This window comes from Martes martes, assembly GCF_963455335.1.
Source record: "Martes martes genome assembly, chromosome: 2".
Lineage (NCBI taxonomy): Eukaryota > Metazoa > Chordata > Mammalia > Carnivora > Mustelidae > Martes > Martes martes.
The window spans coordinates 18,040,589-18,112,677 of record NC_137889.1 but is presented as its reverse complement, the minus strand read 5'-3'; the positions used below and the strand labels follow the sequence as shown (position 1 = coordinate 18,112,677).

The following is a 72,089-nucleotide window of genomic DNA, read 5'->3' as shown; positions in this document are numbered from 1 at the left end:
GAACAGGGATAGTTTTGCGTAATACTTTCCCTGTTCCACTAGCGACAAACAACGCACCTTCTCAAGACAGCTTGTCAGGCTATGGTGGTGTTTCTGGAGAAACAATAAACTTGTACAGAAAATCAGCACATGACCTTCACAGTCTCAGGCAGCGGAGCTATTGGCTTTGGGCTTGTGCCTTTTATAGGAAGTAAATCTTTTTTTGGTATCGAGCCCAAGACATTCCTCCCCTCCATTCTCATACTCTCATAGGAAAAGACAGAAAAATCAGAAGCACCAAGAACCCACCAGGAACAGCAGAACGACACTAGGTAAGAATTCACCCAGATGACCAGGTTATACTTTTTTTTTTTTTTCTCCCCAGGTTATACTTTTTAACAGACCTGTCCATCCACACTTTGGCAATGCTTTACTCCCTCCCAAAAGGTTTGGCTGACGCAGTATAAATAAAGTTGACATGTTTTCCTCTGTCCTCTGACCACTGGGGCCTTTATTCACAGCCTTAAAATTCACTTGCGCTCTTCTGTCTTGTCACCACCATCTAAAGCATCTGAGATACACACACGTGCACACACACACACTGCTTATTACAGTACCTGCCACGGAACAATGCCCAACACGAAACGCAGAGCACTAGCCTAGGAAGGCCTCCCCCTAGCTGTGCCACTTGGAGCAAGTCACTGACTGACCCTTTCTGGGCTTAGGCCTTCTCCTCCGAAGTCCCTTCTAGCTCCGACCGGGGGGGTTGCCAATAACGCCCACTAACTTTTCTTCCCTCTCACTTCTCCCGAAATACCTCTACTTTACTTTTGTGGGGAGTCCACTGGCTGTCTTCACTTCAGTCTTGGCTGCTGGACAACCCCACCATATGAACCATTTCCCCTTCTCCCCACCCCTGCTCAAAGCCCTCATTTCTCTTCTCCCAGGGCCTGAGTCTCCCAGGGAGGCCCGGCCACACAGACCACAGGCTCCACCACCTTCCGGCAACTCTCCAAGTCTTCAAGTCAAGTCTGTCCTAAGTTTTCTCCTCTTCTGCAGTAAACAATACCCGGGGGGCCCCAACTCTTCTGGTATGTCGTTCCAGGCCCTATACCCTCTCTTTGGCTAGCAAGTCCCCCTCCACACCCACTTTTCTGGTTCAAAAAGAGTGCCATGAACAGGGCACGGGGTGGGGGGGTGGTCAGGAGGCCGCCCAGGCTTCCAGATTTGGAAGATCGCACAGGGCAATGCGACCCTGCCCACCCCCCCCCCACCGGTCCAACCAGCCTGCACCCCGCCCCCCATGCACTCCGTGAGCTCCATGAGCCCCCTGTGCCTTGTCCCGCACCCACCTTTTGGGCCGTGGGGAAGCCCCCTCTCCAGCTGGCTCGCTGCATCGGAGAGCCTGGAGGGAGGTGGCCGGGGAAGCTCCTGCCACCGGACTACGTGAGCGTCGTGTGTCCGGGAGGCAGGGCTGGCGCTCCGTTCCGGGAGACACGGCCGGCAGGGGGAGGAGGACAAGGAGGAGGAGCCCAAGTTATCACACCAGGGCGGGGCGGCAGGGCAACCCCGGTCGGAGCCGCGCCGCGCGAGCGTCCCCGCGCGGCTGCTTCGCCCCCGCCGGCCCGGGACAGCCCCTGCCTGGGAACCAGAGGCCGCGAACCGGGGCTGGCTCTGTACCCTATCGCCCTCGGCGGCCTGAGAGACTCCCAAGTGTATTTCCCTGCGTATTACGGGGAACCCAAGACCCGGGGAAAGTCGAGGCTACTTTTCCTTGTACTCCAGGTCCCATCGCCCAACTTCGGGGACACCTTCGGGGAGTGTCGGGTCCCACGCGGGAAGCGCCTTGTCTCAGGTTCGAACTCGGTACAATAGTCCCAGCCCCAGCCACCGCCAGTTACCCCTGGCGGAACATGTGGATCCAGCCAGGCTCCATCCCACCTCTGGTCGCTGGATTGCGCTTCCCACCTGGAAGCGCCGCCTCAGCCCCGTCTAGAGTGGTCCACCCCCGGAGTGCAACTGTCAGTTGCGCGGTGAACGTGCAGGTGACAGGAGTCAAAGAAGGTCTCCACTGCGCGCCCCTCGCCGCCGTTTCTCGGCCCTGCACTGGGACTCGAGGGCTTGGGGACAGACGTACCTGGTGCAGCTCATAAGCCCTGATGTCCAGAGGCGCCAGCCCGCGGCAGCACCCGCTCGGGGGTGGCAGGGGCAGCGGCGGCGACGGCAGGAGCAGGGGCCGGGACTCAGGTCCGCGCCCTTGGCGGGCAGACGCATCCGTCCGTGCGCGAGAGCAGCCCGCTCGCCTCCTCCCCGTGGCCGGTCACCCAGACTCAGGCTCCGCGCTGCTCCCTTTAACTTTCCAGCACCTCTCCCACTTGGGAAGCCATCCCGGAACCCCTTCCACGTGAACGCCCCCCGCGGCCAATGGGCGCGCTCGGGACCCGAGCCGTCGACCAATGGCCATGGAGCCGCGGTCTTGGATAGCACCGCTTCGCCACGTGATTGGCTGCGCGCCGGGAGTGATAGGGCTGCGGTCCAGGGGCTGGGAAGGGGGCAGTGGGGTCACTGTTTCATCAGACGCGAGGGGACGGGCGCCAGGGGGCAGAGGCACTTTCCTACAGAAGAGCGTCCCGTTACAGCAAGAAGGCTGGCACGCGGGCAGCTTGCCAAAATGCCCTCTTCCCAAGCAAATTCCTGGCCGGGCAAAGCCTTCCCACAGGCTCAGTAGTAGTTGCGGTTGCATCCACGCCGTCCAGCCGTCCACCTTCATCGTGCGCTTTAGCCAGGGGCTTCACGCATGACCGTTAATTTCCCCATTATATGCCAATCCCAGAGAAGCCGCTGGAGAGTGCCAAGTGCTGTTTGCCTCCGTGTTAGGTGGAGGCTCTCTGGGATCGGTGGCTCCAGCTCTAATGATAGTGTCGAAAATAAGTAATTACTGATGCTGGCTTTGTGCTCGTCAGGGTTCCAGGTGTTACTGTGAAAGCCATACAGTAACCTGGTCTTATAAAGTTGTTACGGGGAAGGGGGGGGGGTGGAGCACGGCTGGGTGACTCAGCCTTTGGCTCAGATCATGACCCCAGGGTCCTGGGATGGAGGCCCTCCCCCTCCATGGGGTCTCTGCTCAGCCAGGATCCTGCTTCTCCCTCTCCCTCAGCTCCTCTCCCCGCCTTGTGCTCTCTCACTCTCGCTCTCTCTCAAATAAACAAGTAAGGAAAACCTTAAAAAGAAAAAAAAAAAAAAAGCTGTTACTGGGGCCATCACACAGAGTACCACATATTTAGGTATATAGGTAGGTATATTTCATCGGAAATTACCTGACTTGAATCTGCCACAACTACCTGTACCTGCAGGGCCCCTACAATCTCTGTGATACACCTTGAGGTCTGTAGAGAATGATAAACCCAAAAGAGACCAGCTCCTCCCTCTCAGATGAGATCGGTTTAAATACATATTCACATAATCATATATTAATCCCCTTGGTGCTCATTTCTGAGCTAGTCACTTTAGGGATGAGCATCCTAGTTTTCTAGGTTTTTTTTTTTTTAAGGTTTTATTTATTTGTTTGACAGAGAGAGAGAGATCACAAGTAGGGAGAAAGGCAGGCAGAGAGAGAGGAGGAAGCAGGCTTCCTGCTGAGCAGAGAGCTCAATATGGGGCTCCATCCCAGGACCGTGAGATCATGACCTGAGCGGAAGGCAGAGGCTTAACCCACTGAACCATCCAGGTGCCCTTAGTTTTCTAGTTTTAATGAATTTTGAAAATCGACAGAGGGTTGCCAGCTTGTTAAAGTGCCAAGATGTTAAAATTACCATCTTCTGTTACCAACATTTTATGTTTTAAAAAATATTCTTTAGCAAATATAAAAACAAAATAATGAACATAATTCAGAGTAAAGGCCTTTCCTTCACATTGGATATATTTAGCTTTAGGACAATTCGTTATGTTGAACATGGCATTTGGGATTTTCTGCTTTTCAGGGATATGAAAGCAAATTCTAATTTTACTAGAAATGTAAAACAAAAAAACACTGGTAGGTTGCCTTGATCCAATACAGGCCTTCAGCTCACGACACAGTCTCCCTGTCTCTGAAGGGCAATTACTAGTCCTCTTCCTTCTCTTTTGATGGGAATATATGATAAGGACCACCTCTGAAATCAGCTATTGGTAGGCGGTTGGCAAATAAGGTTTCTATTCAATATTCCATTTGCCAACTCTAAACCCCTTTTATTAGCTGATGAGTAGGTTGGTTTTTGAAGCCAAGTGTTAGCTACATTTCTCAAGTGTGGTGAGCATGCTAGAGGAGTGGGCAAAGATGAAGAGCCAACTGGTATTGCAAAATGAATTCAGGCAAAGGGTGATCTGAACCAAACCGGGAAGGAGTTGGGGCAAGTAAATACAACCTTATAGCATTAAGGTTTGGAAGCATCTTCCTTACACAGATCTAGGAAACCATGGGCAATCATTTCCCCCTGTGGTTTAGAGACTATTTCAGAGCAGGGGAGTGGTGCTAAACTTAGTTGTGGCTCACCGCAGTCTTGGTAGGCAGGAGTGTGGCGTCTCTGAGTTTGAAGCAAGCACAGTCTCCTTAGCAATCAGAGTAGAGCTGGGATGTGAGGTCTGGAGGACTGCTCCAGCTGAACTCTGCAGGTCCAAGGCCCTGGAACCAGAGGTCTGGACTGGCTCTTAGTTCTATACGATCTTGCTTTACCTTCCTTTTTAGCAGAAAAAAAGTAAAAACGGAAAGTGTCAACCTTTCAGTCAATGCATACCAAGTCCCTTTTATAATATCTGGCATTGAATTTAAGTCTTAATTTCATTTAGTAAGCCAACCCTCCCCACACAAATAAACCAAAAACCCAGCAGAAGCTAAGCAAAGCTTATTATCGTTTTCCCATAAACTTTGTTTTTGGTGGCTATAAGTGGCTGTTTGGTGGCTACCTTCCTTGCACTTGGGCTCGTCTGTGACTTCTTCGATCGTCTCTTAAACATTTGTTTATTCATGTAACAACACATTGTTGAGTAACTACTGTAAACTGGGGTCCTGAAAGCAGAAAGTCAGTGAAATATAATCTCACTCTCAAGAAGCTCTTAGGTTAATAAGTAACGACATAGGATAAATGTGTAGAAGGTAATCCTCTGTAATTTGGGAGCCAAGAGGAGGACTGCGCATGTGTGGTTGCGGAGGTGAGGTGGGAGATGAAGAAGATCAGTCGAGGCTTCTAGGGAAGTGAGCATTGAGCAGGATCCTGAAGGGGGAGTCAGAGTTTAGGGGTAATGGGAGAAAGCATGCCAGGAATTGGCAAAGGAGCAGAGTTCTATATGTCCCTCCAAAGAATTTCCACTCCACTGATTAAGAATTAAGTCTTTTTTCTGGCTTAAATATTAGACAACGTTTCTTTATGCATGTGTTAACACCAGCTTTTTGTTCCTCCAGAAAGTTCGAAAAAAATACTATTAATATCTTATCTCTTTCTCAACTGAACACACTTCAAAAACAGCCCAGACCTTGGTCTTAACTTCATTCTAGGTTTTGAAAGAGAAATATTTTTTCCTTCTTAGCGTTCTAACTTTCCTTCTCTTTGAAGAACAATTATTGCACAGTGCGTCAAGTATAAATAACCAGCATCAAGAGTCAGAACTAAAGAAGAGAACATTCTTCTGCCTGATCAGAATAGAAAGTGGGAAAGACTGTTTCCAAACAGCCTAAGTGAATTTATATTTAGACAAGTGGAGCTGTATGCACCTGTCAGAGCTTCACCATGTTCTGGCGCCTTATGTTACCTGGGGCCCTCTGCCCCTCTTTCAGATTTGACTGAAAATGACTTGCCAGGTCACGTTTTATGGGATAGACATATGCATACTAATGGAGGGTGTTCATGAGCCTCTTGTCTATGGAGAATGTGTCCTTGGCTTGGGAGAAGACCTTGAGTAGTTTACACATCAAAGCTCCTGGAGCCCATTAGGGCATTTTTCCCCACTGTTGAGGGCTTTTGAGTTCCTGAGTGAGGTTACCTGTACCACTTCTTAATTTAATTTAATTTAATTTATTATCTTGTTTTTCTTCCCAAATTTTATTTATTTATTTATTTATTTATTTTAAAGATTTTATTTATTTATTTGACAGACGGAGATCACAAATAGGCAGAGAAGCAGGCAGAGAGAGAGGAGGAAGCAGGCTCCCGGCTGAGCAGAGAGCCCGATAAGGGGCTGGATCCCAGGACCCTGGGATCATGACCTGAGCCGAAGGCAGAGGCTTTAACCCACTGAGCCACCCAGGCGCCCCCAAAATTTTATTTAAATTCTAGTGAGTTAACATATAGTGTAATATTGGTTTCAGGAGTAGAATTTAGTGATTCATCACCTACGTTTATTTTTTTTTTTTTTAAGATTTTATTTATTTATTTGACAGACAGAGATCACAAGTAGGCAGAGAGGCAGGCAGAGAAAGGAGGAAGCATGCTCCCCGCTGAGCAGAGAGCCCGATGCGGGGCTCCATCCCAGAACCCCGGGATCATGACCCGAGCTGAAGGCAGAGGCTTAACCCACTGAGCCACCCAGGCGCCCCGATTCATCACCTACATTTAACATATAGTGCTCATCAATACAAGTGCCTTAATAATTCTTAATAATAATAATAATAATAATGCTTAATAATTCCCATCCCCCACGTAGCCCATCCCCCACCCACCTCCCCTCCAGCAACTCTCACTTTGTTCTCTGTCCTCAAGAGTCTCTTTCGGGGCGTGCCTGGCTGGCTCAGTGGGTTGGGCCTCTGCCTTCAGCTCAGGTCATGGTCTCAGGGTCCTGGGATCGAGCCCCACATCGGGCTCTCTTCTCAGCGGGGAGCCTGCTTCCTCCTCTCTCTCTCTCTCTCTCTCTGCCTACCTCTCTCCCTACTTGTGATCTGTCTCTGGGTCACGTAAAAAAAAAAAAAAAAAAGAGTCTCTTTCGACGTACCACTATTCTAAAAGCTACATATGTAGAGAAGCTTCCGCAGCTCATACCTCCTGCACTCATACAATACCTTATTATTTTTTATGATTATAAAACTAATACAAGATCACTGTAGACATTGTGGAAAATACAAAAAAAAATATAAAAAAGAAAATAGATTCAGCACCACCCAGCAATAACGACCAATATAATTCACAATCTTTCCTTCAGTATTGATTCAATACATAAGGATTATATTATCAGGATCATAGTATAAGACAGTATAAGGTCTTCATTTTTTAACTCATGACTGCTTCTCCCTCTGAGTATATTAATTTTGTCATATTTTTTCTGACATGCTTTTCTATTGCTGCATAATATTCTTCCATACAAAGATCATACTTTATGTTTTTTTAAGATTTTATTTATTTATTTATTTTTTAAAGATTTTATTTCTTTATTTGACAGACAGATCACAAGCAGGCAGAGAGGCAGGCAGAAAGAGAAGGGGGAAGCAGGGATCCCTTTCGAGCAGAAAGCCCCATGCGGGGCTCGATCCTAAGATCCTGAGATCATGACCCTAGCCGAAGGCAGAGGCTTAACCCACTGAGCCACCCAGGCACCCCTTATTTATTTATTTGACAGACAGAGAGCACAAGTAGGCAGAGAGGCAGGCAGAGAGAAGGAGGAAGCAGGCTCCCTGCTGAGCAGAGAGCCTGATGTGGGGCTCGATCCCAGGACCCTGAGATCATGACCTGAGCTGAAGTCAGAGGCTTAAACCACTGAGCCACCCAAGCGCCCTTTAACTATGTTCTTATTTTGAAACAGTTAGATTTTTCCTCCCGCTCAATTTTCTCTGTTTTTAATAGACTTTGATAAGCATCTTTGTATTTAAATCTTTGTCCACATCCCTGGTTATTTCCTATAGCCCTATTTCCCAGAGTGCAGACCATGAGTATAGACATTCTTTAGACTCGATTTATATTGCCAAATTGTTTTTAGAAAGAGCAGTGTTGATTTTTCATTCCCACTGTTGGGGAAAAATGAGAATTAAATAATCCTAATAAGGTCTTGGTTTGTGGATTTGGGGGCAAATCACACATCATCTTACCAAAAAAAAAATGCCATATGAGAATTTTTACTAATAAATCATATGCTCTGTGCCTGGGTGAAAATAGCTACGTACCTCATCTTTTGCTTTAGCTTTGAATCTCAAAGTACACAACCAATTCGCGTTATGAATGGGGACTTCATAACCCATATTATTGACTTAAATGATACTAAGTGGTGGCTGGTCAGACAGAAGGTGCAGAGGCTGGGAAGGAGGGAATAACTTTGCCACAGGCTTAAAGGAATTAGGCAGAACTCTGTGTATATATTCTCTGCTCACTCATCCCCTGTTCAAAACTGGTGGAGTCATAAATTATATTTAAACATGTAACTACATACATATGATCCAAGGTATAACACCCAGAATTTCATGACAAGTGGTGTGCATTTTTTGGAGGTGAACAGTATGTGTGTCGGATTGTGACAGCCCACTTGGCTATGGCGTGCCTTATACCTTAGGTCCGGGCTGTTTCTGCCGCCTGTCTCTGGAATCAGATGCCTTGGATAGTGCAGGCACTTTGGGTTTTGTGTAAGCAACTGTATATTAGCCAGTTTCGTCCTACTGTTTACAAAACTGCCTGGATAGCGCTCTTAGAAACGGGCAACGATATGATTTGTAATAAGAAAACAATGACTCACTTGAGGGATGAGGAAAAATACTAAATATTTGTGTACAATGATTTCTGATTGTACATCACCACATTCTCTAGCAACCTTGAATCTTCCACCACTCCCTTTTTTCTTTGAAATTTAGAGTCAGAGGCTGACCTGCTTTCGTGGTTTTCCTTAGGATCATTCGATATCCTCTAGAGAACTGGGACTTAAAGACTGCATTTTTCCTTCATGAAACCCATGGTAACAATTTCTCCACGTGTAGCCATGGGCTGTTTGGGAGCTAGAAGGTGAGCATTTAAAGCTAGAAGGTCATCCTATGTGGGGAATATTCCTTCTCTGCCCCTTGCCTTGCCTGTGCTCTCAAGGAGCACACATTTCGGAGGGCAGAGCGGTCCCATCGTCTAACATGGTTATTTCACCTACAGCAGAAAACAGGGCAGAGGACAATAGACCATTTGTTACAAATGCTACTCAGGTTTGTTATAAAATTACACTTCACTAAAAACAACAACCTGATAACTAACTATTAGTATGAGTCTTACTTGGTCAGTCGCCAGGGCTATAAAATATACAAAGCCCAACTCTGACATTGCTTCCATCTAAGCCTTGGAAATTGATATAGCTATGTATTAAACCTTAGCAAAGATATTTGGCATCGCTATTTTCTTCTGTGAATTCTTCAGTCATCTTCAAATGAGAGTCCCCTTAAATGTAGGGTCTGTTACCTCCGATCTTTCTCAAGGCTCATTGCTCTAAACAGTGCAGTAACTTCTCCTTTCTTCCCTGATTTTGACTTTGTTTCTTTTTCCTTCTTCCTTCTTTCTTTTTTTGGTACTGCCCCTTAATTGGTAAAATCTAGAAATTTCGCTCTCCTGAGATTAATAAGTAAGCTTTTCTCTTTCTTATAAATCAGCATTTTCCATCAACTTTCAGGGACAATCCAAAGTCCAAATGCTATAAGAAGAAGAAGTATATTACAAAATATACAAGGAAGTTTGCAGTTTAACTTCCTGCTGAAATTCCTAGGAAGACACACACAAAAAGATAGACTTACATAACGCTCAAAGCCTGGAGTCATGACATACAGGGGTTGAGACCTTGGCCATCTGGTGGTCCTGGCTTTGAACACTGACTCTGCACCATGGGCTGCGGACCTTGGGAAAATTATTCCTGACTTTGTACCTTTGTTTCCATCCTGTAACATGGGAATACTGCCTAGCAGGATTACTCAGAGTTTTTCTGGGAATGCTTCATGTGCCATCAGGATGACTTCTTCCCCCGAACCCAAATACAATGAAAGTCACATTTCTTGATTATTCGTAATGCAATAAAATTTGGATCTGAACACTCCACTTACCAAAGGCAGCAAGAAACTTAATACCAGTTGGCTTATGTAGACCCCCAAACTGGGAACAAGCCCTTTGTTCTTAAACTCTGTGGTCACTGCCCTTAGTGCTGCTCCTTCTGCCACCGAGCCTCTGTAGAAACCTGGTCTTCACCGCTCACCAGAGCTACTGCCCACACAGCAGGCCTGCTGTGAAGCTCATGCACCCCAGACCTAAGCCTCTTCCAGGTAAACAGGGAGTCATTTTCTATCACCTGCAGAAACTTCAGATCCCACAGCTCACGAGGCATTCACCCCCTCGCTGGGCTGGAACTTTCAGCAAACCCATTCAAGAAGCAGGTTCTAAACCTCTCCCACTCTCGAGTAGTTCTGGATGCTTCTGCACGGACCCAGAATTCCCAAACAGTGCCTCATACAGAGACAATTTCTTCAGGAGCTCCAGAAATGTGAAGGAGCTGTTGGCACTTCCTTACGGCTAACAGAGCGAGGACTTTATGGGGGGAAAAAAAAAGACATACTTTTCTCTGTAGTGTAAGGTGTTGGGGCATATGAGAATAAAGCCCAAACTTATATGCTGATACATTTATAAACTATCAGACATGTGGTAAATATTCCAAAAGCATCACTAGTTTGCTGAATACCCCCTTATTTGAGGGTTGGTGAATAGGAACAACTGAGACGTAGCTTACGAAAAAGAAAAGGGGGTATTTCTAAAGACTGAAAAGGAGCCGACTTCCAAAATGGGTTTACCATAGGAAACAAAAGAGAAATTTAAGATTATCTTTGACTAGAAGACATGGTCTTTATGAATGACAGAAAACCAGACACAGAGAAAAGACTCAGATGAGAAGCTAGTGAGGTGATTCCTTTTCTCTTTTAATTAAGAAAAACTTATTGAGACATATGTGAATTTATCCCATATAGTTCATTGCTTTGTTAGGTAGTTCTGCCATATAATAATTTTTTGTAGTAAACGTTTTGTAAATTTTAGCACACATTTTGAAAAGTGAACAGCGTTTAAGTGCTTGGATTAATAAATGTCATAGTGTTTATCCACTAGCTTTACAGAAGCCCCTTTTATTCCCAACTGCCTATCAGAGGTAAGGAATTATCCGCTGATTTCCAAGACAAGAGCAAGATGGTGTCTTGCAAAACTGGACATTCTCTTACCATATGCTTCTTGGTCTTTACCCAAAGGAGTTAAAAACTTAGGTCTGCATGAAAGTCTGAACATGGATTTTAACAATAGCTTTATTCACAATTGCCAAAACTTGGAAGCAAGCAGCAGGTCCTTGGTAGGTGAACAGATAAGTAAACTGAGGCACATACAGAAAACAGCACTGAAAAGTTCAGCACTGAAAAGAAGTGAGCTCTCGCTCCATGAAAAGACACGGCAGGACCTAAAGTGCATATTTCTCTGTGAAAGATGTCCATTTGAAAGGGCTGTGTACCCAGTGACGGTGTGGAAAAGGCACGGTTAGGAAGAGTAAAAGGGTCAAAGGTTGCGGGACTGAGGTGGTGGGAGATACAGGGCAGAGCACAGAGGATTTTTTTAGGGTAGTGAAAATACTCTATATGCTATTCTAATGATGGATATTGGACACTATATATTTGATCGAAACCCATAGTGTGTAAAACAGTAAGAGTGAGCCCTAAGGTGAACACCCTACGGACCCTGGGGGGTTATGATGTGTCAGTGTTGCCTCGTCCTGAGGAAAAATGTACCCTTCTGGTGAGTGGTATGGATCATGAGGGAGGCTGTGCGGGTGTGGAGGCAAGGGGTATTTTGGAAATCTCTGCATCTTCTTCTCGATTTTATTGTAAACCTGGAACTTCTCTTAAAAAAAAAATCAGGTCTTAAAAAAAGTCAGCAAGATGAGCTATGAAGAGGGGTGCCTGGGTGGGTCAGTTGATTGGGTGTCTGCCTTCAACTCCAGTAGTGATCCCAGGGTCCTGGGTGAGTTCCGCATTGGGCTCTCTGCTCAGCAGGGAGCCTGCTTCTCCCTGTCCCTCTGCCCCTCCTTCTGCTTATGTGCTTGCTCTCCCCCTCTCTCTTTCTTTCTCTCTCTGTCAAATAAATAAAATCTTTGAAAAAATGAGCTATGGGGGTGCCTGGGTGGCTCAGTCATTAAGTGTCTGCCTTCGGCTCAGGTCATGATCCCAGGGTCCTGGGATGGAGCCCCACATTGGGCTCCCTGCTCAGTGGGGAGCCTGCTTCTCCCTCTCCCACTCCCTCTGCTTGTATTCCCTTTCTTGCTGTGTCTCTATCAAATAAATAAATAAAATCTTTAAAAAAATGAGCTATGAAGACAGATGAGACAGATAAGAACGTATAGCCAAAATGCAGTAGAAGAATTAAATGCCATCATTGTGGATGTGGAAATCTGCAAAACTGACAGTGTAGACCATGGAATCAGTGGTTTGGAGGTTAATCCTGCAAGGTCTGCTGGGATGTATGGGAAAAGAACATTGAATTAGGAATGACATGACCAAAGAATTACTGAAAAAAGAGCTACTGAGAAAGAGAATGAGAATCCAATTTAAGAAGTATAGTGTTTCTTAGGAAAACTCCAGAATAGAAACAGAAGGGATAATAACTTTACTGAGGAAAACATTTCCAAGCTGGAAAGAGACCAGAGTATATAGACTGAATGGGCTTACATATTTCAGAGAAAATCAGTCTCAAAAGACCCACACCTAGACATATACTAATGACTTTTTTTTTTTAATTACAAGGACAAAACCCAGAAGTGCTGCAAGTATCCAGGTAGGAAATGATTAACCTCCCAAACACGTTATTGATGGGAGAACAAATACCAGCCTGACTTCTGACCTCTTCGTAGCACGGTCAGAACACTTGGGAGAAGCATCTAAAAGAATTCTGTACTCAGCCAAGTTGATTTTCATGTGTACACGACCTCTTTTCTTAACACTTCCCAATTTTCTTACCACTTTTCTCCCCACATCACAAAATATAACAATGAGGCTGAAGAGTACTCAAAAAAAAAAAAAAAGTAGTTCTATCTAATCCACCATGCAAACTTAGTTCCCTGATGAGGTGCTAATGTTACATGTAAAATTCTATTTTAGGATCCCGTTTCCCGTTGGTTTCAGTGATCCTGACATCTGGCAGTGGTAGTCTTACTTGCTGCTGAGAAAGTTCTCCCCGCCGGAGGCCCATGACGATTGAACGTCACCTCTCTTACTCCAAGGGTGGTCCTATTGTTTCCCTGCTGGTGGGAATTTACACTTTGTGGGCGTAGTGTTTGCTCAGGTGGAAGAGCTCAACATACCAATTTTCTGCTCCTTGATTTCGCGCCAAATGCCAAGACTTTAGTTTACAAATCATATTGAAACATAATAGACTGGTAGAATTAAAAGGAGTTTGTGTCCTTTAGTCCAGCACCCTCTGTTTATAGGGGAAGAAACAGAGACCCAGAAGGTTGCCATCGTTTGTTTAGAACCGTAGATTTGGATACTGTTCGAGTTGGGACTGACTAGTCTCCTGATTTTTCTGTATCCACCGCCAGGCAGGCTCTGATGGGCAAGATCTATTGACAGGTCCACGCAAGCCAGGGTTCACAGGGAGGGAGAGGCTTACGTAGGCCAGTGCCCACAGCCCGTGGAATGGCCAAATGCGAAGCGAATACCCACTAATCAAAAGGCTAGTGAATTTCCAATACATGGAGACACGTTCAACATGGTGCCTCAAAGCAGTTGACGACCGAAGGCATTCAGTGTAGATGAGTCTGAGGACGCAAGTGATGTGCCTCCAGCCAGTCCTTCAGAACTCTTCAAAGAGTTAACTTTTAAGGGCTCTAGTGAGAGGAGCATTTTCCTTCTAAACAAGAACACTTGGCTCATGATATCTGGCATCCTGTCATCAAACTGGGGTCAAGGTCACAGACTGCATTTGGAGATTCTGTAGCTCTTTTACTTGTACTTGGGTAAGTCAGCAACTCATTAAGTTGCAAAAGAGCTTAACCAAACAAATAAAAAGAAAAAAAATAAATTGGTTCCTACTAACCATATACCAGGAAGGCAGGGTGGGGTTGGTCCTAGGATTGTCTTCTCCGTATGGTGGGGAACATTGCTACACACGCTGTGGGCCAATACCCGCCGCGCTTAGAGTGCACAGAAGAGAGGAGGCATCTCTCCCCTGACGTCGGTAAACAAAACTCCACGGGGGACGCCGATGGACTGTTAACTGTGGCCAGAGAGATGGGCCAGCCTGATTCCATGCTCAGTTCTCTGTTGAGGAGCATTTTCTGTCACAGGAAATGGGTACAGGGTAGATATTCTGATAGCTAGTGTTCTGATTATTATCTGTAGCAAGTTTCATACAGTGTGTGGAAGATAGCATGCTATCTTGTATTTCCGAAACAGGAGGAAAGAAATTAGTAATTCCACTCCTTTGCCTTCCCCTTTACTACCGTCACCAACCCCACCTCTAGAAGGTATCCGATGCTGTCTCCTGGTCAGGAAGGACTGCCCAGAGCCACTGAATGGATCTTGGTGGTGTTCTCTCCCGTCCTGTACATAGGACAGTGACCAGCAGGGAGGGAAGAGGAATAGGGTCACTTGGTGCCAGGCAAGAAACAAATTCCTCCTGGGGGCATTTCAGATGGGGAGGAGCTACCTGAGCTGGAATCTCCAAGATGGTGCCGCTGCCCCCGATCAAGTGGGCGGTGCCGGTGATCCTGGTTGACCCTTGGCTCCATTGTGGTGCTGCTGGCCAGTGTAACTGACGTAGAACGAGAGCCAGAACCTCCATGGGGGAAAGCCCTCTTGCCAGCTCTTCAGTTTCATTTCTGCCTTTACACTTTATGGGCCCAATCTAAAGGGGGGGGGGCTCTCAGCTATTTTTTTTTTCTTCTTCTTCTTTTTTAAATTAACATATAATGTATTATTTGTTTCAGGGGTACAGGTCTGTGATTCATTTTCTTACACAATGCACAACACTCACCATAGCACATACCCTCCCTGATGTCTATCACCCAGTCACCCTATCCCTGCCACCCCCACTCCACGTCAGCAACCCTCAGTTTGTTTCCTGAGATTAAGAGTCTCTTATGTTTTGTCTCCCTCTCTGGTTTCATCTTGTGTCATTTCCCCCTCCCTTTCCCTGTGATCCTCTGTCTTGTTTCTCAAATTCCTCATATTGGTGAGTTCATATTATAATTGTCTTTCTCTGATTGACTTATTTTGTTTAACATAATACCCTCTAGTTCCATCCATGTCATTAAAAATGGCAAGATTTGTTTTTTGATGGTCGCATAGTATTCCATTGTATATATATATATATATATATATATATATACCACATCTTCTTTAACCATTATTCTGTTTAAAGACATCTAGGCTCTTTCAATAGTATGGCTATTGTGGACATTGCTGCTGTAAAAATTTGAGTGAACGTGCCCCTTTGGATCACTACATTTGTATCTTTAGGGTAAATACCCAGTAGTACGATTGCGGGTTGTAGGTTAGCTCTATTTCCAACTTTTTGAGGAATCTCCATGCTGTTCTCCAGAGTGGCTGCACGAGCTTGCATTCCCACCAACAGTGTAGAGGGTTCCCCTTTCTCTGCATCCTCGCCAATACCTGTCATTTCCTGACTTGTTAATTTTAGCCATTCTGACTGATGTGAGGTGGTATCTCACTGCGGTTTTTAAATTTTATTTTATTTTATTTATTTATTTGACACAGAGAGAGGGATCACAAATAGGTAGGGCAGCAGCACAAAGAGAGAGAGCAAGGAGGAAGCAGGCTCCCTGCTGAGCAGAGATCCTGATGTGGGGCTCGATCCCAGGACTCTGGGATCATAACCTGAGCTGAAGGCAGAGGCTTAACCAACTGAGCCACCCAGGTGCCCCCTCACTGTGGTTTTGATTTGTATTTCCCTGTTGCCGAATGATGTTGAGCACTTTTTCAAGTGTCTTTTGGCCATTTGGGTGTCTTCTTTGCAGAAATGTCTGTTCATGTCCTCTGCCCATTTCTTGATTGGATTATTTGTTCTTTGGGTGTTGAGTTTGAGGAGTTCTTTATGGATTTTGGATCTTTATCTTTATCTGATATGTCATTTGCGAATAACTTCTCCCATTCTGTCAGTTGTCTTTTGGTTTTGTTGACAGTTTTCTTTGCTCTGCAAAAGCTTTTGATCTTGGTGAAGTCCCAATAGTTCATTTTTGCCTTTTCTTCCCTTGCCTTTGGCGATGATTCTAGGAAGGAGTTGCTGTGGCTGAGGTTGAAGAGGTTGCTGCCTGTGTTCTCCTCAAGGATTTTGATGGATTCCCGTCTCACATTGAGGTCTTTCATCCATTTTGAGTCTATTTTTGTGTGTGGTGTAAGGAAATGGTTCAGTTTCATTCTTCTGCATGTGGCTGTCCAATTTTCTCAATACCGTTTGTTGAGAGACTGTCTTTTTTCTTGGACATAGTTTACCACTTTGTCGAAGATTAGTTGACCATAGAGTGAGGGTCCATTTCTGGGGCCTCTTTTTTGTTCCATTGATCTGTGTATCTATTTTTGTGCCAGTAACATACCATCTTGATGATTACAGCTTTGTAATAGAGCTTGAAGTCTGGAATTGTGACGCTGCCAACTTTGGTTTTCTTTTTCAAAATACCTCTGGCTATTCAGGCTCTTTTCTGGTTCCATATTAATTTTAGGATTATTTGTTTCATTTCTGTGAAAAAAGTTGATGTTATTTTGATAGGGATTGCATTAAAAGTGTAGATTTCTCTAGGTAGCATAGGCATTTTCATGATATTTTTTCTTCCAATTCATGAGCTTGGAATGTTTTTCCATTTCTTTGTGTCTTCCTCAATTTCTTTTATGAGTACTCTATAGTACTCTGAGTACAGATTCTTTGCCTCTTTGATTAGGTTTATTCCTGGGTATCTTATGGGTTTGGGTGCAATTGTAAATGGGATTGACTTCTCAATTTCTCTTTCTTCTGTCTTGGCTGTTGGTGTATAGAACTGCAACTGATTTTGTGCATTGATTTTATATTCTGACACTTTACTGAATTCCTATATGAGTTCTAGCAGTTTTGGAGTGAGTCTTTTGGGTTTTCCACATAAAGTATCACATTATCTGCAAAGAGTGAGAGTTTCACTTCTTTGCAGATTTAGATGCCTTTTATTTCTTTTTGTTGTCTGATTGCTGAGGCTAGGACTTCTAGTACTATGTTGAATTGCAGTGGTGAGAATGGACAGCCTTGCCATGTTTCTGACCTTAGGGGAAAAGCTGTCAGTTTTTCCCCATTGAGAATGATATTTGCTGTGGGTCTTTCATAGATGAATTTGATGATATTGAGGTATGTCCTCTTTATCCCTACACTGTGAAGAGTTCTGATCAAGAAAGGACACTGTACTTTGTCAAATGTTCTTTCAGCATCTATTGAGAGTGTCATATAGTTCTTGTTCTTTCTTTTATTAATGTATTGTATCACATTGATTTGTGGTTTGAGCCAACTTGGTCATGGTGAATAATCCTTTTAATGTACTGTTGGATCCTATTGGCTAGCATTTTGGTGAGAATTTTTGCATCCATGTTCATCAGGGATATTGGTCTGTCATTCTGCTTTTTGATGGGGTCTTTGTCTGGTTTTGGGATCAAGGTAATGCTGGCCTCATAAAATGAGTTTGGAACTTTTCCTTCCACATCTATTTTTTGGAACAGTTTCAGGAGAATAGGTATTAATTCTTCTTTAAATGTTTGATAGAATTCCCCTGGGAAGCTGACTGGCCCTTGGCTTTTGTTTGTTGGGAGATTTTTAATCACTACTTCAATCTCCTTACTGGTTATGAGTCTGTTCAGGTTTTCTATTTCTTCCTGTTTCAGTTTTGGTAGTTTACACATCTCTAGGAATGCATCCATTTCTTCCAGACTGTCAAATTTGCTGGTATATAGTTGCTTATAATATGGTCTTATAATTGTTTGTATTTATTTGGTGTTGGTTGTGATCTCTCCTCTTTCATTCATTATTTTATTAATTTGGGTCCTTCCTCTTTTCTTTTTGATAAGTCTGGTCAGGAGTTTATCATATTATTCTTTCAAAGAACCAGCTCCTAGTTTCATTGATCTGTTCTACTGTTCTTTTGGTTTCTATTTCATTGATTTCTGCCCTGATCTTTATTATTTCTCTTCTCCTGCTGGGTTTAGGCTTTATTTGCTGTACTTTCTCCAGCTCCTTTACATGTAGGGTTAGGTTGTGTATTTGAGACCTTTCTTGTTTATTGAGAAAGGCTTGTATTGCTATATATAATCAGACCACCTTTGCTGCATCCCAAAGATTTTGAACAGTTGCGGGTTCATTTTCATTTGTTTTCATGAATTTTTTAAATTCTTCTTTATTTTTTGGTTGACCCATTCATTCTTTAGTGAGATGTTTTTTAGCCTCCATGTACTTGAGCTCTTTCCAACTTCCCTCTTGTTGTTGAGTTCTAGTTTTAAAGCATTGTGGTCTGAAAATATGCTGGGAATGATCCCAATCTTTTGGTACCAGCTGAGACCTGATTTGTGACCCAGGATGTGATCTATTCTGGAGAATGTTCCATGTGCACTAGAGAAGAATGTGTATTCTGTTCCTTTGGGAGGGAATGTTCTGAATATATATGTGGTGTCCATCTGGTCCAGTGTGTCATTTAAAGCCTTTACTTCCTTGTTGATCTTTTGATCTTTTGCTTAGATAATTTGTCCATTTCAGTGAGGGGGGTATTAAAGTCCCCTACTATTGTTGTGTTATTGTCAATTTATTTCTTTAACTTTGTTATTAATTGGTTTATATAATTGGCTGCTTCCATGTTAGGGGCATAGATATTTAAAATTGTTAGATCTTCTTGTTGGACAGACCTTTTAAGTATGATATAGTGTCCTTCCTCATCTCTTATTATAGTCTTTGGCTTAAAATCTAATTTTTCTGATACAAGGATTGTCACCCCAGCTTTCTTTTGATGTCCGTTAGCATGGTAAATTGTTTTCCACCCCCTCACTTTAAATCTGGAGGTTTCTTTGGGTCTAAAATGGGTTTCTTGCAGACAGTATATTGATGGGTCTTGTTCTTTAATCCATTCTGATACCCTGTGTCTTTTGATTGGGCCATTTACCCCTTTTACATTGAATATATTTCATATATTGAAAGATACGAATATAGTGCCATTGTATTGCCTGTAAGGAGACTGTTACTGTATATTGTTTCTGTTTCTTTCTGGTCTGTCACTTTTAGGCTCTTTCTTTGCTTGGAGGACCCCTTTCAATATTTCCTATAGGGCTGGTTTGGTGTTTGCAAATTCTTTTAGTTTTTGCTTGTCCTGGAAGCTTTTTATTTCTCCTTCTATCTTCAGTGACAGCTTAGCTGGATATAATATTCTTGGCTGCATTTTTTTCTTGTTTAGTGCTCTGAATATATCATGCCAGTCCTTTCTGGCCTGCCAGGTCTCTGTGGATAGGTCTGCTGCCAATTTCTACCATTTGACCATTGTAGGTTACACACCTCCTGTCCCGAGCTGCTTTCAGGATTTTCTCTTTTTCTCTGAGACTTGTGAATTTTACTATTAGATGATGGGGTGTTGACCTATTTTATTGATTTTGAGGGTGATTCTCTGTGCCTCCTGGATTTTGATGCTTGTTTCCTTCCCCAAATTAGTTCTCTGCTATAATTTGCTCCAATACACCTTCTGCCCCCCCCTTTCTTCTTCTTCTGGGATCCCAATTATTCTAATATTGTTTCATCTTATGGTATCACTTATCTCTCAAATTCTTCTCTATCACTAATTCTTTCTTCTGCCTCATTTATCCTAGCAGAAAGAGCCTCCATTTTTTATTGCACCTCATTAATAGCTTTTTTATTTCAACTTGGTTAAATTTTAGTTCTTTTATTTCTCCAGAAAGGGATTCTCTAGTATCTTCTTTGCCTTTTTCAAGCCCAGCTAGCATCTTAAAACTGTCATTCTGAGCTCTAGTTCTGACATCTTACTAATGACCATATTGACTAGGTTCCTAGTAGCTGGTACTGCCTCTTGTTCTTTTTTCTTTTTTCTTTCTTTCTTTTTTTTTTTTTTTTTTGAGCTGAGTTTCTCTGCATTGTTCATTTTGTCCAGAGAAGAATAGATGAATGAGAGAACAAAATGCTAAGAGGGTAACAATGATCCCAGAAAAATACATACTAACAATATTAGAAGAGACCCAAAACCAGGGGGAGAAAAAGGAAAAAAAAAAGTATATGATTAGACTGGTGAATAGAACAGAGCCACACACTTGATTTTGGGTGTATTTTGGTTTGTTAGAAGAAACTGCCTCCCAAAATTTTAAAGAAATAAAGAAAAAAGAAAATATATATGTGTATATATATGTACATATACATGTATATATACACACACACATACCTATACCCATACATACATATATGTATATATAGGTAAGCGCAATGAAGGGATGGACTATGACTGTAAAGATGAAAATTTAAAAAGATTTTAAAAAAGGAATTGACAAGATAAGAAGTTGTTTGAAAAAAGAAAGAAAAAAAAAGGAGAGAATGTGATCAGGCTGCAGACTAGAAAAAGCCATATGCTAGATTTAGGGCATATTTTGGTCTGTTAGAAGAAACTGTATCCCAAGATTTTAAAGAAAGAAAAACTTATTTGTAGACAAAAAATAAGGTTAAATACAATGAAGGGATAGAATATGACTCTAACAATGAAAACCCAGAAAGATCTTTAAAAAGGTATTTATAAGATAAAATAGTTAAAATAGGTAAAGATAGGAAAGAAAAAATTTTTAAAAATTGACAACAATAATGAAAATTAAAAGAATTTAACTTTGAAAGACTAAAGAATCATGGGGGAAAAGAGCCGTGAATTCTATGTGCTGTATTCTCTTATCTCTGGAGTTTTGCAGTTCGCATTGATCAGTAAACTTGGTCTTGGCTGGATGTTCTTGCTGATCTTCTGCAGGAGGGGCCTGTTGCCCTGAATCTCAAATGTCTTTGCCGGAGGCAAAATTGCACCGCCCTTGCCATCGGCCAGGTTAAGTAATCTGTTCCGGTTCGCTCTCAGAGCTTTTGTTCCCTGTACGCTTTCCGTAGAGCTCTGCAGGATGGGAATAAAGATGGCGGCCTCTCAGTCTCTGCCTGGAGGAGCTGAGAGCTCGGGGCCCCACTCCTCAGTGCACCCTCAGAGACAAGCGCTCAATCACTCCTGTCTCCCTGGTCTCCAACAGCACTCCGTGCTCACCCGGCCTGTGACTGAGCATTTCTATCTCTGGCGCACGCCCCGTTTGGAGTCTCCAAACCCAGCAGATGCCTGCGTGCTGTTTCTCCCAGAGCAGGAAGGTGAGTCTTCCCGGATCTGCCACTTGATGGGGTCCCTGCTCAAATAGCACTTGCCGACTGTACTGGGGACCATGGTTTATGGCATCCCTGAGCTGAGAGCCAAGCTCCTCGGCTCTGTCTCTGCAGCTGGCTTCCCCACTTCGATACCTGGGAGCTCTGCCACACGCAGGCACCCCCGGTCTTTCTGTGACCCCGCAGGACCTGAGACCACACAGTCCCTGTGATGGCTCCACCCCCGCTTAGCCTCTGGAGCGATGTACCTCTGTGGAGCAGACTTCTAAAAGTTAGGATTTTGTGCTCCGCTGCTTGCCGGGAGCCGGCCCCTCCCCCCGCGGTCTATCTTCCTGAGGCCTTGGATTCACTTCTCCGCACGTTCCTACCTTCCGGAAAGTGGTCGGTTTTCTGTTCCTAGAACTGCTGGTCTTTTTTTCTTCGATCTCCTGTTGAGTTTGTAGGTGTTCTGAATGGCTTGATAACGATCTAGCTGAATGGCTGGGACCAGGTGAAATTTAGGTCTCCTACTTCTCTGCCATCTTCCCTATTCCTCTTCTTTTTGCCTTTTTTTTTTTTTAAAGACTATTTATTTATTTGTCAGAGAGAGAGAGAAAGCACACAGCAGGGGAGCAGGAGGGGGAGGGAGAAGCATGTTCTCCACTGAGCAGGGGCCCCAATGTGGGGCTCAATCCCAGGATCCTGGCATTCATGACCTGAGCCGAAGGCAGATGCTTAACCCACTGAGCCACTCAGGCATACCTGGGGCTTTTAGTTCTTGAGCTCAATACCAGGCATTCTGCCTACTTTATACCAGGAACCTGGAAGGTAGCTATTTCTATTAACTCCCCTTCATAAGTAAGAAAACCAAGGCCAAGCGAAGTTAAGTAACTCTCCTGAGATCACACAGTAACAGAATGCAGAGTCTTGATTCAAAGTCAGATCTGTCCCCAAAGCCCAGGCTACCTCCCCCCACACCGGACTGCAGCTCATAGCAATCAGATAAAAAAGGCTGATAGTCCCACCTCAGGGACTTCTGGTCTTGCTTCCTCAGTTTGCTAAATTAAACTTCAAGGTCTTACCTGGGGCCCTGCAGAATAAATTTTGCAGTTTGCAAGCATAGCCCTCAATTTGGTTTGACCGCCAGGCCAACCGCCTTATTCACAGGCGGGTGGTAACGAAAGGATAATTAGGTTCATGGTGGCTGTGGCTCAGGCTGGAGGGAGAGAGGGATGTAGCCCCCCTGGATGGCTACAGCAGAGCGGGCCGGAAGGAAATCTGGGGAGGTGGAGAGGGAAACCATAGGGCTAGAGAAAAGGGAGGAAGACTGGGGACAGGTGGGGAGGAAGGTTTCTGAGGCTTTTGCAGGGTAAAATGGAAAGGCCACACAATGGATGAACAGATGCCAAACATCTCTGTTTTCAGGAGGAAGGAGGACATGGAAAGAAGTCATCGGACCCCAAACAATTCTCAAGTACACCCTATATCCTGAGACAGTCTAAAAAATAAAGACGAAACAACCTGCTACACACACAGTGGAGGTAGGAAATTTCATGGTAAACCCAGAGGAATTCATTTACTCCAAACTGCTTTAGGATGGGACAGGGCAGCTAGCAAAGTGCTGGCTTCTCTGGCTTTGTCACAGCCTGGGTGTGCAGAGCTGCAGTGGGGGAAAAGGGTGTCACACTCGGGTGTGTGGTTTGTGTAGGGGTGGGAGGGTTCCTCGTGACTGAGACTCATCCTATCATCTCTGGGCACCCCCTCTACAGCCTCCAGCCAGGGCTGGCCCTTGTCATACAGTGTGTGAAGCTGTGATTCTTACAAGATATCAGGACAGAGGTGGTGACTGGGGATGGGGGGAAAGGGGAGGACGGTTTGCCAGTGGGTCATTTGGGACATGAATTTTATCTTCCACTGACCTTTGTGCTTTGAGGACTTCTGGGATCTCTAGATGGATGATTTTCTCAAGGGGTTCATACCAACCTCCAAGACATCCTACCCAAACACAAATTAGCTTTAATTCTAATTCACTCCAATTTAAAACATGAATATGTGCCATCTGGCATTTTTATAAATGAGAGGAAATACCGCAGAAGCAAGTACTGAAAATTCCAAGGTTCCCAAGAACTCTGGGAAGGCACGAGTTTAGGGTTACAAGGATTCTGGAAAATTTTTTACTGGGATATGTACTTCTAGTGTTTTTCTGATCACTGCTGGCTACGGAACAACGATGCAGAAGAGAAGCATTTCCGGACTCTGTGCTCATGTGGCCAGCTGCCAGCAAAGTTCTCCTCTTCCTCTTCCAGGGCGAGCAGAACACGGGCTGTGACTACCCTCCCAGGGTGCTCGGGGGCCCCAGATTTCCAGCCTCTCTCTATCTGCCAAACACTTAAATGTATTTCATTTCATTTCAATTTCAAATGTAATGTCTTTAATATGCATTTGTTTAAATCAGACCTTTGATTAAGAGAACCAGAATTGGAAAAAGGAAAATCATTTTCATATCTAAAGAAACGTTGGAGAAAAGAGGTGATAAAGAAACAAGACAAAACCATGAAGAAGCTTATATGATATGGCTCTCCAAAGTGCCTTGGCCAAAACACTAGTCTGGGACCAAATACAACTGGAAATTCTGACAAACTGGGGACAAATCTGGAGACTCTGATAAAAGTCGGTGAGTCCCAGTGCTCACGAGCATGCTGAAGGCTCTGACAAATCCTTCAGTGAGGAAAGCTGGCAATGTATATTGAACCTGGCATTTCCCAGACTGACCTGAGAGCTGGTATTTCCTGCAAAATTGCATTTTACTGTATGGCAAGGAGTAAAGGTGAAAAAAAAAAAAACCCATAATAGCTGGGCATGATTGAAACCTTAGAAAAAAAGTCTAGCAGCATTGGGATGTATATTATGCATGGTTTAATTCTGTATAATGTTTGGGCCCCATAGAGAGCAAGGGCAGAAATATTTTCCTAGGACAGGACCATCGGAAGGGTGCCTTCTTCTACACAAGACTAGAAGCAAGCCACAATGGAACAAATAGAACCAAACAGAAGAGATGAAATCAAACAGTTCAAGGCTTATAGGAAAGGAATGAAGGTGTACCGAAACAAGTGTCTTGTACGACACTCAAGTGGTTCACCTGATGCCAGCTCTAGTACTAGATACAAACCCACCCGTGTTAACGTTGTGTCCAGGTTTGAAAGGGACAACTATATTTTTTTGGTTCATTTTTAATTTTTTTTTATTTTTTTAAAGACTTTATTTATTTGAGAGAGAAAGACAGAGAAAGCATGAGCAGGGGGAGAAGCAGAAGGAGGAGCAGGCTCCCCGCTGAGCAGAGACCCCCCCCCCCGCCCTCCCCAACACGGGGCTGGATTCCAGGACCGTGGGATCATGACCTGAGCTGAAGGCAGAGGCTTAACCAACCGACCCATCCAGGTGCCCCTGAAAGGCAAAAATTCTTACTTGTTTCTAAAATAGAGGAGTTTTGACAGAAACATAGAGGAGAACATCGAATAAGGATGGAGGCTGAGAGGGGAGTGATGCAGCCACAACTTAAGGGACACCCAGAGCCACCAGAGGATGGAAGAGTCAAGGAAGTCTCCTCCCCTGGAGCCTTCGAAGGGAGCCTGTCCCTGCTGACGCTTCGATTTTGGATCTTCAGCCTCCAGAACCGTGAGAGTGTAAATTTCAACTGCTTTAAGACCAAAAGAAAATTATACTTGAAGCTTTTCTTTGGAGGATCAAAGTTCATTCATTCACTCACTCATCTGTTCTTTCAATGTGATTGATTCAGTGCCTCTATGTGCCAGTCGGAGCTGAGGCTGCGAAGTGAACAAGCCAGGATCTTCCTCGCGCCAGTTCTCACTCCGGACAGAAGAGCGATGGCAGCGTAGAGCCACAGGCCGCCACTCTGGGATCTTTCATAATGGGATGACTGGGGCTGCCGGACTGAACTCAGAATGGAGCCGCCCTGTAGCTTATCTGTTTTGATCTCAACGGCAACTAGACGGTGTTTTCTCAGCCACTGAAGCAAACCGGCAGATGGTTGTATGATGGTTTATAAAACCAAACATTAACTACTGGGCTTGGCAATCTATCTCTTTTCCTGAAGGCTCTGGAAGCAGATATCAGACAACACTTTGGAAGATGCTGAAAACATTAAAAGATGAAATGTGGAAACTCGGAATCCGGCCCTGGCACCGTCCCACCGTGTAACTTCCGTCAAAGCGCAACATGGAGATCGTTCGGGGGTCTCACAGGAGCACTGGGCAGAATGGGGGGATTTCAATTGCTCCTTCTATAAGTGGCAAAATAGAAAGTGACTCACAAAACCTCTTTCTGGAGATAAAGGGTTTCTATCCAGTCCCATGTTGGGCAATGATTTGCGGAATTTGGCCCCTTTCACCAAGAGAATGTGTAGTCTCCTTGTTCCTGCACACATTTTAATGTTGCCTGCATTTTAGTCTATGAAGCTTCTGTCTCTGATACAAATGCTATCCGTCATAAAGGGATAATTGCAGTCATGGGGAAGGCACTTATGTCTTTAGTAATCACACCCACATCGCTTGGCCTAATCCTCTAAAATAAGCTAATCCTGGGGCACCTGGGGGGCTCAGTCTGTTAAGCGTCTGTCTTTGGCTCAGGTCATGATCCAGGAGTCCCGGGAACAAGTCCCGCCTCCGGCTTTCTGCTCAGTGGGGAGCCTGTTTCTCCCACTCGCTTTGCCCTTCCCCCACTGCTCGTGTTCTCTCTCTCTCCTATGCTCTCTCTCTCAAGAAAATAAACAAAATCGCTAAAAAAAAACAACAAGCTATTCTTAGACCATAAAACTCTCTAACTGTGCATATTACCCTAGAGACACTCACAAACAACGAGTAACAGCCTGAGAGTCACCAAAGGCATCTCACTGTTCAGCTGTCACCAGCATCCCCTGAGATCTCAGTTTCAAAGATTGCCTCTTGGTGGCGCTGCCATGGACATGTGGGAGCTGGACAGCCTGCCTGTTCTGAAGGAACCAGGCTGAAGTTTCCATTCTGGGTCTAGTAAGTAGATAGGGACAAATCCCGTCCACAGAGCCCTGGCAGGCTGCTCTGCGAGTGTGGAACAAACACCACCCACCACGCTTGCCTTCCCCAGACAGCCTGTTCCTCATCCTCCTGGGTTCAACTGAAGTTTCACAAGTTCAGAAAGGTCCCCTCACGCGCCCACAGCCCAGCTCGTCTAGAGCCTTCCTGTTGGATTTCTTCAGAGCTGTTTTCGCCATCTGTTATCATTTCCATGTCGATCTCTTGTCTTGTTTGTAGTCTGTCTCTGGGTCGGCTTGTGGAGGAACCTAAACAAAGACAGGAATCGTAGGATCTGCACTCGGGTTTAGGAGATCCAACCTGGTAGCAGTGTGTGAAGCTGATCGCAGGGCTGAGAGACGGCCTGAGTAGACCAGAGAAAGGATGACGTCAGCTGTCTGGTGAGGGGGGCCGCAGTAAGAGGCAGCCTGAAGGAAATAAGGAAAGGGAAGGAGGTGAGAAGGCCATCAGTGAAAAAAGTATATATATATATATAAAAGGAATGGTATGTGGATGAGAGAAGTTAATTTGGTTTTAGAAATTTTGCTCTTGAGATGCCGGTGTGCCGTCCAGGTGGTGTTGTCCACCTGGATATGCAGGTCAAGAGGTATGGATCAAAGAGCTGGGTATATGGCCGTAGTAGTTGAAACAGTGGAGAAGAGTGTTAACGGAGAGAGTGCTGAAAAGCAGGAATTAGCTAACAATCTCTGAGCACGGACATTGTACCAAACACTATGCTAGTGTGAGGGCCTAGAAAACACCAACATTTGCAAGATTAAACAAGAAGGCAGAGAGCTGGGAACAGCAATCAACAAGGGCAGATAGCAAATCTGCCCGCTCTTCCTCACTCTACCCACTGCAGACATCACTAGTCGATCGTGACAATTTTCTCAGAATCCTTCCCAACACCATGCTCCAGGAAGCAACACTAATTAATCAGATTTGGCTCTTAAGAGAAAAACTCTTTGTCATTTTGGTGCCACGGAAGCCAAGAGAAGAGAGACCTGTACAGAGGAGAAGGTAGGTGGGAGCCATTTTTTTATGCTAGGGACACAGAAGAGAATAAAGCCTGAAAAAAGCCAGCTGGGCTAAGTAAACAGAAAGTCTCATGGACCTGTAGAAGAGCAGCAGGACTGTGGTCAGAGTGTAGGATTCAAGCAGATGCTGGCATTCCTGTCTTCTCTCTGTTTAAGGGCGCACTATGCTTGGAGCCAGCAAGTTTAGACTGTAGCTGGCAAGTTCCTAGTAACCCACGATGATGCTTTATCTCAAGAAATAAAAATAATTAGATTTTGAGAAGCAGTTAACAATTACATTTGCTCTCTGTGGATAAAATTCCACTTAATTTTCTGAACCCATCTTAAGAGTACAATAAGCACCTTTTCTCTAATATGTATTAAACAGGTCATATGCAGTAAGCATTTTGTTTCCATATTCCACAATTGCATTTGGGAGCCATTAGAAAAGCTTTAAAGAAAATCCCCAAATGCAAGTGACTGCCGGTGTTGGAAAAGCATATATCAACAATATCTTCTGCTTTCCATATCTATGACATTTGCCATAAAACACATAGGACAAAACCAGGGATGGCCTGGAAATGGAGACTGTGAGGGATTCGATCCCAGGAATCATCCCGGCTTTGGCTCTGGCTTGGGTTTGACCTCGGGCAAGCTGGTTAACTCTGTAGTCCTTTGTTTCTTCATCTGGAAGATGAGAGTCCTGGCCATGGGCACTCTAGTGCAGAGAAAGTCTATGATTCATCTGTGGCCAACCCACCTTTACCCCGCAGGGGAGTCCTCATGAATAATTTATATATACCAGTAGGTCAGCTCTGCCTAGAATCAAGTTTCCTCTACTTGTTTGCTTCCAGAGGATTTAAAACTCTGTGTCCCCTGCCATCTAACGAACGATATGCCCAAAGTCTGTAGAGGTCAGAGTTGATGACATCCAAGGGGCTTTCAAAGTCCATCAGTTCCAGGAAGGGACCCATCAATATTAATTAAGTGCTGGCAGATCTCGGGATTCCTTAGTTATTCTAAAAAATGCGTGAGCTCACTCATCGTGTGCCCATGAGGAATTTGGATATACCTGTGGATCTGGTTACTGTATCAGTTGGACCACATCCAACAGCCACAACACTCTGCTTCCTGAATTTCAAGTGTGCTCATACTGACATTCTGATGAATACCTAAAGAATTAAGTGAGCTCCTAGCCAAAACCATTACAGTCATTGGGTAAACTGGGAAAAGGGGAACACACGATTGCAGTGTCATTATTAACCCTGAGTGATAAATTAGCCACCAGGGCTTCCTGCTGGTTCATGCCTTCCTCTGAATGTTATACAGTGAAGAGCAGAGAAGGGACCCAGAGAGGGGGGAGGGGGAAACATCTGGAATCCATCCAGAGATGAGCATCCCTCAGAGCTCATATTTTTGCCTCAGGGATGGGTGAGCTCTCAGCTCTTTGGTCCCTGGGCTTGTCTTCTGCTTCTCTGCTTTCTTTTTCATTCTTGTCTCCAAGATCTGCTTCCTCTGTCCGTCCATCAAAGGCTGATATTCCTCAGGATTCTGTCTTTGTTCTTCCTATATAGCTAGAGTATTTTCCCTTTCAAAGCTCGCTCATTTTTCTGGACTTAAAAAAATGCCTCTGTTGGGGCTCCTGGGTGGCTCAGTCAGTTGGGTGTCTGCTTCGGCTCAGGTCATGAGGCTGGGGTCCTGGGATCAAGTTCTGCGTCAGGCTCCCTGCTCAGTGGGGAGTCTGTTTCTCCCTCTCTCTCTCCCTGTCAAATAAATAAATAAAAATCTTAAAAAACATGCTTCTGTTGCTGATGAGACCAGCACATCCTCCTGGTCCCTGAGCACCCCCGCTGGGAGCACAAAGAGGGGGGTGGGGAGAGCACGAGTCCACCTGCCTTTCAGCCACTTGCAGTCTAATGCTCTGTGAGGGACACCATCAGCCAACCTGTTCTCCGAGCTAGAGACCCGGATGCACTTCGGACTTCTTCCCTCTCCCCCTAGCAGGTGGTCACATCTCTTCTGACTTCCCTTTTCCTTGCTGTCACCTTCTCTCTATCTCACCCTCTGCTGCCTTCCCTTGGGGCTTTGATCGTCTCTCACCTCAACTCTTTCCACAGCATTAATTCATGTTGCCAACCCCACCTGCCCTCTCCACTGCAGCCAGAATGATCTTTCTCGAGTGAAAATCAGATCATGGGTTTGTTTGTTTGTTTTTTGGTTTTTGGGGTTTTTGGCCATGTCCTTTCTTGGCCGTATAAGCCGAGTCCTTTATTCCCACCTCCGGAACTTCTGGCTTCTTCCTGTGGCTGTTTCAAGCCCCTCCACCTCCTCCACCTCCACCCTTGCCTGGATAGCCTCTTCCTCTGTCTGTCTGGTGGGCTGTTATTCGAGCTTCAAGACCCAAGGCAAGTTGTACCCTCTCTGTGAAGACAACCTTGACCCAAGCCCACCACCCTCTTCTCCACAGGCCATACTGCGCTTTGCGCTTGCCTCCAGCTCTTACTGGCCTTCAGTTGGGGGCCGTCGCAGGGAGACAGAGGCTGGGACTGCGATCATCCGAGGACTCATTCGCACGTCTGGCGTCTGGGCTGGAACGTCTGTAACAGCTGCGGCTGCTCAGGGGGCGTCTCTCTCTTTCTGCGCTTCTCAATGTCAGAATAGCCTGACTTCTTCCATGGCAGCTCAGAGATCCAAAGGTGCATGGAGGGAGAGAAGGAGAGGGGGAAAGAGAGGGCCAGAAGCCATTTAGCCTTTTCTGACCCACCCTCAGAAGTCTTGCAACACTGTGTTGGTCCAGGCCATCCCTAAGGCCCGCCCGGGGACAGAGGACAGGACATAGACTCTACCTCTTGATGGGAGAGTGGCAAGCTTCTGGAAGAGCATGAGGGTCTGGAAATACTGTTGTGAGCATTTTTGGAAAATAACCATCTGTCACACTTTCTTCATTAACGAGGTTTCATCTTACTGTGAGTTCTCAGTTATTATCATCCACTCACCAAGCGCCCTAGTCAATAATATCCCGACACATCTGTGACAGATGGACTTTGATGATGGAAAAGGCCATCCAGAGCCACCATGAGGCATCCAAGCACCTGCTGAACCACCATAGGGCCTGAGATTTTTTCAGTCACCCATGGATGATATCCACGAGGAACTAAAGGAACTGGGGAGGCATTTGGGTTCCCAGTCTGTTCGGCCACAAACTAGCTTTGTGGCCTTGGGCAGCCTGTAGGTCATTGGATCTTCATATCAAGACCAGGGGCTGATCTAAATCCCGCATCCGTTCTGGGGTTGGACTGGTATAAACCTGATTCTGCCAAGTCCCACAGTTACCATAGAGATGTCTTCCACTGCGGGGCTCTTAACCTGGCTTGTTTGTGGCCATCTCCTCTTGGTAGAAACCCAAGGAACCACACATCTACCAGCCATAGACACCTGGTCTAGGCAGAAGTGGAGAGAAATCATCCCGAGGCAGGGGAGTCACTGGAGGGGGACGAGTATGCAGAGAGAAGAAACAGAACAGACAGAGAAAAGGCAGCCTGATTAAAAGGTTGTTGAGGTTGGCATTGGCTCAGCGTGACCAGGGCCGGTGACCTCGGCTTGTCTCCCTGGTAAAGAGAAGGAAATTTTAATAAACCTTGCTTTAGCTTGCACCTCTCTCTCTCTCCCCTCCCCAAAACAGCTGTTTCCCCACTTCTAGGTTACAATATTTAACATAAATACACAAGGTTTGCTAGGCCAATTTATCCCACGGAGTGGACCCTCGGGTGGTTGGAATTAAATCAGAATTTTTGTTACTGACTTGGCTTGAGTGGATACTTGGCCATCTGGCTGAAACGAGAGGCATATTTTTCTGTCGTGCAAGTGAATACTAATAATAAAGCTGAAGAATTAAACATCAACTTTGCATAAGAACCTGGGTGGTTCAGAATTTTAGGGAAAAGAAGTAGCCTGTTCATTGTCACTTAAAGCAGCGGTCGTGTGTGTTCTTTTTGCTGGACACATACAAATGGCCAGGAAAATAACTGTTTAGAGAAAGGATCTGATGAAAATAGTCTGAGAAGAGTGACATCAGTCTCTACCAAGACAGTCTTGCAGCTTCTGTGGGTTTTGCTCAGTACCGCTGACAAGCCTCCCATCCCATTTCCCCCTAGGGATTATTCATTTCAAACCGTATATATTGGGTGCTTTCCAGTAGGTGCTGTACTGGGGACACAGCCTCTAAGAAAACGTTCTCCCCCACCAAATTTATTGTGTCCCTTAAAGTGATACATGTATATTAAAGGAAATTTGGGGGAAAAATCTAATATAACTGCTGGTAGCATTTTGATGGAGTTTCTTCCTGGGCACATAAAATATGTATGGGGTTGTAATAATGCTGAATATAAAACATTTTATTCTGCTTTTTCCAAATGAGGCCATTTTATTAACGCTGGCAGCTAGGATGCAACAAGGCAGAGGGAAGAGTTTCTCGGAACGTTCCAGAGTCCGGAGCCCGCTGATAAATCAGGGCAAATGAGGGCCTTGAGTGTTTCGAGAAATCACCTTAAGGGTTTTATTTGTTTGTTATTCTAAGATGTTCACCACCCTTTCCTCCCTCATTCCCCACAACACAAACCCACTGCAGTATTGTCCAGGGGGCAATGAGCTAAAGATGTGCTAACAATTCAGTCTGACACCCCTCCCCCCCCCAACTGTTAGACAGTTTCTCCTTCCTTCCTTCCTTCCTTCCTTCCTTCCTTCCTTCCTTCCTTCTTTTAAACTATAGACACAGTTTCTAAGGAGTCAGCTGCTAAGCTAGCTCTCCACCTCGTCCTGAGGACACAGGTGGTCTTGCTGGGTTACAGGCCAAGAGCCCCCACCACTGGAGGTGCTGCCTTTCCCTCTCTCTCCCTTTTCTTTTTAAAGTCTCTGGTGCTGCCGGGGGAGTGGTGATTCTTTGAGGCTCTAGTTCTGCTCCATTATATAATTCAGGATTGCCTGATGGAGTGTTACATCAGATGCTGAAGAAGCTCTTCTCGCTCTATTCAGATACCAGTTGTCAGCACAAAAAATAATAAAAGCCTACAAACAATTCTTTTCTGGGGGGTAGTAGGGGACCCAGTCCAAAACCTTAAAACAACGCCAGCTTGCAGCAGTGTTCAGAGCCTGTGAGGACACGCCCCCAACGCCTCCGCGGAGAGTGGGTCTTCCTCGGTAACTCTCATTTGATTTACCTGGGCACCAGGTGGGCGCAGCTTGGAGATTGTGCAGTCTGGGATACCTCTACACAGGAAGCAAATAAATGAATAAGACAGAGCTTGGCGCAAGCTTTTTGGGAGGGTCCCAGGCAACTGAGAGACCACTTCTCTTGACTTTCTTAAATTCCCACGAACCCGCCCCTGGCTGTCACCTGCACAGTCCTGCCCTATGCAGGATGGCCTCCCGGTCTCCAAGTGTCCCCAAGTCAGAGGGGTCAGGATGGAGCAGGAGAACACTGGCCCCCCGGATCGGCTGGTATTTTCAAAATGAACATAAGCAAAATGCAAGGAGGAGTTAGAGAAAATAAAAATGATGTGAACATTGTCAGGATTCCACGGTGAACTGAGTCCGCAGAGAGGAGTGGGAGCGCCAAAGGAATTTCCATACTAGTCCCGAAACCACTTAAATGGCACAAGCGACATTATGGCCCCAGAGCTCATCCAGCTTTTTGTGAGTCTTGTCTCCTGGGCTTCCTGCTCCCATATGACGAGTATCCCCTGAGGAGCTGAACTGGTCTTGCCCTTCTCTGATACCACTACTGATTCCTGTCCTGTCCAAGCTCAGAACATTTAGGGAGTCCAAACTCACAGAGGTTCTTTCCCCAGGGGTTTTAAATGTATTAAATGGGGGGGAGGGAGGTAAACATAGTAAGGTGTTTATAATGGTGCCCAGAACCTCATTAGTACTGTGTGTTCCTCATTATTATTACTAATAGTCCAAGGGCGACTGACCTCAGTGATTAAGAAAAAGGGCTTTCAAAGGAAATCCAGATTCATCCAGCAGCCCCGAGTTCCCTTTCTCACACAGCGAGAATTGTGCTTTTACAGGGCGATCCACAGAAGGTGCAGAGCCCAGGGGCTGGCCCCATTTAGTAACACACATAACGAGTCAACAAATGTGGTCAGGAGTGGCGGTGGGGGTCTTTTGGAGAGGCTCTGTGCTTGCCTACATAATCTAGGGTCCGTTCTACTATGGCAATTCCTACAGGGCTTTCCTCACCATACTATATTGAGATTTCCTCTCTGAGACTATCAGGCATCTTCTAAATCTAATAAGACACATTGTAGCAGTTACTGAGCTCCTACTCAGTTCAAGGCTGTGGGCTAGGGACAGGTAAGGCACGTGAGATCACCGTAGCAAGATCGAAATTACTGTCTCCGTAGTAAGTCCCCAGCACTACGTGATGTGCTTTAGGTTCATTTTATGCTCAGAGTAGTCTTTAAGGTAGAAATGATTAACCCTATCATAAAAAAGGGAAACACAATCAAAATCTGTTCCTGTTTTCATTTTCTTTGTTTTGTTTTTTAATTCCACCTATAAGTGAAAAAATACTGTGTCTATCTTTGTCTGACTTACTTCACTTAGCATATATACCTTCTAGGTCCATCAGTGTTGTTGCAAATGGCAAGATCTCATTTTATTTTATATAGTATAGTACTATTCCACTATATAGATGTAATATCTTCTTTATCCATTCATCTATTGATGTACATTTAGGTGGCTTTACTTTGATATCTTGGTTATCGTAAATATTGCTGCAATGAACATAGAGGTACATATATCTCTTTAAATTGATGTTTTCATTGTCTATGGATAAATATCCAGAAATGCAATTGTTGCATTATATGTTAGTTCTATTTTTAGCTTTTTGTTTTCCATACTGTTTTCCATAGTGACTGCACCAGTTTACATTCCCACCAACAGTTTGTGAAGGTTCCCTTTTCTCTGCATCTTTGCCAATGCTTGTTATTTTTTGGCTTTTTGGTAATTCCTGTCTGACAGGTGTGAGGGGACATCTCATTGTGCTTTTGATTTGCATGTCCATGATGATGAGTGATGCTGAGCATCTTTTCATGTGTCTCTTTGTCATCTGTATGTCTTCTTTGGAAGAATGTCTATTCTAGTCCTCTGCCCATTTTTCAATAACATTGTTTTTTTTTTTAATATTAACTTGTATAAGTTCTTTATACATTTTGAATATTAGCCTCTTACTGACTGTATGATTTACACATATCTTCTTCCATTCAGTGGGTTGCCTATTCATTGTATTGATTTTTTCCTTCACTGTGCAGAAGCTTTTTAGTTTGATGTAATTCCCTTTGTTTATTTTAGCTTGTGTTGGCCTAGCCTTGAAGAAACTGGTCCATAAAAATATTGCTAGAAGCTTACTGTGTGTTTTCTTCTAGGAGGTTTGTGGTTTCAGATCTTACATTCAAGTCTTTGATCCATTTTGAAATTAATTTTGTAAACTATGTAAGATAATGGTCCAGTTTCATTCTTTTTTTTTTTTTTAAAGAGTTTATTTATTTATTTATTTATTTGAGAGAGAGGGTGAGCAAGAGAGAGACAGCACGAGCAAGGATAGGGGCAGAGGGAAAGGGAGAAACAGACTCTCCCATTGAGCAGGGAGCCTGATTCAGGGCTTAATCCCAGGACCACAAGGTCATGACCCAAGCTGAAGGCAGATGCCCAACTGACTGAACCATCCAAGCACCACTCCTTTTTTAGATTTTTTTTTTTTTTTTTTGGAGAGAGAGCATGAGGAGGGGGGCACAAGGGTAGAGCAAATCTTAAGCAGGCTGCACATCCAGCAGAGCCTAATGTGGGGCTAAATCTCATGACCCTGAGATCATGACCTGAGCAGAAACCAAGAGTTGAACACGTAACCAACTGAGCCACCCAGGCGCCCCAGGGCTACTTTCATTCTTTTGCATGTGGCTGTCTAGTATTCCCAACACCATTTATTGAAGAGTCTGTCTTTTCCCCCATTGTGTATTTCTGCCTCTTTTGTCATAGATTAATTGACCATATATACTTGAGTTTATTTTGGGGCCCTCTGTTTTATTCTGTTGATCTATGTGTCTGCTTTTTTTGACAGTATCATACTGTTTTGAATGCTATAGCTTTGTAGTATAGTTTGATACCGACAGACAGATACCTTCAGCTTTGTTCATTTTTCTCAACGTGGCTTTGGCTATTTTGGGTCATTTATGGCTCCATGAAAATTTTAGGATTCTTTATTCTATGTAATTCATTGAAAAATGCCACAGGTATTTTGATGGGGATTGCATTGAATCTGTAGGCTGTTTTGGATAGTATGGACATTTTAATAATATTAATTCTTCCAATCCATGAGCATGGTATATTTTTCCATTTATTTATTTATGTCATCTTCAATTTCTTTCATCAACATCTTTCTAGCTTTCAGGGTATAGTTCTTTCACCTCTTTGGTTAAGTTTATTTCTAGGTATTTTATTCTTTATGATGCAATTGTAAATGGGATTGTTTTCTTAGTTTCTCTTTCTGATAGTTCATTATTAGTGTATAGAAACACAACAAATTTATATATGTTAATTTTGTATCCTGCAAATTTACTGAATTAATTTATTAGTTCTGATAGTTCTGTGTGTGTGTGTAGTATTATATATAGTATTATGTCATCTGCAATAGTGACAGTTTTACTTCTTCCCTTTTAACTTAGGTGCCTTTCAATTTTTTTTCTTGTCTAATTGCAGTGGCCAGGACTGCCAATGTTATGTGAGTAAAAGTGGTGAGAGTGGCACCCTTGTCTTATTCCTGATCTTAGAGGAAAAGCTTAGAGCTTTTCACCATTGAATGTGATGTTAGCTGTAAGTTTGTCATATATGGGCTTTATTATGTTGAGATATGATTTTTGTATACCCACTCTGTTGAGAGTTTTTATCATAAATGGATGTTAAATTTTACCAAGTGCTTTTTCTGGATCCATTGAGATAATCATATGATTTTTCTGATTTTGGTTTTTTTTTTTTTTTTTTAGTACTAATTCATCTTCATCATTTTTTTAAAGCAAAGTTATAATTACTCAGAATCATAGTTCTGCAGGTAATGAGAGTGATTTCCATTTCCCTTATATTTCTACAATGTAATGTCATGAGTATTTTAAATGTAGTAAATGCATACAACCATTAAGGATCATTTTTAGCAATGGCAATTATTACTGATTGAAAATATACTAGCACAGTCTATACAATAATGCCAAATTTTTAGGTCTATGTAATCCCAGGGAATTCAAAAGACTTCTGCTCATTTGAGAGATGTGATTGTCATGCTGAGCAGTGTTGAACTTTCCCCAAAGTGGTATCAGCAGGGACAGAAGGTTGTCACAGTTTTATAATGTCCTGCTCCATTAAAGGTGATAATGCAGGATCATAAAGGGGAAAACTAGTGGGGATTATGATGATTCTTTTTAGATTAAGAATTAAAGTCACATTTATTTTGGAAATATTTCTCTGCCTCTTCCACAGGAAACTTGTTGGATTATAAATTACCTAATACATTTTGCATGTCCCTGAGTTTTGGCTAATGTACCAGTCTGTTTACGAGAACATCTATTTACATGATATAAATCTGCTCTGAGCACAGCTCGGAGCCCAGACACCCTGGTTTGGAATTACTGCTGTTGTCCAAAACAACATCTGGGAGCAGGTTTCCAAAGGGCTGCATCTGACTGTTTTCATCCTCTGCTTTGGACAGAGAGGCTGCAAATGTGAAGCCCAGTGCTTGGTGCTGGCCTAGCCTACGGTCAGATTTTCATTTTCTTTCTTTCTCTTTAATCCCACTATAGTTAACATATACTGTTATATTCATTTCAGGTGTACAATATATCAGATTTTCAACCAAGAAATGCTAGGGAAATGCAGATGAATCACAACTTAATAGAAAGGTTAGAGTACAGATACTCTAACCTTTCTGTAGTAATAATAGCAACTTTGTCTTATTTTTCCACTAAGGAGTGTGAGTTTTAGACATTCCTAAAAGCTAAAGAAACACATGGCAGTAATGATAGTCTGTGAATCAGGGTGGGATCATGTAGTTCTTTGAAGGATCTCACTTTAATTTTCATTTCAATTTGTACTGTAATAATAAATGCTGGCCTTCACATAGAAAACTGATATAAGATAAGTGTTCAAAGTACTGTTCAATTTGTTTTAACAGGTGTGTGTGTGTGTGTGTGTGTGTGTGTGTGTGTGTGTGTGATGGGTCAGCCCCAATATAGCTTATCAGGAGTAGGTATATGGTGCTTTCTGTTTGTTTTCTTTATCTTTTCCTTTACCTTGTAAGAGTTGCACGTCTGCGTAATGAGTGGACCTGTCTGAAATATTGGACAGACCAGAAAGGGAAGCAGAGGAGTAAAATGTAGAGTCTCTTATGAGCGAGGTAATTTGGTAAGTTGCCTCAGCTCTCAGAGCCTCGGTTTAAGATCTGTAGAATAGGGATGTAGACTGGGTGGCTCAGTCGGTTAAGCACCTGGTTCTTGATTTCAGCTGAGGTCATGATCTCAAGGTCGTGAGATTGAGCCCCGAATTGGGCTCTGCACTTGGCAGAGTCTGCTTCTCTCCCTCTCCCTCTGCCCTTCCTGCATACTGTCTCTCTCTCTCTCAAATAAATAAGTGAATCTTTAAAAAAAAAAAAAAAGAATAGGGATGCAGGTTATCAGGAAGATTAAAATGTCAGACACCTAGGGCAGTGTTGATCACTATTAACATGCGGACAGGAGCACGTGGCCATCACCACCGCAGGACAAGGCTGGGAATAGGTTCTTGGCCCCATTTGGTGGCTCCCATTGTTGCCTTGTATTGCCCAAACAGAGCTGGTGAGCTGGGCTCTCTTACCTAGTTACCACCTGTTAAGACTGTGAGGAGGTCGTAGAAACCCCCAAACCTACTTGGGGCTCAGCTTTCTTAATACTAAAATGAGGGGAAGGAACAGGAGACGGTTCACCCTCCTTTTGGAGACAAATTTGTTTGAGTCTAGAAATAAATGTCAGGAGATAAAAAATGGGATCCTGCTTCCTCACCTGTGGGGTTGAGAAGAGATAATGACATAGCACTTAACACTTTGGCCAATGCGGCTGCCTTTTCTCCAACCGGTTTTCTTCCCCTCTCTGGTTTTGACCTTTTGATATTGAGCAGTCAGGAAGTTGATCAATGGTGCACTTGGATGGCTTGTTTTGTCAATATAAGGTGCTAAAGAGCCACTTCTCCTTTTCCTGTAAACAGGCCTTTCCTTATGAGCCCAAAGGGGGCTGCAGAAAGTAATGTGTTCTCTGTCAACACACACACACACACACACACACACACACACACACACAGAGTCATGACACACTTTGAAGCCCACGAAAGAAGACGACTTGCAGAGTGACCACACGAGGCGCTGTAACTTATGCCTCTTTCCTGGTTAACATTCAAATTCTATTTCACACTTATTGTCTTTAGTGACACTCCAGGGGCTTACACAAAACCTCAGGAGGGTGACCTTTCCAGTACTTTGTCCTGAGTGCCTACGCTGGCTGAGCTGCCCCTGCCTGGCCTTTCTAGGAATGGAAGGCAAGCATTCTAAGTATAATTCCATTGTTTTAACAGTTAAGAGTGTGTGCTTGTGTGTGTTTCCAGTAACAGTAAGTGGGGAGGAAGTAACTCACCTTGATTTCATCCTAGGATGAAGGTGATTTACTCATGATTTCAGGAAGCAGAAAACCCTTTGTCTATTTTTCTCCTCTGTCCATGGACAGCGTTGCCACCTGATAGGACATTTCAGTTGCCATGGTGTCTAAATAGCTTTTGCTCCAACTCTGTCCCATCCACTTGTGGATGCAGGAAAGCCGGTTCGTATCCCTTGAGAGCCTCCTGGCCCAATGCCCCACTTTCAGTCTGCCTTTCGACCATGTGAGTCTGACGGCAGTCTCCCTGCAGTGCCGTGAGGTGCGGAGATGCCACAATCTTTTCTTGTCACCTGCTGCCATGTCGAATGGGAACTTGTGTGTTTGAAGTGAGGGTCTGGAAGGGAATGTTATTTTCCCTAACACCAAAAAAAAAAAAAAAAAATGCATCTGAGTATTCCTAAGCACGTAGAGGTAAATGTGAGGATGAATATTAATGTAAATACTGTGTTTCTGATCAAGTAGACAAATAAGGGCAAGGAAAGAAAAGTTGTGGGAGCTTTCCATGTAATCACCATTTTTAAAACCCAAAAGCTGTTTGGGAAAAAAAAATATAAAAGGCAAGACTCAACTGCCTTACTTCAAATCCTTCATTTGAGCTGGAAAAATCAATGGTAAAATTTTCCAGTAATCTTAAATCAACCTCCTTAATAAAACTCTTAAATCCAAAATGTCCCCCCGCCCGCCCGTGACTGTAGAATTTACAATAAGACCTTTTATTACAATTATGAACATAGAATACTGGCAAGTATCTTATATTTGGCAAGCAACACTGTAATACTGTCCTCAAGAATTCTCTTATTAAAATGCACACACGCACTCATACTTAGGATTTATTGGTCTTTTGTCTTGTTGCATTAAGTTCTTAAGCTGATTTTTGATATTACTCCTGTGGTATTTTAAAGCTTTCGTGCTTAAACTGCACATTCTTCTCCAAGCACAGATATTTCAAGATGAAATAGACAACATTTTATAGAATTTCAAAGAGATACGCTGGCTAAGTGATGAATGAATGTATTTGCTGCGTAACAGAGCAATAAAATGGGCCAAGATTTTTCTCCTGCAACCAGATTTTTTTTTTTAACACTTCAATAACATATTTTAATATTTTCTCCTCTTTGGGATAGGGTATAGGAAACAGGCTATATTCTCCCCTTATTTCTCTTGCCTGAGGGTCAGGGTGACCCCTGGACACAAGCAGGGTGGTGAGCCCTGGCTATTTTGCCCCTCTGTGCCCTTGCCTGTCTGCTGGCTTCCGTATTCCCGTACTTGCGAGGAAAGCTCAGCAGGTTCCTTGAAGTTCTTCCTCTCCTTTTTGTTCTATTTCCTTCCTTTCGCCTTCCATTCAGTTGTGACCTTGAAATCTCCGCGTTATTTTTCCTCATCCATTGACCAGTTGACAAGTCTGCAGTGTTTCCGGAGGGAATCTGCTGACTTGGTGGGACCAGCTCTCAGGGAGGTGACTGCGGTGGCGCATTAAATCACTACATATAGTAGGGGAGGAGACAGGTGTCAGAAAACACTGACTAGGCCTAGAATCGTTGGCTATTAAGTATTAGCATTTTTAGAACTGCGGCGAGAATGTGGAGTGGGAACCCACTCTGCACTCTCTGGCAGTCTTGGGGTGGGGAGCTCTCTGTTGATTGTTTTGCTGTTAAGACCCTTGGAAAAAGGAAGATTAGTCCATGCTTTCCCTGGTGCAGCAAAATCAGATCAATATTGGCTTGAACCCCTACTCCAGACCACACGTGAAATGGGGAGCAGGGGAGGCTGCTGGAGAGCATTCGCTATGGGTGGGAGAGCTTTACAAAGCAAGTGGACACCACAGTGGAATTTCTAGCACAAGATGGCCTGTGATCGATGATCTGGTAAATGCTTTAGACCTTGATAGACCCTTTGAGTCAGTGTGAGCAAGGACAGGGCAGGAGCTGGGACTCGACGACAGGGAGGATTTAGATGGCGAGGAGCAGCACCGGCGCCTGGGTGGCTCAGTGGGGTAAGCATCTACCTTTGGCTCCGTTCATGTTTCCGGGGTCCTGGGATCGAGTCCTGCATGGGGCTCCCCGCTCAGCGGGGAACCTGCTTCTCCTTCGGCCCTCCTCCTGACTTATGCTTTCTCCCTTTCTCTCTCCCCTCAACCCTGTTCCCTCAGAAAAATAAATAAATAAAATCCTAAAAAAAACAAAACAAAACAAAAGGAAGTAGCAGCAGCAAAGTGGGAAGCGCCCCACCCAGGAGTTAGGAGGCCTGGCTTTTCTGCCTGTGCTCTCCAGCTTCCCGTGTGGCACAGGGCAAGCTCCATCGCCTTCCCGAATTTTCATTGCCTCAACATGGATGGAGCCCTTAGAGGACTCATCCATTCCAGACACTGGGTTTAGCACCATGCTACAACCATGGGGAGCATAAATGAGATTTATGCCTTCCAAGAAGGTAGTCTTCTTGGGCTGGGGGGAGTCCTAAGTCATCAGGAATTCACAGTACTGAGAGTTAAGTTCTGTAACAGGGAAGTGAAAGGGGCCATGAGGAAGAATATCAAGGAGCAGAAGCTTTCCAGAAGATATTGCCTTTGAGCTGAAATTGAGAGGTAAGTAGAAGTGAGCTGGCAAAGGCAGATGGGGCAAGGTTTCTCTGAGCAAAGGGGCAACATTCCTGCTTGACTGCAACATAAAGTTTGAAATGGTAGAGCTCTGATCCTCTGTAATGTCAGGAAGTTCCAGAAAGTTCTACCAGGAACGTTATGTGTTACTAACCAGTTGTGTGACCTTGAGCAACTTTTTCTACCTCACAAAACCTTGTTTCTTAATCTGTAAAATGGGAGAATAACGGCATGGATTATATGAGATATTATGTGGATTATATGAGATGATGTATGTCAAGTCCTTAGCACAGCACCTGGAAGGTAGTAAATGCCTGATAAACATGAATCACTGAATTATCATTCTTATTACATCTTCCCAGCCTCAGGGACCCTGTGAGTCACCACCAGGGCCAGCACACACCTGCCCCACTCACTGTGGCTCTCTGTGAGGAGCTGCAGGTCTCCACGATGCCAGCTTTCTAAGAAATTGCCGTGGGATTAATTTGTGGGCCATTGTTTGCACTGGCTTAGCTTTTCTCCATATTTCTAGGTTACGCTTTAGGTCCATTTCTCCCTACTACTTTCCCACATATCCCTGTACCTAGGCATTTGCCATGTGGAATCCAGATAAAATATTGGTATATTTAGTTCTATCTGTATGAATAATACGGCTTTCTGTCTCCATGATTTTGATACAATGACCAGCAGATGATCAGGATTTCTCGGAAGCCTTGGGAAACTAATATACTTCCTGCTGCTTAAAATTATTTTGGTCATGGCATTTCCCCCTGACACTAAAGGTAGAGCCATATCCCTATCTATCTTTCTCCTGGGTACAAACCTCACTCTCAGGTCTGAAAGCTTAGTGTAGCCTTCAAACGTGTCCCTCTAATTCTTTTATAGCAGACGTAATTTCCAAGATGGCCCCACCAGAGAGATGAAACCCTTGGAAAACCTACTTTCTTCTGTAGAATATGTATTTGCCAAAAATGTGGCAGAGCTTTTAATCGAGTATATGATCTTTAAAGAACTGCCCATTTACGCTAAGTTTGGGCACTTTGGAGAATCGGAGCTTTTTAAAAACGTATGGACCCTCATGGACATATTCCATTCTTTCCGCATCTCCAGTCCTCTCTCTCCCTGCCTCCCCCACCAGCCTCCCATCTTGAAGGCTTAGTTCTTCCTTTACTCTCTGTCGAACCAGGATCCAGCAGCCGCAGATCTGTGAAATGTTGCAATAGCAAAGGGATTTACAATTGTCTGTGCTTTTCATCAGTGACTTGAATAACATTCATTTAGAATGATGGGCTCTGCTTCAGTAATGCAGATCTGAAGGAAGTGGGGATTGAAACAGCCTGATTTATCTGAGGCCATGCGAGTTAGTCTAGAATTCGGATGTACATGGAATTTCTTTAAACACAGACTGCGTGGTTTTGATACAGTCCCCACTTTCTCCTCCACCCACACCACCGCCTTCTAAATGACTTTGGTTAGACACAATCTATTAATCCTTCAACAAGGAGAAAGGAAAGCAGTGGAAAATCTGGCAGAGTGCATCGTATACGAATCGATGCTTAAACTATTGGAGTGGAAGGCATGTACAAATATAAGAAAACCCCACTTTTCAACAAATAGTGCTGATTGAGCTTTGCAAAGAAATGTTTCTTATTTTTCTTCTTTGTTGTAAATTGAAATCAAGGTGCTTAAGATATTGGGTTGAACTACTGAAATAAAGAGAGGTATTAAAATAAAGAGAATAAATAAATAACATTGAGCAAGGAATCATTGCCACAGGTGGTGCTGTTAACACTCTTACTTGTGGGGTTCCTGGGTGGCTCAGTGGGTTAAAGCCTCTGCCTTTGGCTCAGGTCATGATCCCAGGGTCTTGGGATCAAGCCCTGCTTCGGTCTCTCTGCTCAGCAGGGAGCCTTCTCTCCCCTGCCCCCTCTCTGCCTGCCTCTGTGCCTACTTGTGATCTCTGTCAAGTAAATAAATAAAATCTTTAAAAACAAACAAACAAACAACACTCTTACTTGCAACTGAGCCTGCAGAAGTCAGGTTAAAAGCCAATGAGGGGTGGTTCTGCTAGGACATGTCCTCATGGGTGGTGGGCAGGAGGCAATAGGGCTGGAAGCTTCATCAGGCACAAAACAACCAGGGCCCCCCAACTCATAGTCACAGCTAAATTGTTCTTATGAGCCCCTTTCCCATCTCAGTCCCTGTCAGCACCCCAGGATCTGCCCTTTTTATCAGTTGATCTTATACCTGGGACTAGAAGCTTGAGGTGTGGAGACAGGGCTCTTTAGGAGCTCATACGGAACTTTTCTTTGTTTTCGGTTTCCATGCTGATGAAAAACTGGTGATGTTTTCACTGCCAAAGAACCAACAGGGCCCTGTTAACAACTGGTTCCATGTTCTAGGACATTCTAAGAATCCATACTTTTTTTTTTTTTTGGAAGTTGGAAGGATGTGGGTATGCAGAAGCCCTCCTCCCTCCCCCGTGTCGTATTTATGACCCATGCCCCGAGCTCAGTTCTACCCAAGTCCTACAGGCACCATGTCTCTGATTCCCTTCCAAGTGCCCCTACCAGTGTCCCCTAACAATTAGCCTCCTTTGCAACTAACTGAAGGGCTGTGCTTGGAGTACACATTTGAGCTCACCTTTCAGAGTCTCACAGATTAGAACTGCCATACTCGACTACTTGTTTTATATTGTAATCCCCATTACCAGGCAGCTTTTGCAAAAGACGGACACGTACTTGGATACAGATCTCTTACCCTCTGGAAGATGGTTGTTTTGAAACTTTATATCTGGAATCCGACTTCAAGATCCTGATTTAGTGGTTCTGGGATGGGGCCCAGGAATTTGTAGTTTTAACAAGTATCTCAGATGATTCTTATCATCAGAGAAGCCTGGAAAACACTGCTTTATTGTATACTCGACTTTCCTCTTCTCTTTTGCACCCCAGTCACATAAACCCGCAAGATATTTGCCCCACAGTACACGCTGTCTTTGTAATGAAGGTGTGTGCTTCCACTGGCGGCTTGAATATAATACTGCAATGTTAAGCCCTTGTAATTCTTTGAAAAACGGAGTTCTACCAGATCAATCTTTTCATACATCTTTAACTCATCATGGGTTCCTTCACGAGCTGCTGATTGTTGAACGAATGGGAGGTCTTTTTTGTTTGCTTTAATCTGGAATGTAGTTCATTGGATAAACTTGATTCTGAGTAGATTCTACACTTATTAAATGTAGTGGTTGAGGCTTTTACTTTTTGATTGGTTCTTTTCAGTTAAAAAGCTTTGGGGCAGGGGGAGATGGGGACTTGCTTCATGGGTATAGGGGTTAAGTTTGGCAAGAGGAAAAGGATTCTGGAGGTTGGCCGCACAATACTCTGACTATACTTATACTCTAACATTCCTGAACCCTACACTTAAAAATGGTTGAGATGGCAAATTTTAGGTTATGTGTATCTTACCACAATTCAAAAAATGTTTCGGAGATGTGCTGACAGATTTATTGTCCAGATAAAGGACAGAAGATCAATTCACCTACCAACTGTGTGGCTAGGCACTAGGCCGACACCCATTTTCTTTTTCAGTTTAATGGATTTTTAGTCTTTCAATGACCTTGCTCCTATTACACAGATGAGGAGAGAGAAGGTCATGGAATGTTAGGGCCAGGATGGTCACTTAGCAGTAGAGCTTAGGGTTCCAACCCAACTCTGCCTAACCCTGCACTTGTGCTCTTTCTGGATGTGAACTTCTGCCCCACCAGGTTTCCCTGACTCTTTCTAGAACCCTAGAGAAGCATGAGTCATGTGCAGTACCCTCAGGCTGGATCACCCTTCCTCAGACACGTCTCTGCATAGTGCACTCCCCACTGGGATATGCAGTCGGGGTCCCCCAGTCTTGTGAGTTGGTGAGATTAAATGTTGGCAAATTTGGGAAATTTAATTCTTACCTTTAACAAAATTTTTCAGGCATGATGGACCCTCTAAATGGATTAGTTGAGAGCAATAGAAGTTCTGGTATGGAATGGCATCTACACAATTTACCAATGCCCTTAGCCAATACTGTGTGCATTACCAGTGCCCACCAAAAAGCACATCGGGGTTCCCTGCCCGACAGGTGATGATCGAGGTGCTGGGCATTACTGTGAAACCCTCGGCCCACAGTGGCTGGAGGCAATGTCCCTGTCATGTCCATCTGGACCTTCCCCTTTGTGGTCGTGGTTTTCTGTCCCTGCTACACCGCCTCCCTGGGTCCTACCGCTTGGAGTCTGAATGCTCTCATGGATGTGATCAGAGCTTTCCCACCAGCTGCTACAACGTCCCTGCATCTGAGGGCAGTCAAATCAAGTTTGGAATGGAATGTCCCGGTTTCAGGAACTATATTTCAAATACCCTAGGGAAGGCTTTCTGTCATTTACTCCCACTCAGATCTGTGCAGATGCCAGAACGTCTCTTATGTACTTGCTTTGGTGGAATTCTCTTTTCGTCTCCTTTCTGTTTGTGCAGCAGTGGTAAAGGGGTAGTCTGTTCCAGAGGGAGAATGACTTTTAGGCTGAGGGTTACCTGGACAGTCTCCACTGGACAGAAGGATTTGACGAGTCTGTTTCACAATCAAACGTGACCTTCTGTTTCCATCCTCTTCAGATCTTTATCCTGTCTGCTAACTATTTTTCTACCATGATTTCATCTTATACAAGGGGCTTTACTTCTCTGGGTCCCAGTTACTCCTTTATTAAATGAAAGTCCCTTCTAGCCTGGGCAGTCCAGCCCTGCACTCATTTTCCTCTCTGTTGTCAAGTGCCACCAGCCCTGGGAATGCTTCTCTTGACCTTGGAGGTCTGGCACCTCCCAGCTCTTCAGGGCCAAGATGCCTGGAGCTATCTTGTCACAGGTGGTGATTGGAGCTCCGTTTTAGGAAGTGGCTTCGAGTGACTTCATCAGAACTTGGGAGAGTATGGGACTTGCCTCAGAGTGACTGGTGTCACAGGAATCCCCATGACACAAGCTGCCCCACTGTCCTTACTCAAATCCCTTGTCAAGTTCCCACTTGTAAAACAAGGTGACAATAATACCATAAAAACCTAAACTTGCTGTCATCTAACTTCCTTCTTCTGCTGACGACAAATACTTTCCTCAGACAATTTTCTCTTCTGTTCCAGTTGGGTCCTTAAGGAGTAATTTTTTTTCCCCACAGAGTTTTAAGAAATGCTTCCTCAGCTAATTGAGACTAAGAAGGTATAGGAAATGTTCTCACTCACTAACTCAGTGACTCAGTCCAAAACGTTAGTTTAGGAGCCTTTGCCATTCAGATGGAAATGTCAGAAAATGACAACATATAAAGCCCATGGGATCATTCCAAAGCAGACCAAACTGAAAGCAATTAGAACCAACAATCCCTAAAGACATGTGTTGATGGTGGGTGTACCTATGGCATAGATGACATGATCCACGGGAGACACTCAAGATGATGTCACTTAGGTACAGAACATTAGAGACCACTCAGTCTTTACATGGGAGGAGTGCCTAAAATAAAAGAGCATTGTATTTTAAAAATCGAATTTTGGGGCACCTGTGTGGCTCAGTTGGTTAAACGTCTGCCTTGGGCTTAGGTCATGATCCCGGGGTCCTGGGATGGAGTTCTGAATTACGCTTCCTGTTCAGCAGGGTGTCTGCCTCTCCTTCTCCCTCTGCCTCCCCCTGCGCCAACCCTTGCTTGTGTGCTCTCTCTCTCCCCCTCTCAAATAAATAAATAAAGTCTTTTAAAAAAATCAAATTTTATTTTCCATTGATGTGCTTCTCGATTCCTTGTTGACTCTGTACTGACTTATGGATTATGTATTTCCTTCATTCACATCTTTATTTATTCATTAGAAATCATCTCCGAGGGCCTTTCTGCCATGTGTCAGGCTCTGGGTGAAGCCGGGGCTTTGGAACCCTGAATAAGGCTTGCGTCTCAGAGGAGGGTAGTAAGCTGACTAATAAATGAGTTGAATGGTTACAGATTGTGATAAATGCCATGAAGCAAACAAATGACATGGCGTAATATTAACAGTCAAGCTGGCAATCGCTGAAATAAAAATTTGCCTACACTTTTGGTTTTCCAAAGCTTTGGAATGCTTTGGCTTCCCCAGGCTCTTTCCCATTGTACCTCCAGACCAATAGTTCCCCAATTCAAGTTCCAATAACTTATTGTAAGAAAACAACCAAGAAAATGCCCAAGAGAGCTGCTTTTGTGTTTGCAGATGAACGGGCCTCCTCACTAACCTATCCTAGTTATATCTTCCATGCATTTTGAGATTCTTCAAAGTAGGTCACATTTTTTGTTAAATCACAGGAACCTTATTTTTTGTTTCTATTTTTGATATATGCATAAATTAAGATTCAAGACAGTTAAAAGGGGGTTTACATTTGACATCATTCCATTCAAATTCTCCATGTTAATTCTCTAAAATAACATTGGCAGAAGAGACGAGAAGTAGCATCAACCCTCGTCTAAACTATGGACTATCCCAGAACTTTATGATTTCACCATGGCAAAGAACAACTTGTTCCCCTTACCTTTCTGTTCTTTGTTCTGGCCTGGTTTTCCAGAACTCCCAGTTCTGATTCGGGTTTTCCTACTGATTGGTGGCTACTGAGCAAAGTATTTACCTTTCTACTGATTGGTGGACACCCAGCAAAGCATTTACCTCCAGTGTCTTCTTATCTCTCATCTGCTTCATTTGCATGAATGTTGCCTGGTTTAGATGAGTCGAGCCTTTAAAAAATGCTATTTATATGGTTTTCTGTTATTTTGCTGGAGCTTAGACCCTAAGTTAGAATCACTTGTGTATTTCAGTGCTGTCTTCAATTTTTTTTTCTGCAAAATAATTAAAAAGTAATGAGATTTATATGAATAAAATACAACAGTAAGTCTCCCTCCCAACCCCCAAAAGCCCATGCCAAGACAATAAATTCTAGCTAGTGTTTAAAACAACCAGTCAGGTATTGAGGAAACCGAGTGGCTCCTTTCAAGTAGAAGAAAGACGGGAGATGTTTTCTATATTAACAAGCAGCTCTGCTTTAGTTCTACTGGGAGGGATGCCCATGGCATCTGAGGCTGCATTATATTGGGTTGCAACATCTGTCACAGGCTTACATAGTTGTTAATCTTTCATTTCAAATTCAGACTTATCAGTATTCATTAAAAACTCTCCATTTGTGCATGTCCTTTTGGGAAAAAGTACCCTATCTTGGAGTCTTAGATTTTTTTTTTCCTTAGGAAAAAAAAAAGGTTCAATTTTAAACACATTTTTCACTCTGTAGTGAGCAGCATCTGGCAGCAGGAGTCGGGAGCCCGTCATGCATGCCGATGACCAAGCAGCTTGTCTCCAGAGGAAGTTTAGTGTGGGTAGACGAAGGGTTCAAATTAAAATTTAAATTCACCGATTGCCATTTTGATTCCTCACCTACAAGAAAATTGAGAAGCTGGTACAAATGGCATTCCATTAGCGGCTCACGAGTCTTGCGTGTTTTTCTGGTGAGGTTGTACAAAGCCTCTAGCGGAATGCCTGGATCGTCAGCGCAACATCTCAGCTGCTTGGGAGTCCGGGCACACACGCAACGTCTGAAGGTCTACACACAAAGATAGGATGTCCTGCCCCAGCAAAAATCTAATGATTTTCCATATCTGTAGCAGAAAACTAATACAGCAGGGATTTCTTCCGCCAGACCTGCCGTGCGGCTCTGGTTATATTAAAAATGCAAGAAACATGCAAGGGGACCCATTGTTGCTTATTTCACATGGATAAAACATAAATATTCCTAATATTACCTATATAATCGCTACCATATATTATCATATCCGAGAGGAATTAGTGTACACTGGATTTTTCCACGTAGGCAAGGATTTGAGAATAAATCTATCAGATTTAGTACAGACTGAACCAACAGCCAAAACAACCCTTCCAAAGAAACATCAGATATTGGGTCTAAATGAAAGCTATATTCATTTAGATGGAATGGGATGACCGGGACTTCAAAAATGAGAATACAAAGAAGAAACTTCCGGAACCTCTAAACTGTAGCAGAAATGTAGGCTTGCAGGAGAAGTGGACAGTGTAACAAGGTGACTGGGGAGGAAGAGAAGGTCAGCTCTTGGCTCTTGGGCATTTTCTGTTCACACTCCTTCTGGTCTTTGGGAGCTCCATGGGGATGAACAGTTACCCAGGAAACAGAATCCATTTTATTCTCTTCTGAAGGCCAGATTCTTGGGCTCCTTTCAGGAAGCGCTTGAGAGTTTGTCTGTCTGGCTACAGATTTTGGTCAGCAGATTTTCTCCAAGTTGGGGGTAAAAGCCTGGAAGCCATGGCCTATCCCCTCCCCAACCCTCTACCTGACCATTCTCAGAAGTTTCTACCAGAGGCCTGAATCTACTACCATAAACATGTCTTTTGTTAGCCTGTATTTTGAAGAGATTGGGCCTTATCTAGGTTTAGTTCAATGTGGCCAAAAGCAAAAAGAAAATACACTAAGGAAAGAAGATAAGAATTTTGCTTGTCCCCCCCCACTTTTTAAAAAAGATTTTATTTACTTATTTGATAGAGTGAGCAAGAGAGCACAGACAGGGGAAGTAGCAGGTAGAGGGAGAGGGAGAAGCAGGCTCCCCACTGAGTAAGGAGCCCGATGTGGGACTCAATACCAGGACCCTGGGATCATGACCTGAGCTAAAGCAGACACTTAACTGACTGAGCCACCCAGGTACCCCTGCTTGTCCCTTTGCATATACGTCTAACTTTCCTTTTCACGGCATCACCAATATAGAAACTTCTGAGTTCCTTGAATTTCCCCATGACTGTGACTATGACTGTGTCCATGGATGTATCACCTCGTCTGGACTCTCAGCCTCTGGGAGCCTAAATTACTGTTATACATATTATAAGATATGGGGACACCACAGCCCAGCGAATTCCCAAGCTGAAAACCACAAGGAAAGGGCGAAGCAGCAAAGACGTAATTGTCCATCTACAGAAAAGTATTATTTGGAGCACTTTTTTTTTCTTCTTTTAACTTTCATTTTGAAAAAATTTCAGAATTAAAAACTATAAAAAATTACCATATATCCCTTACCCATTGTCCCCAAATTTAACCTCTTACATAGCCACAGTGATCAAGATCAGGCAATTAACACTGATACAGTGTCATTACCTAATGTTCAGACATTCAAATTTTGCCAGTTGTCCCATTAATGTTCTTTTCCTGGTCCAGGATCCAATCAAAGATCTCACCTGACATTTCATTATCCTGTCTCCTTAATTTCTTTTAATCTGCAGTGGCTCCTGGGGGGCCTGGGGCCTCAGTCCATTAAGTGTCTGTCTTCAGCTCAGGTCATGATCTCAGGGTCCTGGGATCATACCCCACATTGGGCTCCCTGCTCAGCTGGGAGCCTGCTTCTCCCTCTCCTTCCTGCTGCTCCCCCTGCTTGTGCTCTCTCCCCCCACCCCCGTGTCAAATAAATAAATAAAACCTTTAAAAAATATCTGCAGGGTGGGGTGCCTGGGTGGCTCAGTGGGTTAAAGCCTCTGCCTTTAGCTCAGGTCATGATCTCAGGGTCCTGGGATCAAACCCCACATCGGGCTCTCTGCTCGGCAAGTAGCCTGCTTCCCCCTGCTCTGTCTGCCTCTCTGCCTACTTGTGATCTCTGTCTGTCAAATAAATAAATGAAATCTTAAAAAAAAAATCTGCAGGGTTACTCAACCTTTTTTTTTGGTTTTGTTTTTCTGGTCTTTCATGACCTTGACACTTTTGAAAAGTACAAGCTAGTTGTATTGTAGAATATCCCTCAGTTTGGGCTGATCTGGTGGTCATCATGATTAGATTCAGGGGGGTGCACTTTTGTTGTGTCTATCAAGATATTGATATGTCCCATTACTGGTTCACTTTGATTACCTGGTTATGGTGATGTCTGCCAGGCTCCTTCATTATAGTTATTTTTGCCCTGTGGTGTTTTTTTTTTTTTTTCTTGGTCTGATGAGAAGATACCTTGATACCCCTACTTTTAGCTTCCTTATGATGCTTACCTGAAGCAATTATTACAAAGGATGTTTTTAATTTCATCATTCATTCTATGTTTGTTATTTGAAATTATATAATAAGGAAGAGCTTCCTTCCTTTATTTATTTATTTATTTATTATAAAGTTGTTTATTTATATCAGTATGGGCTTAACCTTTATAATCCATTACCACTGTGATTTATTTTCTTGTTCAAATGACCCTAGATTTGGCTATCAGGAGCCCCTTCAAAGAGATTCCTGTGTCCTTATGACATGTTCATTCTTTGGGCACTGTCTTACTTTCTGACAGATGAAAATGTTCCAAGCTCCTCTTGTCCTTTCCTTGCCCCAGCCCTGGGATTTGCCAGTTCTTCCCAAAAGCCTGTTCCTTTTCTTGGAGAATAGTATTTAGAATCTGGGAACTTGGAACTGGTTGTTCTCATTGCTTTTGAGGTGTCATTCCTTCTGGGCTCTCCCAGTGGGCAGAAATAAGGAATACATGCATTATAGACACACATCTGTTTCTGTTTCTGTCCACCTGTGCACATATTAAAAACCGTGAGTGCATACTACATCCAACTCCAGTCCAAACCCATGGGGCTCATGCTTGCCCTCCTCCTTTCCCGTTTGCAACTCTTTTCTCTGACAGCGAGAATCCTAGTTCTCATATATTTACATACCTGCTTAATCTTAGAACATACATGAAATCATGTAACATCTCACCTTCTTAAGTGCCTGGATGTAGTTATAAAGGTGAGAAATTATATGTGAACTTTAACATGTCGTTTTAAAACTCCTCACGTTTCCTTCTTACATTATCACCCTTAACAACTCTCTATAGTAAAGCAAACTTTAGCTTTCATTCTTCCAGAGACATTGTAAGGCTGTCTTATTTCTTACTTAGGATTCCACATTTATTCGAGGCTTCTTTCAAGTAACCTTTACAGGGGGAGGTTTGGGAGTGGGATCACAATATATCATTTTTTCTTTCTCTGATTTTATTTACAATACCCCAGGCAGACCAAAAGAGGACTGTTACCCAATCCATCTATTTTGTTTCAACCTTGCCTTTTGTCTAGTTAAACTTTTTATATTAACATCATATGAAAACCTCAGAGCTTCCAACATGCAAAACATGACGTCCGTCTAATTTTGAAAGAAGTTAGGGCAAGAAGAATGCAAAAGTGTTCTGGAGGTCTGGAGATTTGTTGAGATTATCCTCAAAGATACTATTCACTGAGCAAGGATGCTAGCTGCCTATTAAAGAGAAGACAGAATTGACAAATGCAGTTTTCTTAGTATTTCTCTGGACTCCAGGACCCTAAAATTGTTGCTCTGGGCCCTTTCACAGAGGCTATAGGACAACAGTGCTATCTCTCATCACTGTAGAAGAGCTGACATCTACTGAAATATTGTTAATGTAATTCTTTCAATGCAGAAAACAGCCCACAGTCCTCTACTCTTTGCCCCCATTTCATTTAAGCTTTGGATGCCAGTAATAGATCTAAGTTGAGGCAGTTAAAACCACATTTTGTTGTCCCAAGAAGTTCTCCAAGGTCCTATGTTTATTCAGTACAGAGTTGATCATTTTCTGCAGGACCAGCTCTAGATACAGTAACAACAAGTGAGAAAAACTTGATGGAATATATGAGCTCACCACCTTGTGTGTCCAAGATATTTGTACTTTATTTTTAACAGCACAAGTAAGTAAAATCAGTCAACATGAATAAGTTAAGATCTGTTAAAACAAAGACTCTTAGATTGTTTCAAAAACAATTTAGCTGCATATACATGATAAGATTGCACTTAAAAAATAAGTTGTATTAAGGTTTAAAATAAAGGGATGGTACAAGATATACTAGGACAATAAAAAATACAGCAGGATGGCAAGATTATCACACAAAGTAAAAATTAGAACAAAATTATCTAAATGGGACAATATGATAATTAAAAATAATAAAAGATACAATCACACAAAACCTATTATAGTCAAAAAGCTTTATTCACTACCATGGAAAAAATATACATAAGGCAATAAAACTGTTAGAAAGCTCATGATAATTTAATAGATTTTGATATTAGTGGTAGATTTTAATATTACTCTTTCAGTGTTAAATAGGTTAAGTAGTTTAAAAATAAATAAGACCAAAGTATTTTGAATATATAATAAACTTAATTGTAGACATATACAATATTTTTTCTCTACAGAAATTTTTCAAATCTCCAATGAATATTTGCGAACATTGATCATATACTAAGTCACAGAGAGACTCTAAATGCAATGCAAAAATTAGTTCTATGGCAGGATTTATTGTTTTATTGCAATATAATAAAATGGAAATTAACTATTAGAAGATGACAAAAGTGGTCTAATAGCTTAAAAACCAAAGCAAAACTACTTTTCACCATGCCTCTTGAGGAAGTAAGGGAATAAAATATAAAATCCAGACTACTCAGAAATTATAAAAATGAAATAGCACACATCAGAAACTGTAGGTATTGATATAGCTAAAGCCGTACTCAAGAAAAATTCATAGCCTTAAATTATCTTGTGATCAAACAAGAAAAATGAAAATTAAGTTAAACTTAACTCAAAAATTTATTTAAAAAAGAGACCAAAATAATGTTGGAAAAATAAATTAATAAAGAATTAAAAACAAAAAAATTAAAATTGATAAAACCATACAGCCAGTTTTCTAAAAATGCCAAAAGAGACATACTGATGGTAAATCTGGCCATGAAAACACTTCAGAAGACCTATGCATGCAATATTAAGGATGAAAAATTTTATTAACAATGAGAAAGGGAGATGTGTGTGGGTATACATATATACATATACATATATATACACACACACAAACATATACACATATATACATACACAATATATAGTGTGCATATATATTATATATGGGATATAAAAAGCATACAATATTAATGAGAAATGGAGATGTATATATATACACACACACAACACACACACACACATATATATACACATTATATATATATGTAACATATATATACACACACACACACACATACATATATATAAAATCCAGATTCCAAATCCATTAAAATGGCTAAAATTATAGACCAAATATATAAATAAATACAAATATATAAATATATATGTAAATATCCTGTATAATATTAGCAACTTAATTTAGAAGTCAAAGGAATATCATGTCATGATTCAAGCAAGTTTTCTTTCAGGAATTTGAGAACAGTTCAAAATTAAGAAATGTATTAGTTATGTCTTATTTATAGATGCCTCTGCAACCTCCCAGATGGCCCCCACTGACCCCTGGCTTCTGTGCTTGCTCTGTGTATTCCCTTCCTCTTGAGTAACAGGCTTCTAACAACAATTTAGCAATGTTGAGGGGAATGTCATTTCCTTGATTAAGTTATAAAAGATTCTGACTTCCCTCTTAGTAGCAGACTCTCCCCCTTGCTGGCTTTGATGAAGCAAGTTGCCATGTTGGAGAGGTCCACATGGTAAGGGACCGAGAGTGACCTCTGCTCAAGAGCCAGCTAGGAATGGAGGTCCTCACATCAACAGCCCAAAGTGAACTGATTCCTGCCAACAACAGCTATGCACGTGAGCTTGGAAGCAACAGGAAGCAACACATGAGACCCCAGTCCTGGCCAGTGCCTTAATTGCATATGAGACCCTGAAGAGAGGACCCAGTTAAGCCATGCCTAGATTCCTCACTCACAGAAACTATGAGAAAGTAGACATGTGTTGTGTTAAGTGGCTAAGTCGGTGGTAATTTGTTATGTAGCAATAGATAACTAATACTGATGCCTGATAATCTTTGGGCAAAATTGACTAACCATTTTTGTGAGGGGGACCTCTATTCAGTGGTCTTCCTCTCTCCATAAAGGAATTTCTAACAGTATTATACTTGTGCTCTGTCCATATCTTCCTCGCATGAGAATGTCTGGTCAATGTTGAAGAAAAGACATATCTCTTGCTCCTGCCCTTCGGATCTCTCTGTTTTTAGATAGGCTACTTTCCAGAGAGGCTCCTTTCTGGAATGCTTTCCTCCATGTGGTATTGTATTTACCAGGGCAGGCTGTGTCTCTGTGGAGGAGGCTTACCATTACCCACCTTCACCTGGGTGAGTTTGTCTCTAGGTGAATAACTAGGGAGCTACCTGAGTCCACATAACTATGTCACATACTCCAGTTAGTCTTGCCAATTAAGCTGGTGTTTTGATCTGCATCGTCTGATTCTTATGGTCAGAATTAGTTCTAGATTCAAAGTGGGGAACAGGTAGGGTGATATTCATCTGTGCTCTAAAACCCCAACTAATGCTAATAAAAATTCTTAGTATTCTAGAAATCAAAAGAAGCTTTATTGATATGACAATGAGTATATAGCAGAAGACAATAGTTACCACTATATTAAGTAGTGAATTAATAAGGAATTCTATAAAAGTCAGAAACAAGGCAGGAGTGCCCCCAATTACTATTAGCATCCAACCTTGTTCTGGAGACTAGTGAAATATGGAAGAAAATGGAATAGGTTGAAAAGGAAGATGTAAACATAATTATTTTCCAATGCTGTATTTTCACAGAGAAAATCCAAGATGATAAGCTGAAAAAATATTGAAAGCAATAAGTATAATCAGAAAATTTAGAGAAAAAAATAGGTACAAAACACAGTGGATTTTCTTTCTTTCTTTTTTTTTAGATTATTTATTTATTTATTTGACAGACAGAGATCACAAGTAGGCAGAGAGGCAGGCAGAGAGAGAGGAGGAAGCAGTCTCCCTACCGAGCAGAGAGCCTGATGCGGGGCTCGATCCCAGGACCCTGAGATCATGACCTGAGCTGAAGGCAGAGGCTTTAACCCAGAGCCACCCAGGCGCCCCCACAGTGGATTTTCTTCACACATGAATTTTCTGTTAGAAAATTTAATGGAAAGTAGATCAATTCATAATAGCAGTGAAATCATTAAATACAATATACTTAAAAAGAATGTGAAAAATCTTTTTGAAGAAACCTATAAAACTTCTCTGATGGAAATAAAGAGATGAAAGACACTAAATGAAGAAAGAAGTAGCAGTGATCAATGACTTAGGTTACTCTGGTAGGACAATGTTTACCATATATCTCATTTGCCAAGTGGAAAATCAAATAATAGCAGTATAGGGTTCTATAGAACATGATCAGAAAATCTCATTAACATGGCATCAAATTTCAGGATTCAATAAGTTTCTGAATTATTTAACACTATTCAATACTTTTTATAGTTTTGGGATTTGGACCAGACATATGTCACACCTAACCACTTGACAATGTTAGCAGTCTTCAGTGATCTTCCCTTAACCCTGAATGGCAGGGCAAACTCATCATCACCGAGACCCTGACATACTCTATGTATTTGCTTTGCTGGAGAATGGCTGCATAGAATTACATGTGCCGTCCAAAGAGGGTTAACCAGATCCAACAGGCAGCATTTGCTCCCAAAGCTAAAGCATGGCTCCTGCTGGAGTCAGAGAACCAATGAAACATCTTTCCTTTGAGCCCCATCACCCGTCCAAATCAGTGACAGCTTTGGACAGCCTTGAACCATCTGTAGAGCCTGTGCCAGTTAGGATACAAGACCCCAGAAAGATGCCCAAAACATATTATTCCTCATTTGGTAGGTCTTCGAGTTCCAAGACCGTAATCTCTATTTACCAGATTATCTATTTTGGGTGATTAATGTTTTGTTACATCAACGGCAACCATGCCAAGATCTAAACTTCAAGCAGTCAAGGTCCATGATGTGTGAAGGTTCTGTAGAAACCAAACACATAATAAATCAGGGGTTCCAAACACATTCCTCTGGAGTCATCACAACTCTGTTCTTTGTCTCAGTCTCCAGTGAGATCTCTAAGTACATCCTATAGACTCTAAAATATTAAATACATTCTCTAGATCCTATAGACCTTTAAGATATATTCAGAGTTCTACCTCTTCTTCATTCCTTCTGTCCCAGCCTAAGCCACCGTTTTTTCTCGTCTCACTTACATTGCAGGAGCCTCTAACTGATCTCCTTTCTTCAAGCAAAGCCTTTTACCTTTTAAATAAAAGTTGGAACACATTGCTGTTTTGCTTTAAATCCTTCCGTGTCTTCTCCCTTTTCTTAGAGCAAAAGCCAAAATTCATATGGTGGTCCATAAATAGAGTGACCATATAATTTATCCTACAAACAAGGACAGTTTGAGACTAAAAGCGAGAGTTATTATGAATTATTCCAAACAATAGGCAAAAGCAACGGTATCTTAGATAAGATGGATGGGCACCCTACTTACAAAGCCTTACGTGAGTAGCCCTCATCACCCACCAGTATCACCCTTACTCTTTCTGCTCTCCCCATACAGGCCTCCTTGTTGTCCTTTGAACATGCCAAGGACGTTTCCATCTCAGGGCCTTGTTCTTCCCTCTAATTGGAATGTTCTTCCCTTCAATAAGTGCATGTCTTATCCTTTGTCTTCTGGGACTCTGCCCAAATATCCCCTTAGCGGTGAGACCCTCCTTGATCATCCTGTGAATTTCAGCAATCTCATTGCCATTCTGTAGCCCTATTGTTTCTTATCCTCCTCACCCTGCTGAATTTTTCTTCTGCTTTATTCATCACCATCTATCATGTTAGATATTTATCTTTTATTTTTTATGGTCTGTTTTCTCCCACAAAAATGTAAACTCCGTGAGAGTGGGACTTTGTTTTGCTCATGATTATATCTCCAGCCCAGAACAGTGTCTCTAGCATGTAAGGAGTACTATATAAATATCAACTGAAAAAATGATGAGTGGTTGAAGTGAAGAGACATGAAGAAATCAAGCCATCCCCTTGTGGAATGTGGAATGGCATAAAGTATTTATGTTTAATCCCATCACAGCAAATAGGAACAACTTATCAGTAGAAAGTATGCCCATACGATGTTTGCAACATCAAATTATAAACACACATGTCCACAGGCAACACCATCGACAAAAATATAACACAGCAAACTGTTGAACGATGGGCTTCCTCAAGATGTTGATGTTCCTATTTGCTTGCAACTTATTAATTGATGTGTCCTACTTTTACTCTTGCAAGTACTAAAGATCTTATAAATGAAATGTTGGAGGAAAAAATGTATCAATTTAGACATTGTGTTATTGGGCATGATTGAAGTCAGTTTTTGCTAGATTTCAGTCATGGAATACCCTGGAATGTTCTATTGACTTAGAGCTTAAGAACTGGTGTAATAAATCACAACCAGTTCAATATAAATAGCTCTTTGAGATCTTCTCCTTCATTACACAGACAAGGAAGTTGGGATCCAGAGTGGTTATGATTTGCCTGAGAAGGTGGGCCTCCCAGGAAGTCCATGCCAATATGCCCTTTTACAACAGTATCTGAGAAAGCCCACATCACTTTTTTGCTTATGTTGAGACTTGTATAAAATATTAGTCAATTTGATAAAGGCGAATTGGTATCTCACTTGAGTAATTTTGTTATAATTTAAATTAATTTGCTTATTAAGGAGATTGATTTTTTTCCCAGACACATTTACTATTTGTGCTTTTTCTTTTGTGTATTTCTACTAATCTCTTGTGTCAGTTTAGCTACTGTGTTAGTCTTTTTATTCTTGAATTATCAGAGCCCTTTTTCTATGTAAGAGCTCTTATTATGTTGTTGGTTGTCATTTGCCTTGAACTTTGATTCTGATTACTTTTTGAAAGAAGATGAGTACATAAATAATTTCCTGTATAATTTTTTGCCTTTGATTTTATATTTCTTTTTTTTTAAGATTTTATTTATTTTTTTGACAGGTAGAGATCACAAGTAGGCAGAGAGGCAGGCACAGAGAGGGGGAGAAGCAGGCTCCCTGCTGAGCAGAGAGCCCGATGTGGGGCCGATCCCAGGAACCTGAGATCATGACCTGAGCCGAAGGCAGAGGCTTTAACCCACTGAGCCTCAGGGCTCGATCCCAGGACCCTGGGATCATGACCTGAGCCGAAAGCAGAGGCTTTAACTCACTGAGCCACCCAGGTACCCCTGATTTTATATTTCTAAGTCCTTTCATACCTATGTGTGTGTGGAGGGGAAAATTTTATATGTGTGTATGTGTATCCTTGTGGCTCTTCTCAGTAAGTGAGGCAAAAGTGGTATGTGTGGGACGCCTGGGTGGCTCAGTTGGTTGAGCAGCTGCCTTCGGCTCAGGTCATGATCCCAGCGTCCTGGGATCGAGTCCCACATCGGGCTCCTTGCTTGGTGGGGAGCCTGCTTCTCCCTCTGCCTCTGCCTGTGCTTGCTTACTCTCCCTCTCTCTCTCTGACAAATAAATAAATAAAAAATCTTTAAAAAAAAAAAAAAGTGGTATGTGTGATGTATGTGTGATAGTTTATTACACACAAACCATCCTGTGTCAATCAGTCAGGGAGTAAATCACCCAGGCTTTCTTCATGTGTGCCAGATTGGTGTGAAAGGAGTGTTGGTGTGTCCCACCATGGTAGCCCTAGTCTTCTGTGTTGGGAGATAGCCAGTCCCAGCAACAGGGACAATGGGGCTCACCCTTGCATGCTTTTTTACCTTTCTTGTCCTTTTCCTTTTTTATTCCACTATCATATGCCACCTTCTTCTCCTTTTAAAAATTTTGAACAAGTTCGTAGGAATTGAGATTGATTTGTGTTGAAAAAAAAAATGCAGCTATACACTATACTCAAAGTTTCCCAAAGGTGGGACTGTATTTTATTTATTTTTGAATCCTCAAAACCTAAAATGATACATAAATTCTACATTGTTGGATAAGGTGACATAACTTTGAAATCGAAGCAAATAAGGCATGTCTTTGAGAGTACTGATAAGTATACACATAACTGCATGTGTATACTGGAACAAATTTCAATCAAAGTTGGGAGCTTTGAGTCAGACATAAAACAAAAGTAGAAAATCAGCAGTAGAATCAGATGCAGAGGGTAGTTTTAGAATCTTTCCCTAAAACAAATAAAAGACAAAGGCTCTGTCGCAGTGCTTCGGCTTTCCTTACTGGCCTTTAAATGGGACATAGACCAGCTCATCCTATAGGATTTTTCTAGGTCTCTGATGCTATCAGATTTCGTAGGAAAAGACTAAGTGAGGCAAGATGCATAACCAATGGTTGCTCCGTCTATGCAGTGCTCTTTTCCTGTCTGAACATGAGGCTTCCATTTGTGGGCCTGGCCTTGCTGCTTCCCTTGCCCCGGCAATGACCTGGACTGTAGACAGCAGAGAAGGAAGGTTCTAGTACTTATATCAAATCCATTGTTGCTGATGACTCTGCTTTCCTTTGTGCCCAAGTCTGATGACTGGTATTTGCCCTGTTTTCTCTTCCTGTATATCCTGTTTTGTAAAGGCTGGGGTTCTGTAGTCTCTTTAGAACTTTTGTCACTCTTCACAGGAGTCCTGAACTGCACACTCAACTCCATACAAGCCTGTGGTTCCTTTGCACTGCTCATCTAACGAATGCTTGCTGGGGATTAGGAATTCTCCATGACCGAGGAAAGGACAGCCGTGTGTCATGTCAATCACAGCCGGCCGCAACACCAAACATGCTGCTGGCTGCCACTGGACCCTCCCCTGGTTTCTCCCGTTTTCCCTGCCACATCAGGCTGTTTCCCCACCCCTGCTGCTCTTTGCCACCTCCTTCCCCGGGGGGGTGGGTCTAGGCGGTCGTGGCCCCTTCCAAACTGCTTCATGCGGCCGTGGCTAACTCGACTTGACTTAGCCCTGTCTCAAGATGCAGCTGTGGCAATAAGCCAAAGAAACTGCAACATCAACAAACTAAAAAAAAAAAAAAAAAAAAAAAAAAAAAAAAAAAAAAATTCCTGATAGAGAGGATTCACAGTTCTACAATGAGCAAGATGGTTTGCCTTTGGCCTTCACACCGAGCTCTTCCCATCTGCCACAATCTTTAACACCACGTACATCTCCTCCATTTCTTGCTCAAAAGCTATTCTTCTTTCATTGCAGTTGTTCTAAAGAACAGCTCAGCAGAGTGAAAGGATAAGAAATTTAGCATGTGTAAAGGATGACAATTTTGGGGGGGAGGGGGACAAGGCGGGGAGATGAATGATGCCGGCCAGCCTTTGCAGCAGAGAAATCTCAAAGTAAGTTTTATCTCTTCCTAAGCTGGATGAAGCTGGCTCTATTTAACTTGTGTATCTGTAATTGTTCATGGCCCTCCCTCCTTGTGAATAACAAACTCTAATTATTATAAGCAGTAAAGGAACTTACTGGTAGGATACAGGGTTCATAGGGAACTAACAGAGTTCATAGGGAGGATGAAGAAGCTGACAAGTGCCAAGGGAAGTGGATGGTTGGCACAGGCCAGACCAGCACACATTGGTACGGGCTGGAGAAGGTGCTGTAATCACCACCACTGTTTATGAGTGTCACTGGACCAGGGAGGCTATCAGTGATGCCACCAGGATGAATTTTAAATTCTCCTTGCTCCTACGAAATCACTGCTCTAGACTCAAAATCTTAGGCAAGAGGGGACTATGGCTGCATTTTGGTTATAACTCTGTATCCTAGCTGGTTTCCATGAAGCTCACATAAAGGTAGAACTTGAGATAGGGGTTTGGATGTGGGGCAGCCAAAATATGGCAAGTGTTTATTTCTTTCCTAGTAACTTGCTTGAGAATATCCATAATTATTTCGTTTTCGTGAAGGGGGTAGTGAGGGAAGGCTTTCTTTTCCAAGGCAGGGAGCCAAGCTGCAGTCTTGATCCCTGAGAGTCAAATGAGACTGATTCATTCACTCCTGCTTGGAGGGGAGCTAGGAAATAGAAAAATCTATCAGCAAGGGGTAGAGGCCTGGGAGTTTCTGATCCCAACTCTGCCATTCCATTGCTTAGAAATGTTTGTTAACTTCTCTGGGCCCCAATATTCTCACCTGTAAAATGGACAGAATTAAGTGAGGCAATACACTGAAAGTCCCCATTATGGAGTCTGGCGCATACTAGATGCTCGATCAGTGACCACCATCATTGCTGTTACATTAATGTTTATTACTTCCGTCCGTTTTTGTGAACCACAAAATCGTATCAGCCCCTTCCCTCCCCCTACAGGGGCTGTCTGCCCTGCAGCCTCCCCGTAGCATGTCACGCTCAGGTCCACCCACCTGCAGTGGCTAAAGATGCTGGTTCCTTTGTGGAGAAGAGAGATAAGGTAAAGGGCCAGAATGTTACTGAATAAAGAAATTAAAATATAATTTCTCTACTAGAACTTTGGGGTAATTTGGGGATTGTGATCAGAAAATGGCCACTTATTGCATAGAGGAATAAACACATTTTTCTCTTTCCCCTTCCTCTGAATCCCACCCAAAACATGGAAAAATAGATCCCAAAACTCCAACTTCAATTAAAAAAAGAAGAAGAAAAAGAAATTGACACAATCCCAAACCCACTTAGACCAAGTTGAAATCATATGTGGTACTCTAGTAATATTACTAACCATGAGTTAATATTATTATTATAAAATATTAATGTGAATAAAGGACAGATCCATTCAATCATTTGACTTAATATAGGCAGTAAATGGCAAAAAAGGATTCAAAGCTAGGTCATCCAGTTCCACTGCCTGAGCTCTCAACCCTTACTGTGTTGCCTCTCTGATATGCCTCTATTTGAACTTGAGCATTTCCAAAACGTCTGAGTCAGAATGTTGAAAGGTATATCTGACGGCCATTTAATTAGATGAACAGGACACGGAAAAGACAGGGCACATCACTGTAGAGAATAACTGTTGATATTCCTGAACAGGAAGGAAGTGGAGCGGAAGGAACAACCATGCTCATGATCCATTTCCTTTGTTCTGGCCCTAGCCTCATGGCCAAGGGAAAGTGCTAGTGTGTGGGCCAAAAGGGCAGGGCCAACTTATCTGGTTCACAAGGCAAGGGGCCTTTGGCCAAGGGTGCAGACTGTTTTCATGATCCTAGTACCCTGAAGGGAAATGTGCTCCTGGAGAAAAGGAGGCAACAGACAGGCTGAGGGCGTTAGAGATGTCCAGCCAGACCTGTAGGTGCGGCCTGACCATCCCATCTCATTTCACCTTCAATTTTTTTTTTTTTAAAGAAAGTGGTCAGATGTAAGACAAAATCATGGTCTTTAACATGTTTAAAGGCATTTAACAGTTGTCTAACTCCAGATTCTGCATGAATCAACTGGTCCCAGGAGTTTTCATTGCATTAGAAAAAAATCATGATTTGGTGCAGCAAAGATGCAAAGTTGAAGAATGTTCATTAAATACGTTGGGATCATCTTTAGCCAGGAGCATCTTCTCAATTTCACGTTCTCAAGAACTTATTCTTAAATTCTGCAAGTGGCTCAGTCCAGGCAAGGAAACTGCTTCTCTCTTTACAAGGATGAGAAAGGCAATGAAATAGAGTTGGACCGAGTAATTCAAGGGGGCCTCGTGTGTGTGCGCGCGCGCGCGCGCACGCGCGCGCACGTGCTTGGCATGGAATGAGCTTGAGTATGAGAATTAGTGCCTCACATCAAGAGAGATTTCCTAAAAGTTGTGAAGATGCCATCCGCAGTCTTCAGGCCACCTTGACCACTCCGAGGGTGGCAGCTGGGGGCCATTAGGGGACCAGAGTTTGCTGGCTTTCTTCTGCTCTTGGAAATAGTGCATCAGATGTTCAATCTGTTGACTTTTTTCTTAAGGGAGAGGATGAGGTGGGTGTGCACACCACCAAAGACTGCCGGGTATCAGAAAAGGCTCTTAAGAGTGTTGCTAATGTTTGTTTAATTAGAAACTAGCCCCTACATGGCTGAGAGACAGAAGTTGAAATGGAAAGGCCTGGAATCTGCCTCACATTCACAGCAGGTGGTTGACTTCATGAGGTCAGGGATCATGACTATGTCAGTGACATTATACTCCAGTGCCTCTCAGAGAGTGTTACAGTTTTAATTGTGTCTCCTTCAGATTTATGTGTTAAGTCCTAACCCCTGTGAACATGACCTTATTTGGAAGTTGGGTCATTGCAGATGGGATTAGTTACAATGAAGCCATACTGGGATAGGGTGGGCCACTAATCCGGTGTGACTGGCATACTTATAAAAGGGGCAGTTTGGACACAGATCCACATACAGGGAGAACGTCATGTGAGGATTGGAGTTGCGCCGCCACAAGCCAAGGAATTACCGGTAGTTAGCAGAGGGGCCTAGAACAGATCCTTCCGCAGTGCCTTCAGAGGGAGCACGACTCGGCTTTGATCTTGGACTTGTGGAGTTCAGAAAAAAGAAACAATAAATTTCTTCTGTTTAAGCCACATAGTTTGTGGTACTTTGTTATGGCAGCCCTAGCAAACCAACACAAAATGCTTGGCACAGAAGATGATGAACATTTATTTAAAAGAAAGTGTAAGGTGTTGTTTTATCCCTTACCAGCTGTGAGATTTTGAAGAATGAATTTTATTCCACAATATGAGATGGAAGAAATGTCTTACTTATGGTATTTCTTTAAATCCAATGTATTTTTCTCCCCATCTCACTAGGTTGGTAGTCACTTTGATGGTATGGTGGTTTCCCTCTGCCCTATATCTCAGGGTGCTGTGTAGGTCCTTGGGGTCTCATACCATCCAAAACCTTAGGAGAAGGCTTTTGTCCTTTGAGTGCCTGGAGAACTGAGCCTGAACCAAGCTGGACTTCTCACTGAGGCTCGTATCCTTGGCCTCCCCAAGAACACCTCAGAAGCATGCTCCTATGAGGTCTCACCACCCGCACCCTCCACAAAGGAGCAAAGTTCAAGTGATTCTCACAACTATTGGGACCAGGTATCCACCTCTTCCCATTCATCACCAGGAACACACCCCCTCACCCACCCCTGCTGGCAAATCCTCTTCTTTTTTTGAGTTTGAAAATGTCTCTCCTTTGCTTATAGCTTCTCCCTTCTTTTTTGTCCAAGGCATTCACCTCTCTCCTCACCTCCTCCCCCTAACCCTGAGACATCTCGACTAGCTGAGCCTTTCTAAAATCAAAACCAGCAAGCTATGCTTTGCCACAACAACACAAGGCCTTCGGAGGCAAGCAAAGGCAACAGTTGGGCTACCATCTTCACTGGGAATGGCAAAATTCAGTATGACTGAAACACAAATTAATATCAGTAGCAGATTGTATTATTGTTCCCAGTTATTCATTCCTCCTTTCTACAGAGGGTTAGACATCTCCACCCATCACTGTGACTTGCCATGTTCCCTTATGAAAAGTATATTTTTCTGTCCCACTGCTGTCACGCTTAGCTGAGACTTGCTTTGATCAATAGAATGTGAGCAGACATGACATGATAACCCTTTTGAGTGCTGGGTTTCCGTTAGCTCCCCTTGCTTTTTCCCCCTGTGCGATGAGATCTGTATGTTTCCAATAGACCCTGCTTCTTCAGCCATGATTCTTATGAAACAGACCCACTTGTTGCTTAGGCAGAGCCACAGTCTAGAGCCAACCCACAGCCAGTGTGCAACACGAGGCCAAAATAAATCTTCATTGTAAACTACTAAGATTTGGGGGCTAGAGTTGTTTGTAATCATAGTATAATCTAGCAAAATCTTATTAGTGAAACATCTAAACAATTATCCTTCCACATTGGGAAAGGTTAGGTCCTTTCTCTGGGCTTCTATTTCATTACATGGGATGTTGACTGGTTGGGCCACATGATATCATAGGTCCTTTCCAGTTCTTATTGTCTAGGATTCTAAGGCAACATGACCAGCTTCCTTCCTCAACCTGGGTCCATAGGGTTCCCCCATGAAGGCATCTGCTATCTTCCTGCCCCCTCCTCCCCATCACAACCTTCATTCTCACCTAAATGTCTATGACAAAATGGGGAGCCAACAAAATAGAGTGGAAAGAACTGTGGCTTAGGACACATACAAACTCAGCTCAAATGGCAGTAACCAATTGTTCTGTTTGACCATTGGTAAGATATAGGTTTGCCTAACTTCTGTGAGCTTCCATTTTTCCATCTGTAAAATGGGAAAGATGATAAGATTGCGATGATGGAATAATACAAAGCACATAAAACTTCTAATCTAGGGCTCGTTCTGTATTAGGTATCCAATAAATGTTAACTTCCTCCTCCTTTCAAATGTCTCAAAGGCTTTCATCACCCAAGAGGATTTGTAACTTAATGGAAATCAATGTCCTAAGATAAAAGGAAGGAATCTCCAAAATTCATTTCAGATATCTGCGGTCGATTGAGAAGGTGATTTAGGAATTCCTGGATCCCATACTTTAAACACAGGGAGAGGGACGCCCGGGTGGCTCAGACAGTTAGGCCGCTGCCTTCAGCTCAGGTCATGATCCCAGGGTCCTGGCATCAAGTCCTGCATCGGCCTCCTTGCTCGGCAGGGAGCCTGCTTCTCTCTCCGCCTCTGCCTGCCACTCTGCTTGCTTGTGTGCACCTTCTCTCTCTCTCTCTTTCTCTCTGACAAGTAAATAAAATCTTAAAAAAAAAAATAGGGAGAGATGCAGCATTTATCTCTCTCACTTACTTCCCATGCACAAGCTTATTGTGACTAGGGTGGAAAGATGTAATTCTCTCACGGGGATGCAGTAAATAGTTGGAACAATAATACATCTACCACAAGGGTTCCACACCCCTTCTTAAGGAAGCCTAGAAAACAAAGTAACCCAAGCAGGCGGGAGTGGTAAGGTAGATCAAATGCTGTCGGGAAGTTGAGTAACATGAATCCCGAGAAGTGACCACTGGGTTTGAAAATTTAGAGGCCTTCTGTTTCATCAGTACATCATTCTTCTAAGCTGACATATTAAGTACATATTAATGTGTGCTTTTGGTGCGGGCAGCACATAGTAGCGATATGATCGTTGGCTTGCCCCTGAAGAACAATTTCGCGGCTTGTGTGTTCTGAAGACAGAGCGGATTAAAGTTCAGTGAGGCCCTGGAGAAGCTGATAGGTCCAATAATCAAAGATATTTGGTTATAAAAGTAGAAAGTGTTAAATTGATTAAACCAGGGGACCCCTAGACTGAGGTGGTTCTAATCTTTAGCAGCCTGCTAAGCAAACCAACCCATAACCCGCAAGTGCCTCAAGGTTAAGAAACTGAAACCTAAGGATAACCAATCAGAAAGCACCAGTTAGGTTTTTCCACATAAAGCAGACACTTCAACAACAGCCAGTCAACCGATTTCCTTGTTTTTAACAAAGGGAACCTGAATTTTGGTTTGTCCAGTCATAAATCCGAGCATTCTTGGAGAGGAGTCATTGGCTAAACAAACAACTCGTATGCCCACTGACCAGGTTAGTTTTGAGTTTTTCCAAAGACAAAAGAAAGCACTGGTCAGTATGTTTGCCTTTCATGGAAGATTCTCTACACTTCTCCCAGTTAGTCAGATTTTCCTGGGCCATCCTTCACACTTGCCCTAGCCCTAACGCTGCTCGTTTAAGAGGAGTCTGTGCAGGAGTTTACAAAGCTGGGGGTGGGCACTGAACCGGTGAAGCAATCACACTGGTGTGAAGCTGAAATGCTGAGTCCATGATTTCCTGCTTGGGGAGGAGTACAGCCATACGTGTCATTTTGACATTGGCAAGGTACCTGAGAAACGTGAGATTTCTCCATGTGATTTAGATCTGCTTTGACATTTTGAAAGAAGGGTTCTTTTAAAATGTAAATCCTAACCCTTTGATTTTTTTTTTTTGTTTGTTTTAATAGTTCAGACTGTTAGGGATGGTGAAGAGATCTTAAAGGTATTTGGGCTCAACGACTCAAAAAAGAGTAAGAATCTCTTCAACCCTGACAAATGAAGGCCACGTCTGCATATATGTGGAGATGAGGGAGCCCATTATCTCAGTACCCAAGGGACAAAACCAACTTTGACTAATGGAATTCTAATTTTGAGGTCCTTTCTGATGTTTGATTAAAACTTGTCTCCTTAAGACTAAACAGCATCCTTCTAAAAAATGAATGGGTCAACCAGGAAATTAAAGAAGAATTGAAAAAATTCATGGAAACAAATGATAATGAAAACACAACAGTTCAAAATCTGTGGGACACAACAAAGGCAGTCCTGAGAGGAAAATATATAGCAGTGCAAGCCTTTCTCAAGAAACAAGAAAGGTCTCAAATACACAACCTAACCCTACACCTAAAGGAGCTGGAGAGAGAACAACAAAGAAAGCCTAAACCCAGCAGGAGAAGAGAAATCATAAAGATCAGAGCAGAAATCAATGAAATAGAAACTAAAAAAACAATAGAACAAATCAACAAAACTAGGAGCTGGTTCTTTGAAAGAATTAATAAGATTGATAAGCCCCTGGCCAGACTTATCAAAAAGAAAAGAGAAAGGACGCAAATAAATAAAATCATGAATGAAAGAGGAGAGATCACAACCAACACCAAAGAAATACAAACAATTATAAGAACATACTACGAGCAACTCTATGGCAACAAATTTGACAACCTGGAAGAAATGGATACATTTCTAGAGATGTATAAACTACCACAACTGAACCAGGAAGAAATAGATAACCTGAACAGACCCATAACCAGTAAGGAGATTGAAACAGTCATCAAAAATCTCCAAACAAACAAAAGTCCAGGACCAGACGGCTTCCCAGGGGAATTCTACCAAACATTTAAAGAAGAATTAATTCCTATTCTCCTGAAACTGTTCCAAAAAATAGAAATGGAAGGAAAACTTCCAAACTCATTCTATGAGGCCAGCATCACCTTGATCCCAAAACCAGACAAGGATCCCACCAAAAAAGAGAATTACAGACCAATATCCTTGATGAACACAGATGCGAAAATTCTCACCAAAATACTGGCCAATAGGATCCAACAGTACATTAAAAGGATTATTCACCACGACCAAGTGGGATTTATTCCAGGGCTGCAAGGTTGGTTCAACATCCGCAAATCCATCAATGTGATACAATACATTAATAAAAGAAAGAGTAAGAACCATATGATACTCTCAATAGATGCTGAAAAAGCGTTTGACAAAGTGCAGCATCCCTTCCTGATTAAAACTCTTCAAAGTGTAGGGATAGAAGGCACATACCTCAATATTATCAAAGCCATCTATGAAAAACCCACCGCAAATATCATTCTCAATGGAGAAAAACTGAAAGCTTTTCCGCTAAGGTCAGGAACACGGCAGGGATGTCCGTTATCACCACTGCTGTTCAACATAGTACTAGAAGTCCTAGCCTCAGCAATCAGACAACAAAAAGAAATTAAAGGCATCCAAATCGGCAAAGAAGAAGTCAAACTATCACTCTTTGCAGATGATATGATACTATATGTGGAAAACCCAAAAGGCTCCACTCCAAAACTGCTAGAACTTATACAGGAATTCAGTAAAGTGTCAGGATATAAAGTCAATGCACAGAAATCAGTCGCATTTCTTTACACTAACAACAAGACAGAAGAAAGAGAAATTGAGGAGTCAGTCCCATTTACCATCGTACCCAAAACCATAAGATACCTAGGAATAAATCTAACCAAAGAGGCAAAGAATCTATACTCAGAAAACTATAAAGTACTCATGAAAGAAATTGAGGAAGACACAAAGAAATGGAAAAATATTCCATGCTCATGGATTGGAAGAACAAATATTGTGAAAATGTCTATTCTACCTAAAGCAATCTACACATTTAATGCAATCCCTATCAAAATCCCATCCATTTTTTTTAAAGAAATAGAACAAATAATCCTAAAATTTATATGGAACCAGAAAAGACCTCGAATAGCCAAAGGAATATTGAAAAAGAAAGCCAAAGTCGGTGGCATCACAATTCCAGACTTCAAGCTCTATTACAAAGCTGTCATCATCAAGACAGTATGGTACTGGCACAAAAACAGACATATAGATCAATGGAACAGAATAGAGAGCCCAGAAATAGACCCTCAACTCTATGGTCAACTAATCTTCGACAAAGCAGGAAAGAATATCCAATGGAAAAAAGACAGCCTCTTCAATAAATGGTGCTGGGAAAATTGGACAGCCACATGCAGAAAAATGAAATTGGACTATTTCCTTACACCACACACGAAAATTGACTCAAAGTGGATGAAGGACCTCAATGTGCGAAAGGAATCTATCAAAATCCTTGAGGACAATGCAGGCAGCAACCTCTTTGACCTCAACCGCAGCAACTTCTTCCTAGGAACATCGCCAAAGGCAACAGAAGCAAGGGCAAAAATGAACTATTGGGATTTCATCAAGATCAAAAGCTTTTGCACAGCAAAGGAAACAGTAAACAAAACCAAAAGACAACTGACAGAATGGGAGAAGATATTTGCAAACGACCTATCAGATAAAGGGCTCGTATCCAAAATCTATAAAGAGCTTATCAAACTCAATACCCAAAGAACAAATAATCCAGTCAAGAAATGGGCAGAGGACATGAACAGACATTTCTGCAAGGAAGACATCCAGATGGCCAACAGACACATGAAAAAATGCTCCACATCACTCGGCATCAGGGAAATACAAATCAAAACCACAATGAGATACCACCTCACACCAGTCAGAATGGCTAAAATTAACAAGTCAAGAAATGACAGATGCTGGCGAGGATGCGGAGAGAGGGGAACCCTCCTACACTGTTGGTGGGAATGCAAGCTGGTGCAACCACTCTGGAAAACAGTGTGGAGGTTCCTCAAAAAACTGAAAATAGAGCTACCCTACGACCCAGCAATTGCACTCCTGGGTATATATCCTAAAGATACAAACGTGGTGCTCCGAAGGGGCACGTGCACCCGAATGTTTATAGCAGCAATGTCCACAATAGCCAAACTGTGGAAAGCGCCTAGATGTCCATCAACAGATGAATGGATAAAGAAGATGTGGTATATATACACAATGGAATACTATGCAGCCATCAAAAGACATGAAATCTTGCCATTTGCGACGACGTGGATGGAACTAGAGGGTATCATGCTTAGCGAAATAAGTCAATCGGAGAAATATAACTATCATATGATCTCTTTGATATGAGGAAGGGGAGATGCAAGGTGGGGGGGTTTGGGGGGAGGTAGGAAAAGAAAAAATGAAAAGATGGGATTGGGAGGGAGACAAATCATAAAAGACTCAATCTCAAGAAACAGACTGAGGGTTGCGGGGGGGAAGGGGGACGGGAGAGGGTGGTGGGGAAATGGACATTGGGGAGGGTATGGGCTATGATGAGTGCTGTGAAATGTGTAAACCAGATGATTCACAGACCTGTACCCCTGGGGATAAAAATACATTATATGTTTATTAAAATAAAAAATTAAAAAAAAAAACAAAACAAACAAAAAAAAAAACTTGTCTCCTTAGAACTTCCATCGAGTTCTCTCTGTTGGGGAGAGTAGGTAT

General features: G+C 42.9%; 1 protein-coding gene and 1 long non-coding RNA gene across 3 annotated transcripts in view; one reads left to right on the top strand and one right to left on the bottom strand.

Annotated features, from left to right (window-relative positions):
• Nucleotides 1-2,333, bottom strand: part of PPP1R3B (protein phosphatase 1 regulatory subunit 3B) — a 9,327-nt gene extending 6,994 nt beyond the window's left edge. Inside the window, exon 1 of one of the 2 annotated variants that reach the window (XM_080796179.1) lies at nt 2,117-2,333. In XM_080796179.1, the coding sequence (XP_080652305.1) occupies nt 2,117-2,253 (137 nt within the window). In that variant the 5' untranslated portion in view covers nt 2,254-2,333. Of the gene's footprint in view, nt 1-1,331; nt 1,504-2,116 lie in introns of those variants that run through there. The other variant, XM_080796180.1, reaches the window with a different exon arrangement.
• Nucleotides 2,334-21,073: 18,740 nt separating this feature from the next.
• On the top strand, nt 21,074-69,122 carry LOC308338835. Its single transcript, XR_013966439.1, has 3 exons — nt 21,074-21,320; nt 22,737-22,852; nt 68,438-69,122. It is a non-coding gene; the product is annotated as an uncharacterized lncRNA (long non-coding RNA).
• Nucleotides 69,123-72,089: the final 2,967 nt, after the last annotated feature.